This window comes from Lepisma saccharinum, chromosome 14 (genome assembly GCF_977018435.1).
Source record: "Lepisma saccharinum chromosome 14, izLepSacc3.1, whole genome shotgun sequence".
Lineage (NCBI taxonomy): Eukaryota > Metazoa > Arthropoda > Insecta > Zygentoma > Lepismatidae > Lepisma > Lepisma saccharinum.
In genome coordinates, this window is record NC_139242.1 from 9,768,665 (window position 1) to 9,840,753 (window position 72,089).

The following is a 72,089-nucleotide window of genomic DNA, read 5'->3' on the forward strand; positions in this document are numbered from 1 at the left end:
GTATTATTGTATAAAATTATTAAAAATATCACTATTATATCGCAAATGACAAAATTCTTTCTGAAAGAAAAAAATAGGTTTTCTAGTATTTCATCGCTGATGAGTCTACAGTAAGGAAAAGAGGTGAGAGGAAACGAAAGGTTACAAAGGAGAAGAGAGAGAGAAAGCGAAAGGAGAAGAGGAAAAGTAGAGGAGAGAAGAGAGAGAGGATAGACGAGGAGAGGAGATGTAGTGAGGAGAATGGAAAAAGATTCGAGGAGAGATGAGGAAAAAAGAACAAAGAAGAGAAAAGAGGAGGAAAACGAGACGAGAGGAGAGGAGGAGACGAGAAGAGGGAAGTGGAGAGTAGAGTAAAGGAGAGACAAGGAGAAGAACAAAAAAAGAGAGAATAGTGCAGTGGAGTCGGAAATCTAAGACAGGAAAGGAGATAAGAGGAGTGGAGAAGAGTGGGATGGAGATAAGATGCGAGAAAAGTAGGGAAGGCGATATGAGATAAAAGCATAACAGAAAGAGGGGAGAGAAGAAGGAGAAGGAACTGGAGAGAAGAGGTAGTTGCAGAAAATATCCTCTGAGCGTCAAGAATGGATGCATTGGTCAAATTATCGACATGAAACATTCAATAACATTTTGAAATGTATTGGAGAATATATTAGATCGGTGCGAAATGCCTTTTGGCTGAGTTCAGAGCAAGTTAAAATCTTCCATGTAAGATCTTTGATTTTACCTGCGATTACACCACTAAAAAAATGAACGTAATTTTTAATATTTTTCTCCACTTCTCGGTTCGTTGAAATGGAGATTTTGTAATTCAATATTTCCCCTCCCCCCATCGTTAATTCCAAACGGAATCATTCCGTTTCACACGGCGTGGACAATGAACACAATGGGATATGTCTAAAACTTACGAAAATTTTCTGCCGCCGGAAGGGTTTGAACCTACGACCATCAGATTGACAATCCTGAACGGTAGCCACTACCCTACAAGCTTTCGCTCCTTAAACCAGGTAGAAGAACCACTACACTACGCCTTTGCCTTCGAATGAAACAACAATTGTTTTTTAAATATTCTGTCCCTCCAATATTGTAAATGTCGTTTGGTATACGTGTAGTTGAACTTTTACTTTAATTTTGATTTTCTTTCTTGTAGTATAGCAGATATCTTCGAGAAATAATTTTCGAAGTGATTAAAAACGAGAATATTGGCAGTTGGGAAAATGCGAGTTATTTCTTCTAAATTATTATTGTGATTAGACATTACTAATGGAAAATATCTAGAGGCTTGAACATTACAGGACGATGTTCTTTTCCTGTGATACTGTAACAGACAAAATACTTGTTTACTGATGCAAGTCTTGTGTCCAGAACAGTCTTATGAAATGTATTTGCTGTTGCGTAAGGTAACACGAAATAATTACACCGTGTGCGAACTACCAAATCTGCGCAACGTTATACGTAAAAAGGCGGAAAATTTTATTCATAAAATCATCTCACATTTGACAGTATGAGTCAAGAGAGACTCGTGGGACACTGTGTTAAGGTGCTGGACTAAATCCTTCTAATTTTTCTTCCTCGAAGAACCACAATTTCTAAGGAAAAGCAACAGTTATGCTCTTTCTTATTCATTTTAAATGCTTACACTTTCCTTTAATTGGGTTAAAAATAAATAAGATTATTGCTTGCATTTCTGTCATTGACGTAGACCAGGTCCGTACGCAGGATTTATTTGAGGGAGGGGCCAGACCCAATTATATATATATGTATATATATATATATATATATATATATATATATATATATATATATATATATATATATATATATATATATATATATATATATATATAACGTGCGTTCATTTCGATCTGCAGCCGAGAGATCGGGAGAAGCGTGGCGGGCTGCGCTGACGGAGATGCCGACATTTGCGGCCTGTAATGCCCGCTTATTTTTATAGACATATGCAGACATTTATATAAATATTGCAAAACGATCACTAACCTGTGTTATAACACGCAAAAGTTCTTCTGTAATTCATCCAAGTTCTGCTCTTATATACACAAAAAAATACGCTTTAGAAACGATGTTAAGAGCCACAGATAATAAAACATTTTAATCATAGTTTTGACCAGTAACGTCCTGCTTAAGTTTATATCCTTGAAAGAGTTTTGTGCCGATGGGGATCGTTTGGAGGTTTTGAATGTGCAACACTGTATCAAGATTACGCTGTAGAAAAAAAACGTTAAAAGTCAATAGTGTTCGTGAGCTTCCTTGCAATCCGAAATCTCCGAGCTAGAGTTTTTTGTTCCTTCGCGACTAGATGAAGACAGAGTTGTAAATATAGTGGCGAGCAATGTAAACCAAGAGCGTGTTAATTTCGTACTGTGCGCAAGAGTGTTATTCTTGGTTACTTGCAGTTACTTGTTTGTGTTATTGTAGTGTGTATGTGTGACGTGTCAGTGAGACGATTGGAACGCCAGCCGCAAGATTCACGTTAGAACAAAGATTTTTTTTATGTATGACACGTACCTACGTGAAAACAAACTCGTGTCGAGACGTGTGTAGGTAATTTGTACAGAAATTCCCATGCGTTTCAACTCCACACAGAGATACGGTTAGACATCTTGTCCTTAAATTACGAGAAACTGTATCGTTAAATTTTAAAACACCTAAGCAAAAACGACGGATTCTAACCGAAGCAAAACTCGATGATATTGGTGCAGCGTTAGAACGTTCTCCAAACAAACCTCTACGCCGTGTTTCACAAGAGGTGGACGTGTCAAAATCATCGGCACATACAGTCACTAAGCTACTAAAATTAAAACCGTACTCTTATAACACAGGTTAGTGCTCGTTTTGCAATATTTATATAAATGTCTGCATATGTCCATAAAAATAAGCGGGCATTTCAGGCCGCAAATGTCGGCATCTCCGTCAGTGCCGCCCGCCACGCTTCTCCCGATCTCTCGGCTGCAGATCGAAATGGACGCACGGTATATATGTATAGACAGAGAGATAGAGAGAGAGAGAGACAGAGACAGACAGATGTAACAAAATAATTCAAATAGTGCGAGCGCCATTAAAGAGTCATGATAATTCTATGTTTAGAAAATAATATATTTATAAATTAAATGTTGCGTACTTAGAATTATTCATAAAATACAGATCATGTCTAATTGTGAGGTAACAAAAAAACAATAATAAAGAGACATTTTCGCATCACGATTGCAGTTCGAAAAAGTTGGGACAGGGATTGAAAGTAGCGCACTGTCCTGACTAAATCGGTGAATCGGGCGTCTGGTAGCCTTGCATCAATGATTATAAAACTATAAAAACCACCAAATATTGCAGCTTGAAGACTTTTGCGCAAGAAACAGATTCATTTATGCAAGAGCAAAATTGAAATTTTTACACATTTCATAAATCGACGATGTTATTTTCGTATTTATTTATTATTAGGTTCACATTTAAATATTTGAGAGTTCGAGGGGGGAGCATGGCCCACATGACCCCTCCCCTGGGTACTGACCTTACGTAGACAGTGGAAGAGAAGTTTTGGAGAACCTTTCTATTAAATTTAGTATTTACATTCACCTTATGCTCAGATAGGTTAAATCGTTTATTGACAATCGTGAACTTTTCGTTTAATAGATAATATTTGGTTTTAAACGACGGGAGAACATTGGTCGAATTTCCTTTCTTGCTCTTTTGAGAGAATATATACTTCTACAATAGCAATCGCGTTCGGAAACCGTGAAACAAATGACTTGGTTTTCAAAGGCAGACAAGCTTGGTAGTCTAGCTTGCTCGCAATCAAAGTGACTCACTCACGCTATTCAAGGCCGCTTCTTATCGCAAAACACTGTGCTTTCGATGCACAGTGTCTGCACCCAGCACGTTACAAGTGACCAGAGTCGAATTTTAAAGAGAATCTGAAGAATGGTAGATTTCAACCTCTTAGGTGACGAGTTCAAGCCCTAAATATGAGGATTTCAACCTTAGACGACCTCAATTTCAAAATTATAAACAAAATGCCTACTTACACTAAACTTCTCATCAAGGCCAAAATAGTTTGTAACTGTGAAACTACCCCTGAATACAAATTGACATTTTTTTTTCCATGTGAGTAAGAATTAAATGTGTGGCATACAAAGATAGATGATACCTTTTGAGAAACAATTAACTGTATTCTGTCCCAGCATCTCTGGAGCAAAGCCGCGCATAGCGGAAGAGAAGTGGAGAGAGGAGAGAGGAGAGAGGGGATCGAGTGGACAGAGCGAATCAGTGCACGCTGCTGGTAATGCTGGTAACTCACTCCACGCAATCCCGTTCCTCTCACGTGTTCATCGCTGCTCAGATACTTGTCTTCGTTCACCTGCTCCAGAGATAAGTGGGACAGAGTGTAGTTCACATACATGTAGCAAGTAAAGAAACTTATCCCAGAATGAAAATTCCACATAGTTTTAAAACGTTTGTTTAAGCAATGAATGACTGGAAACGGATCGCACATAATTCCCTTGCCAAAATCTAGTGGTCAAAATTTAATTTCAAGACATTTCATATCTATTCACCATATTCCAAGTTCGTAAGAACTATTTCGTAGATGTTCATGAAACCGTTATAAAATTACAAATAAAATATACGTATTCACAAGCTTAACTTAGATATACTAATACGAAGAAAGAAATTCAGAGTTAAATTTCAAATGCATGTTTATAAAGTAATTCTAGAAGTACAGAGCTATATCTGAGTATTTAACTTCTATTTGCAGATGACGTTTACAATATTGAGGCGACAGAATAATTAGGAACTGTAGCTCCAAGAGAAACAAAGGGCGTAGTGTATTGGTTAGAGTTCTTCAAAGCATTGCGGTCCCACGTTCGATCCTCCATACTAGATGTTCCTTAAAAATATCCCTTCCATTAAACAAGAGGATGGTAACATTATTTATAATAGCAGTATATAGTGGCTATATTGTTCTGCATATGGAATTTATAAAAAAAATAAACAAATAAAAGAATTGACACACGTTCAACGGGATATTTTTATATATAGCCTAAGATCGTGAATTATGATACTCTAACGATAATTGTGTACTGCTTCCAAGACATTGACAAATATTAATGAAATAACTATTTATGTGTGGCAATTCAAGAAATGCTAATTTTACCCCTTTTCCCACTCGGGTTCAATGCAAGGATACCTCCGCAAATATCGAATGAAAAGTTCTCACCATGTGCAATTCTCCATTAAATGTTTTCGCCGAGTCGTACTACTTTCGTTTTCTTTGTTACAAACAATACTTGTTTGCACTTTACATGCAGGAGAGTTACATCTACATTTCTCATTGGTCAGCTCCTTCTACTTGGTTTAAGGAGCGAAAGCTTGTAGGGTAGTGGCTACCGTTCAGGATTGTCAATCTGATGGTCGTAGGTTCAAACCCTTCCGGCGGCAGAAAATTTTCGTAAGTTTTAGACATATCCCATTGTGTTCATTGTCCACGCCGTGTGAAACGGAATGATTCCGTTTGGAATTAACGATGGGGGGAGGGGAAATATTGAATTACAAAATCTCCATTTCAACGAACCGAGAAGTGAAGAAAAATATTAAAAATTACGTTCATTTTTTTAGTGGTGTAATCGCAGGTAAAATCAAAGATCTTACATGGAAGATTTTAACTTGCTCTGAACTCAGCCAAAAGGCATTTCGCACCGATCTAATATATTCTCCAATACATTTCAAAATGTTATTGAATGTTTCATGTCGATAATTTGACCAATGCATCCATTCTTGACGCTCAGAGGATATTTTCTGCAACTACCTCTTCTCTCCAGTTCCTTCTCCTTCTTCTCTCCCCTCTTTCTGTTATGCTTTTATCTCATATCGCCTTCCCTACTTTTCTCGCATCTTATCTCCATCCCACTCTTCTCCACTCCTCTTATCTCCTTTCCTGTCTTAGATTTCCGACTCCACTGCACTATCCTCTCTTTTTTTGTTCTTCTCCTTGTCTCTCCTTTACTCTACTCTCCACTTCCCTCTTCTCGTCTCCTCCTCTCCTCTCGTCTCGTTTTCATCCTCTTTTCTCTTCTTTGTTCTTTTTTCCTCATCTCTCCTCGAATCTTTTTCCATTCTCCTCACTACATCTCCTCTCCTCGTCTATCCTCTCTCTCTTCTCTCCTCTACTTTTCCTCTTCTCCTTTCGCTTTCTCTCTCTCTTCTCCTTTGTAACCTTTCGTTTCCTCTCACCTCTTTTCCTTACTGTAGACTCATCAGCGATGAAATACTAGAAAACCTATTTTTTTCTTTCAGAAAGAATTTTGTCATTTGCGATATAATAGTGATATTTTTAATAATTTTATACAATAATACTTGTTTATATTTCTTTCGCGTATTTTATAAATATATATTGTGCATGTGGCAACCCTGAAATTGAGCCTAACTCTGCACGCAACCCACCAACGGCTTGTGTAAATTGGGTTGCCTAGTTTAAAATGTCGTTGTCCTAAAACTTTTGAGAGACACTGTACAGTACCATTCTCCATTCTCAATAAGTTTATTATTAAGATAAAAATGTCCTTCCTTTATGTATGATGGTGTTGTTTTTCCACTACTCAGGAAGAAATTTCAACATTTCTCCGAGAGCAGTCCCGTTGTTTATTTGTGTCTGAGAGCGTTTTCTATAATCGATGTTGTGTGGAGTTTCATTCCAATATTTCTCCGGTGTGAATTTCAAGGGTGAAATATAGGAAAGTGAAGATCAGATTTATCATCCTTTTTGTTGTTTCTTGCTTTAGATTGATTGCAGTTTTCTACGTGTTAAGGGAAACTAAATCAAGCCGTTTTTGTTATTCGTACTGCGAAGTGTGCCGTGTTTTTTTACTCTGTATTTCATACTAATGCAATACATTCCGAATAAGAGTGGAATGTCGCACTGACCAGAGAGAGAGAATTTTATTCGAAATTAACTTTGAAGAATGAGAGATATAACAAAAAACGTTCTGCTTATTTCTGGAGATTAAGGCAAAAATTCACTAAACGTTTTGGAAAAATGTGTACGATAATAGGAAATTGGATAATAGTAAAATAGAAAAGGCATATATAGTCACGATATTGATATTGTGAATAATGAAAGTCCCTAATTTTAAAATATCGAAATTTTATTACTTTTATTGAAGATTTTACTCGTATAATCGTCAGAAGATGTAAAATATAAACTCAGATAACCTGGAAGGCACAACAACCGGCAAACTCATTTCCGGAATTTAGAAAGTTCTCGAAACAACCATTCATAATGCTCAACTCTTCGTGGATGCATCCGATTAAAAGTCATGTGGAATGGCACGTGAGCTTCTCACCCTAGACGTCGTTATGATCTCGATACGATACTGACTGATTAGAGGCATTTTAATGCTCTTTGTCTGAAACCTTGAAAAGGATGATGAAATTAGTACAAAGATTTTTAATCTTTTCTCTGGTTAAAGATACGTAAGAAAAACTTATCCCTTGCATTTCTAGTGAAATTGTAGCCTGAAGTGATATATCACAAAACCTCCTTCCCATTAGAAAGTTTAAGTTGAATTCAACATGTCACCAATATTAATAGTTAAAAGAGTTGAAGTTATTAAAGATTTGGAGTTCGTTTTAGACATGAGGCTTGATTTTAAAGATCATGTATACGAAATTGCAAGAAAAGCTAGAAAGAAAAGCGGCCACTTAATTAACAAATGGTCTAATTCTAACAATCTATTATTGGTAATTCAGTTATTCGCTGTGTATGTAAGGCCTATTTTGGAATACAGTACGACAACCTGGAATTTTTCATGTAATAATATGAAAGACATACTGAAAAATGTACAGAAAAGATTTGTCTCATTTCTACAATTTAAATTCAGACCTTTTAGGTTGTATTATGAATATTATAATTTGTTAGACAAACGTAATATTTAGTGTGTCTCTTGGAAAGAAGAAATATTAACGATTACAATTATATTTCCAAATTAATTAATGAAAAACTTGATGTACCATTTTATTATCTAAAATTACATTAAAGACGCGTCATTATACATTCCGAAACAACTGCTTTGCAATTTCTGTCACTTCTTATTTTAGACATAATAGGTATTTTAATTTTCTTATATCCAAATACGGTCATAATCCACTGGAGCCTAGTAACCTTTTATTATGAAAATAACATGTGTAATTTTACTTCTAACGTGTTTTTTAACATATGTGATTACATTTTACTTTTTAAATTTGTATTTTTTCTATATTTTAATTAAATTGGTTTCCTCACTATATTTTATCATGTAGTACACATTTATTTTAATTGTTTTTAATTGTAATATTGTGTATATGTCATATATCATCACAAACTGCTATTAGGCATGTATGTACGCTGTTTTTCAGCAGTGAAATCAAATACTTAAATAAATAAATATGGCGGAGTACTCTTGAAACACTTCAATATGCTTCCCCATAGACCTAACCTGTTTCTATCATAACCATTTGTACCCAGCCTAACTGCTATACATTTTATAGGAGATGTTAAGGGACTTTTCAGTCACTCTGTAATTATATTTTAATAATGAAAAAACAGTAAGGTATAAAAATAGACCCACCTTCATTAAATGAGGTAGTCAGAACAAAACATGTACAATTATTTTTTTTTAATACAGAGAGTTATGTAAAAGTGGCGCATATTTGAGTTGCCAATCCTGCCAGAATGCTCGTGCGCATGTGTGGCATACCTACATATGTGGAGAGTTCGGAGTCAGGCAATTAGTATACCGTGGAGCGTTGGCCGATGTATACGCGGATTGCATCCAAACAGGCACTGGGCACTGCGGCTTAACAATGACGATCACCTTGCACTTGTTCCAGAGACATACAGCATTCTGAGGTGGGTTAGACAGTGGAGAGCTATGGGTAATGTTGTGTACCATTAGTAGCCGTGCAATACGCGCTATTCCACAGGATATGTCGAGACGTGCGTCATGAAAGCCTTCCCGCATCACATCCAAGCAGAAGGAGAACATTTAGAGGACGTTATTTTCAAGGTGCTCCGATGTCTGTATTGTCCACATTATACACTGTATTAAATGCCTGTGCGTATATTTTTATTTCATAACTATCGTAACGAACCGTAAAGTTCGTGGAATCTTACGAGTACCTAGAATGTTAACCAATTAATCAATGGGTGATGCAAATTACTCATCATTCATCCTCTGATGAGAGCACTCGTCATTGGCATGACGAGTTAACGCTTGGCAATGCGAAAGGTACAAAATCACACTAAGGAACTAAACTGCAGAAAATACAATGGTCACTCGTTGGGTTTTGTGAACCTTTGAACCTGAATCATGGCTGGGTGTTAGGAATCATGGCTGTCTATCTGAAGAATTAGGCTGAATAGAATATACGAAGTCCTCTGTTGGCTTCTCAGTTTGTCGACCAGAGCGTCGTCTCACTTCTGACCCACTGCTCTCCTGACCACTTCTCCCTTCTCAACTCCAATCCAAAAGTCAGTCCCCTCTCAGCTTGTCTCACCTCTATATCACTAGGCCATCGAGCTCTTCCTCTATGCCGAATCGTGTTTTTATTGCCACTATGCAAACCGCTGACTCTATAACCAGAAGGGGTCTCCGAACCAAAACAAGAGAATTTTACACGAATGTCCTTTGTAATAACTTTAGTGCAATAATGATAACTGAAAGTTGGTTAGCAGATTCCCACGAGAATAGTGAACTTTTCGATGAAAGATATGTTGTATATAGGGGGGGCCGAAGCAAAAAAGTGTCTGGTAAAACAATGGGTGGTGGTGTAATCATTGCAGTGAAATCAAACGTCAAGAGTGATTTAATAGATTCGCCGTGTTTACATCCGAATATAGACTGCATTTTGATTAAACTATGGTTAAATGGATTAGGAACTGTATATATTTGCGTTGTGTACATAGCACCTGGTAGTAACAAAGACACATACACTTTATTCTTTAGGTTCATAGAAAAGCACTGTCAACCTGGTGACGCTAAACTTCTGATAGGTGGGGACTTTAATCTGACAGATATAACTGGTAGCAATTACAATCTAACTAGTTCATCAGCAACAACGTATTTCGATTTAAACAACTTTATCAATGTATATCAACTAAAAAGCTTGAACGACATTAAAAATAGCAATGGGAAATTTTTGATAAATGGGCAGGGAATAACAGTAACACGAAACACACAGCCACTAGTTCCTGAAGACACACACCATCCCTCGCTGCTAGTAGATATTAATTATGTCAAAGAAACCCGCGACAAAACTTGTCATAAGCTACAGTACAACTTTGGTAAAGCCGACTTTCCATACATCTATCACAAGCTGCTTAACACGAACTGGGATGTATTGAAAACAAAGAATGACGTTGATCAAGCTACAGACGTGTTTTATGAAATTATATATAAAATATTCGATGAATGTATCCCCTTAAAGAAAAGCCGCAAAAGACAGTACCCGTGTTGGTTTACGAGCAGCATTATTAAAAATATAAATAGGAAACATTATCACCACAAGAAGTGGAAAAAACAGGTGGGAGACTTTCGATACCACTACAATAAATTTAGCGAATTTCGAACAATAGTGAGGAGAGAAATTATTGATGCATACAACAGTTATGTTGCCAATTCGGAAATAAATATTGCAAAAGATAGCACCCAGTTTTGGTCGTTTGTTACAAATAAACGCAGGAAAAGTAACAAAGATCCTGTACTGTTCAAAGATAAAGTGTTGTCAGACCGACTATCAGTAGTCGAAGCTTTTGCACAGCATTTTTAGTCGGTGTATAAAAAAGAGCCCCCTAGATATGACATGAAAGTATTGCCTAACCATAAACAATATGAAACTTTGGATAATCTTAATATTACAGAGATACAAATTGAAGACGTAGAAAAAGCAATTAAAAACTTAAAACCTAAGAAATCAGCCGGACCGGACAAGATACCGCCCTATGTAGTCAAAGGTTGCAGTAATATATTAAAATACCCGTTATATCTCATTTTCAATTTAATTCTTGCAAAACACAAATTTCCCGAAAAATGGAAAGCCACGGCAATTTGTCCACTTCCCAAAAGCAATAACACTAATGACGTACAAAACTACCGACCAATAAGTATATTATCAGCCCCAGCAAAAATATTCGAAAAAATCATGCACCGTTACATATTTACCCACGTAAAACCTGTAATATCATCGTTTCAGCATGGCTTTGTACCACGTAGATCGGTGTTGACCAATCTCTCCGATATTACCAATTTTATTAGTTCAACATTGGACGAAGGAGGTCAGGTTGACGTAATATATACCGACTTTTGCAAAGCGTTCGACTTGGTTAACCACGATATTCTATTAAGTAAATTAGCATGCTTCAATATTTCTGAACCACTGCGTCAACTGTTCGCTTCCTATTTGCAGAACATTAAGCAGTACGTGACGTATAAAGGCCACACATCCGACGAGATAAGAGTCACCTCAGGAGTACCTCAGGGGTCTAACCTTGGGCCACTTCTTTTCACATTACTTATTAACGATTTGCCGGATTCATTTGAAAACTCACACAAATTGCTGTTTGCAGATGACCTGAAATTTTACAGGAAAATAAGCAAACAAGATGACAGTGTGCAACTTCAAAATGATGTTACAAAGTTAGAAACGTGGACAAAAATCAATGATTTAACACTAAATATCAGTAAATGTCATTATGTAATATATACTCGAAAGAAAAACCCAGTTGAATTTCAGTATCAAATATACAAAAATACTCTAGCAAGAAATTTTACAGTCAAGGATTTAGGGGTTATTTTTGATTCAGATCTTACTTTTAATAAACATGTAGAACAAATAATTAGTGGAGCGTTCAAGAACCTTGGGTTTATTCTTAGAATGGGGAGGGATTTCAAGAGTATAGAGACACTAAAAGTTTTGTATTATTCATATGTAAGACCCAAACTCGAATATGCATCTGTTATATGGAATACAGACACAGCAAAGTACAGTGTAGCAATTGAAAGAGTCCAATCGAGATTTCTTAGATTTTTAAAATACAAATTTCAGAAAGTTTACCCCACATTTGAACACTACGACAACCTAATATATGAATGTCGGTTTACAAAGCTGTGTCACAGAAGAAGGTTGCATGAAATAGTATTCTTGTGGAAATTGTTAAATCACGAAATAGATGCTGAACATCTACTCTGCCAGATTAATTTTCGAATCCCGTCGTCGAAAACTAGACTAAAGAATGAAGTTTTTCTTATAAAGAAGGCTAGATCCGAAATTAAAAAGAAATCTCCATTGTGGAGAATGTGCACCAGTTACAATAACTTGCTAATCAAGAATAACACCATTGACATCTTTTCTATGAACCTAAGGGACTTCAGTAAAGCCAGTATTAACACAATGGCCTAAGCTTAAACACATAAGTTCGTATTTAAATTGTGTGATAAAGTGTATATATATAAAAATATTTTTAATATATATATATATATATATATATATATATATATATAATTTCTATCTCTATATTACAGAAATATATGTAATTGTAATGACTATGTATCCTTCATATGGGCTCTGTAATTAGGTATGTACCTGTTGAGTTCAATAAATAAATAAATAAATAAATAAATAAATAAATAAAATAAAAAAAAGAAATTACCTGTTTCCTGAATGCTCAGGAGGTTTGCATGGCACAACACTGTGCATTGATTACATGCCTCAGAGGCTGAGACAACTGAGAAAAACAAGTGAATGCCCTGGTCAACGTGAAGCATTCAGAGAGACTTTATAAAATAAACATATAATCTCAGGGATTGTTACGCTATATAAAGTGTCCTCCTCCGTGGCCGAACGGTATAAAGGTACGGTTTAGTTTGTGAGATGGTCGCATGCGATTCGCTGCTTCCGACCGACGCCTGGGTGGGGAAGTTTCGTTCATGCAGCAGACGCATGCGACGGTGACGACTGGAGCTATCTACAATGTATCTACAGCACATTTTAAAATAAAAATAAATGAAGGATGAGAATAGATGAGATGTATGAAAGGATAAATGAAGGATACCATTACAACTTAATTCCAAAAATCTGACAATGAAACGAAGTTCCACACATTTTTTCGTTTAAGTATAAATCAATTTTATTCTGTTTTGTGTGCTATTAAGGAAGATATTCGGAAATTACTTGCAGAAACAGTAAGAAAATTTATTGTTTACTATCAATATTTAGTACTACAGTAGTGGCTTCTAATAATTGGATGAATACAATCATCAAAGAATGACGAATATTTTATTGATATCACTCATCAATATGTATTGAATATTTAAATCGAATTTGTGGATTCTGATATGAACACAATATTTTCCACACTCAGTGTCTCATTTGTGGCTTGATGTTCCAGTTCCGTCATTATTTGCAGGATTTTAGTTTTGCCTGTGGCTGTAAATGACATGGCAATTTTTCACTGACATTCCCAGACTCTTGTAAACTAAATCAACCTCATCTTCTCGTCGATCAGCACTCATTCCAAGAGCCGGATTTTTATGTAGTCAAAGCTTGCGAAATATGTAGATAAATCACCGAAATATGTAAAAATGTGTAACTATGTTAAAATAATATTTTTCGTAACTGCGAAAATTCTGTCAGGGCCACTAATTAAACTGCTTCCCTGCACTTTCTATTCACCCGTTCTATTCTCCAGATGTGAGGCTATGTTTTCCCAAATATTATCCCTTAGCACTACATCTTTCCAGTCTTGTGAGAGGGATCGCATAATCCCTGTTGAGCTGCAACCTGTTCTATGAGTTTTGAATCCTCCTCTTTGCTGAAACTCATTCTTCCAAGCAATAAACACAAGTTGCGCAATCGAAGATCACGAGAACCTACTGGAACGCATTCGATCGCTGCAGGCTGACAGCTCCCGGAGGAGTCGTTGCAGTACCCTCATGCGTTCTCCAGCGTTCGACGCACAAACGAAACCACTTCTGGTGAATTCCATTTGACTTGTATGTGTGCAGCGACTGCACGCAGTCATCGCATGCGACCATCGCGCAAACGAAGCCGCACCTTTAGGCCCTGTGTTTTGGGCTCCGACTGCGGGATGGCATGGGTTCGAGTCGGCCTGGGTTCGTTTTCTGGGTTCTTGGCCTGTGTGTAGGACCGAGGAAATTATGGAGCTAGGAGTGAGTAGTGTAACCCGGTCTGGGAAATCTCTTGCAACGGCTCAGGGTTCGACGTGCTGACCACACGTCACCCCATTAATGGTTGAAGATCTCCACACCTCTAGGTAGGATTATCGGAGGGAAACTGGCAGTCGGGAAATAGGCCAAGGTCCTTACGGGCTGTAGAGCCACGGGTTATTATTATTATTATTATTAATAATCATATAGTTACTCGTACAAGAATTCACCGTCTTTCCGTTGTAATTTGAAGTTGGTAGATACAATATGCGCCACCCTGTACAGGGGCGTATCCATAAAGTAAATTTGGGAGGTCCAGTGTCCATCACCCAAGGCCAATGGTGCATCCCCTCTCTATAACATAGTACGAGGATCATTATCTTCTTCTTCTTTTTTTTTAAATTCTTGGAATAGTAATTTCAGAATTGAATGTCTGTTGACACTTTTCAGAAGCAGTTTGAGATATTTGGCTGAACTATTCATCTGATATCTCCTGAAGTCACTGAAGCAGTTCTGTGACGTCTCTTGGGTAAGAAAGAGCAGAGGCTAATTTGTGATGAGGGCTCTAAATAGTTTGGCAACTGTACAGTGAAACTGAAAACCTATTCACAGAGTACAATTAACAAATTCCCCTTTTCAACTGCGGCTAGAAGATCACTTGCTTGGGATGGTTCACTTAGAGAGCTCTATTTAACTGAAGTCAGATTTTCAGCTAGTATATCACCATCCAGTGTAAAACTAAATATAACTTTTAGCGGATGTTATTTTCAGAATCCACAAACCGTGCACAAAGAGAATTTTCTATGCCTGCCACATCAGTGTCTCATCGGAAAGTATGATGAATCTACCACAGTATTTAAAGAAAGAAAGAAAGAAAGGAATTCGGGGGGTCCGGACCCCTTGGACTCACCCCCTGTAGTATGGAATTTTCTACATCAAAACACTCAGTTTTATTCAACCGAAAGAAAACGTACATCTTCACCCTTATGCTTCTGCTACGCTCAAAATAAATTCACCTTGCCTGCATCAAACTTGTTTCCATCTTGAGTGGCTGCAGGAGCAAGAAAGAGGAAGAGTTATTCCAGTGTCGTCTTTCCCTGGAGTAGAGTGTCATCCAGCTTGCTTCAAGAAATCCTTCTCCCTCCTCTGTTCCAGAATCTCGTCTCACTTTTTCTAATTAGCTATGTTAGTCTTTCAACAGCGAAGAGCCTGGGGGCTTAATTAAGCGATATCATAATACACAAACAAGAAGGAGCTCCGTTTACTGTTACTATAATATGCATGGTTAATTGACTACAGTTTCAAGCGAACTGATTAAAAGGTTAAGTTATGTCTATGACGTTGATACGCACCTACATTTGTCCTCTAGGGCCTGTGACTGGTCACAGCTGTTTTTACAAAATCGGACTTCTCAGTTAGGCTAACAGGGAACAGATGACCAGCATGGGTGCCCACAGAGGGGGACTATGGCGCAGAGTGCGTCATCGAGATTTTTGGGGGGTTTCCCTCTCAAATAACATAAAATTCAAAATTTATATTTTCTCTAAAATATATCTAAAAATATTACACCTTAAATGCACCATATTTAATCCGTTAGATGAAAAAAAGAAAGTACTTAGGGACAGGGGTACTCACAGGCGGGTTTGTGGACGCCCGCTGCGTCCACCCAATTTGAGGGGAGGGGGGATTTTTATGATAGACATTTGACAAAAGTTACCATTGCTGCTTTATAAATAGCAATTTGTAGACTTCCAAGGGAAATGTAAAGGGTAATATGTATTATCAGGAGGGGAGGCGGAAGGAAATATCCAATTCTTACATAGTGACACGTGGATTCTGGGAGGGGTGAGAATTAAACGTTGGGGGGTGGGGCAATATCAAACTCTTCAATATCAGTGTTCAGTCTTAAATTATAGAGGGATGGAGGGTATGGTATGGGGGGATGGAGCTTTAAATTGAGGGGATATCCAATTCCTGTATATTACTGTTGCGAAAATTCTGGTGACTCAGAATTATTTGTTTTGGAGGAGGCAACGTCCACTCTTCAACATAAACAGTAAGTCTAAAATTGGCAAGGAAATTTTGGTGGGAGCATTGAGTATTAAATTTAAGGGTTGAGATATGAAGCTCTTGATAAGCTGTTAAATCTTAGATTGTCAATGGATTTCTGTAGTGTGGAGAGTTCGATTATTATATTTAGCGATATGGTATCCACACGTTTTTGGCGCGGAATGTGAGAAAAGAGAAGCTGGAAAAGAGTAAATATCGCGGGATCATAAGAAAGTATTGACATCCACTAATTTAATATTCTTGAAAGACTCAAAGAAATGGATGTAAAAATGTGTTGGTATTCTGTTTACTTAAAGAAGGTTCATCATTTGGATGATGTACGTCTATTAGCCGTATTATTGTAATATTGATTCCCTGTATGCTGTAATAATTGTACTAAGTGTACATCATACAGTAACACCTTGCACGTTACAAGATAAAACAGAAAACTAAAACTAAATAATATCAAATTCCTTCGCATTTCTAACATCTCGTCGCAGGACAATGGATATTTCCACTCTAACCTAAAATATGATTTTAACTGTATCACTGCATGCCATTCATTTTATATTAACCTTGTGCAAATTATTCCAACAGAATAGTCGAAGTGAGAAAATTCGGGAGATCGAAAAAGTTGAGTGTAAAATTCAGGAACCATATTTTTATTATTTAATCCAAGGAATAGGTGGTTCAAGTTTTCAAAATTCCAAATATTAGATTTCTTATGTGAGAGGTCTCACTATATGACGAAAATTTACTCCTAACAAGGTAAGGTAAGGTATGGGTATTTGTGATCGTCTCTCCTGAAAAGTCCTGAAATAGAAATGTGAATGAAATGATATGAGTGAATGAAGTGTGATGGGGAAGCTTCCGCTTAGGGGCTTTCCTTTAAAAAAACAACCAAAAAAACTATAGGATGTCTGACTACCATTCGAGAGACCCGGGTTCGAACTCAGATTATTTCCACCTGTTCAAGCAACTCCGGCGCCCACCCAGCGTCGTATAAAGTCGGTACCTGGAGGAAACTCTCTGGGGTAAAGGCGGCCAGGGACGTGGTGTTGATCACATCACCCCCACCTTTGGCCGTGATTAAGAAAGTGTGGGGCGCTAACCGCACACCCCCTATAGGCCATCATGGCGTGGTGCATAGCACAGGGGAGCACTTTACCTTTTTTAAAAAATATGTTAAGAGTTATCTTTATATCCATACAATGTAGTTTGAATTTGCAATTCATTTCTTATTCCCTGATTAATGGTAAACCTTGCTCATACTAGACGCAAAACAGATCATCGAGTCTTCACTTCGCACTACACTGTATTTGATGTAATAGTAACATGTTAGATAAAGAAAAGGAATAACTCAGAACGGGAAGTATCAAGTGAAGTGTTCATTAAAACTAAATAAAAGAAAATATATCCGAAAATTCTGTCATAACTGAATACTTTATGGGGATTTTGACATGGTGCTTCATTGGCTTTTGGGGGGATGCGTCATTGGCTTTTGGGGGGATTTGTGCCATTGGTCTTTGGGGGGATGGGCACCCCTGTGATCAGGCCCTGACTGGTCACTGGTGTCGGGTTTGGGAAATGAAAGATTATGGAATTTTTTCCCCAATAAAGTCTTACTTATTGTTCTTTCACACAGTTACAACTAAACGTATCCACTGGCAATCCTGGATCGAGTTGACTGATGCAGATCTGCTAACAAATCTGTAACGGGCAACCCTTCCAAGATTAATCACGGTTTGATGGTATCGCATGAACCTGGCTCGAAAGCAGGGGTTTATGAGAAACTAGCCCAAGGCCTAAGCCGATTCTCGCATATAGGGTACAGGTCAAGGTTATTAGAAGTATAGATGTTGGTTTTGGTTTAATCCGTTGTTTACTCGTGATGACGAAACGACGGTAAGAGGTAAATTTACCCATGAAACGAGTTCCACTATGCAGATAGGAAACCATGCCAAAAAACTGAATACACAAAATGGAGTACACAATGAGCATTTCGTGATGTAATATAAGATGCTTTCTTCTTTATAAGCAATAAACCCGGGCCTTCGAAATACTACAGGCCTGAATCTGAGATGCTAAAAAGGCTGGTGAGGTGAAAAGAGTGATCCTATGTGTTGGGGAAATACATATATTTGAATGAGCAAGTAATTCGAGAAACCGGTCGTGCAAATGTATTTATTTCATAGTAAAATTAATAATTATAATCGCAAATTAAAAATTATTATATCCTGATCAATTACAAGTAAATTTGTGCGTTGTATGTAATATTACTATTAATATTACTTTATTTAACACGAAAGAAAAATATTGGGATTTTTATGTTCATTATTTTTGTGCACACCTTGTCAGTAATTGTGTAGTTAGATGTGTATAGGCCACGTATTTATTTTCTAGCCATAAAGGATATTCAGTTCTTTCTTCAATAACATAGGACTATTATGTTCCAGCTGTATAGAATTATGGTACACGTTACGTCAAGTAAATATAGTAATGTCCAAGAATGAAGTTTTACGACTTCATTAAATTTGAATAGTCCATTTCACAAATATATTGTGGAAAATTTTGTATATTTTTACTCAATATTAACATAGAATATCTCTATCAAAAACAGCAAATATTTTTCAATATTGTGATGTTGTTAATGAAAAATGTGAACCTCAAAGTAGCATTTAAGGTGTATGGAAATTTAAGAAAATAAATCTGTAGACAAGGTATTAAAGTGAAAATTTACTGTTTAAAGAATAATGATTCATACCTTTGCACAACCAGTCATTGCATTTCGTGTAACTTATTTGCTTTATTTTCATTAATGCTCTGCATGGAAGAGTAACAAAGGGAGAAATTTTATCCTAACCTGTTCAAAATGTAACAAGTGGTTCGGATCCCACTTTAAATTTTAGATCCACTCCCGATCAGTTCATACATGCATAAAGTGAACTTGAAACAACAAAACATATAAAAATCCTCAATGAATTACAGTGTGATTATATTTTCGTTAAACATACATCTATTTTACGAGACATAATTTCGGCACACTTCTATGTCAGTTGGAAGTAATTTATCGTTGTTTGGAATTAATGAAACACTGGCTGATATTTTTAAAACTTATGCCTTTTACTGAAAAACATCTTGCATCAAGTATTGTTTATTGATTTTTACTATTACCTGGTTTGTCTACCGATCAGGAATATTAAAGGGATTTTAGTAAAAAAAATGCCTTAGCAATCACAATATTCTCCTGGTTGTACAGTATGTACGATAGGGGAACGGCCAGCAGATATGTTGGCTAGCTGGAAACAGTCGCGGACAAGCAGCAGCAGGATTGGAGGAGGCAGCGAGATGTGGAGTGGCAACTGCATCTCGGTAAATACTGCAAGGCTCAGATGAAAATCCTGCGATGTGGCGAGGAGAGCCGCCACTAACTAAGCTCAGCCCCTGCTGCCTTGCAGGGAGGGGAGGGATCCCCAAAGGCTAAGGGAAGGATACCCTGACAGAAAACCAAGGGTGGGGCAGACTCGTAAGGCATAGTGAAGCCAGCTGCCCTACGGGAGTAAACCCTAAACAAATCCTGGTCCTCCAAGAATGGGGGTTGGGCGTGGGGCCGACAACCCCATCCCACAAAAGGAACCACGTTACGAGACCTCAAAGAAATGTAGCCGGACAGATCTACCGACGACGGACTGGCGTGAACAATGGACAAGCGAATTATGGAAAGGGAAGGGATCTATATGTAGGGAGCTGGAATGTGCTATCTTTGTATAGGGCAGGTGCATTGAGGATGGTGCTGGATCAACTAAATAATTATAAGCCTGCGATAGTGGCATTGCAAGAAGTACGTTGGATCGGAAAAGGAGTTTTGGAAAAGAGAGAAGCAACTGTATTCTATAGCTGTGATGAAAGGCTGCATATGCTAGGAACTGGGTTTATAATACATAAACAACTAAAACATCTAGTGATAGGATTTAAAGCTATAAGTTCAAGATTATCGACATTAAGAGTTAAAGGAGAGTTCTTTAATTACAGTATAATCAATGCACATGCACCCACGGAAGTATCCACAGATGATGTAAAAGAAGATTTCTATGATGCGTTAGAGAAAGCATTTGATGATTGCCCAAAAAATGACATAAAAATAGTAATTGGAGACTTCAATGCCCAGATAGGCATTGAAGACGTGTATCAACCAACAATTGGTAAACAAAGTATGCATAAAGTAACAAATAACAATGGTATGAGGCTAATAATGTTTGCAGCATCTCGGAATCAAGTAATAACAACAACTCTGTTCCAGCACAAGGATATTCATAAAATGACATGGAGAGCCCCGGATGGAAAAACTTACAATCAAATTGACCACATGCTAATAGATTGTAGACATAGATCAGATATCATTGATGTTAGATCTTTTAGAGGGGCTAATATTGATTCCGACCATTATTTGATTATGGGAAGGATTAGAGCAAGAATATCTAATAGCCGAAAAATGAAGGCGACTAGCCTGATTAAATTTAATGTCACGCAGTTAAGAAATCCAACGGTGGTTGAGAGGTACAGAAGTAAACTACAAGAGGGATTCGTCGGGATGAAACCGGCAGAAGTGGAAAATGTAGATGAGAGGTGGGATAGATATAAGCTGAGGATCAGTAATGTAGCAAAGGAAATGCTTGAAACACAAAAACCAGTAAAGAAAGAAACGTGGTTCGATGAGGAATGTCAAAATGTAACCAAAGAAAAGAATGATGTATATAAGAGGATGCAGCAAAGAAGTGCAACAAGGAGAGCTAGGGATGAATATCAAGAGAAAAGAAGGATTGAGAAGAGAGTCCATAGGAAAAGAAAAAGGGAATGGATGAAGCAAGAGATGAAGCAGTTGGAAAGCCTGCATGAGCAGAAGAATGTAAGACAGATGTATAAGCTGGTAAATAATACAAAAGATGTTTTTAAACCAAGGACGACAGTCTGTAGAAATGAAACAGGCGATATAATTAGTGACACTAATGAAATTTTAGAAAGGTGGAGAAGGCATTTTAATGATGTATTGAATGGCAGTGCAGATGTAGCAGGTATGCTGGAAGAAGGATTAAATGAAGAAGAGGAAGGAGAAGAGGGCATAGAAAGTCCAAAGTTAGATGAAGTATGGGAGGCAGTCAAGATATTGAAAAATAGTAAAGCACCTGGTATAGATAACTTGCAAGCAGAGCTGCTTAAGCATGGAGGCGAGAGTGTCATTAGAGGCTTGAAGGAAATAATAAACATAATCTGGAAAAAGGGACAGATGCCAAGTGAATGGAGGACGGGTATCATAGTACCTATCCACAAGAAAGGGGACATGATGGAGTGTGCAAACTATCGTGGAATTACATTGTTGAACGTTGCATATAAAGTATTTGCAAGAATTATATATAAAAGACTACTACCATATGTAGAAAAGTGCATTGGACCATATCAATGTGGGTTCAGGCCAGGGAAATCTACAATTAACCAGATATTCACCTTAAGGCAAATACTGGAGAAAACGCTGGAGTTTGGGATAGGAACGCACCATCTATTTCTTGATTTTAAATCTGCATACGATAGTATAAACAGGACCCAACTATATCTGGCAATGAAAGATCTCGGAATTCCAATAGGATTAATAAGAATGGTGGGGATAACTATGGAGGGCTCTAATAGTAAGATAAGAGTAGGAGGACAACTCTCAGAACCTGTTGAAATAGAAAATGGACTAAGACAAGGCGATGTGCTGTCCTGTTTGTTGTTTAACATTGCGTTAGAGAAGGTTATACGGGAAGCTCTGGTGCAAATTAGGGGTACCATATATTATAAATCAATCCAGATACTTGCATATGCAGATGATGTGGACATAGTAGGAAGATCTCTACGTGCAGTGGAAGAAGCATTTCTGGCCATAGAAAGGGAAGGAAAAAAGATGGGATTGGTGGTGAATGAAGGGAAGACTAAGTACATGGCAGCAGGCAAAGCACACAGATATAATCAATCACCAACCATAACAATGGCTAATTATACCTTTGATAGAGTGGATGCCTTTATCTACCTGGGTTCTGTTGTGACATATGAAAATGATTCACAGGAGGAAGTAAAGGCACGACTTATAGCAGCGAATAGGGCCTATTATGGACTACAGAGACATTTTAAGAGCACCATATTGTCCAGAACAACTAAGTTAATACTTTACAAGACACTGATAAGACCTGTATTAACTTATGCTGCGGAAACTTGGACCAATTCAAGGAAAGATGAAGAGTTGGTAGAGACCTTTGAAAGAAAGATATTACGAAGAATATTGGGACCAGTATGTGAGGATGGAAAATGGAGAAAGCGATTTAATAAGGAGCTCTATGACTTATATCAAGAACCAACAGTTATTGGTGTAATAAAGGCGGCTAGATTAAGATGGGCAGGTCATGTGATGCGCATGAGTGATAGTGACCCTGCAAAGAGAGTGATGTTGGATAGCCCAGGTGGACAAAGGAAACGAGGAAGGCCTAAATTAAGATGGGTGGATGGAGTGGATGAGGATGTTCGGAGGCTCCAGTATAGAAATTGGAAAGTTGTGGCGAAAGGTAGAGATAGATGGAGACAAATCACAGAGGAGGCCAAGGTTCATCAGTGGACTGTAGCGCCATAAGAAGAAGAAGAAAGTACAGTATGTACATGAGGCCTCTTGTGTTTCTTTGCTTTTTGCTTTGGATTTATTCAAATAAGTTGCATTAATTAATATTCTCAACCAGTTTCATTTTCCGTGTGATCGTAAATCAATTTCCATAGGCTTGAATTAGTGGGTTAGGTCATTTTGGTTTGTATTCTTAGCATGGACGTGTGTATATATAGCTCACGTAAGGTGATGGGGGTTCAACTCTTGGTTCAATTAGGGTTCCTATATTTCATAAGTGAAAATCCGGAACACTACTGACCGGTAGCTTGTTAGTGAGCGATGGGGTTGGAGGTGGATTCGATAAAGTTGTATGTACGTACAACGTAATTGTCATTTACATCACACATTGTGTGGGAACTTTATTTGAAAACTGCGGACTGAACAGATAGGCACTGACTCTTTGTAGTAAGCCGGTTACTATACAATGGAAGAGAATCGTTACTGAAATTCAGCACTGCTAGCAGACAGCGGCGCCATCGTGAAGTCAAAGATGTTCGCAGTACTTTCTTGTAACTCGATAATTCTTGTATTATGGAGAGAGAGCATTTTAAAATTACGTCCACACATTTAAATATAAAAATATTCAGGAAAGTATAGTCTTAATCATTTCTTCTTTCCAAACCCGATTCCTGGACATTTGTGCATCACGAAGAAACTATTCGAAACACCGGGACAAATGATACCATTCCGAGATTGTCCCTGAAACTCCGGGACGTATACCACCCCTACGTATGATCTCGCTATCAAAATCCACTCTGCCACCATATGAAAGGCCACACATTTATTAAATTAAGTCTACCTACGAACTTCTAACTTTTCTACATAAAATGAGCAGAAAATGCTTTTGAAAAAGTTAATCCCAACTTCTCTTTACAAAAGAATTACAATGTTAGAATTAGTCTTTTCCTCCTTGCTACAAAATTGAAAATAACATCATCGATGTTACGTATTTTAACAATCGCATGTATGTACACTTAACAGTGCAGGGTCCATTAGTCGAGGATCTCCTGTTGAATTGCGAGGACATTATTTCAACCTCCTTAATGTTAAACACATCTTCTCGGGTGTTGAATATGAAACTGGCAGTGTAGCCAATATCAACAACAATTTGTGCATATTTAATTACAAGAGCTTGTCACAATTTTCTACTGCCTACAATGCAGACACTGGAAATGTCTTTTCAATTACTGTTTGCCACATTTTAAATTCAAATTTGAAGATGTAAAAAAATATCAAGCAGGCCATCCAACATTTTGACACACTGTTCAAATAAATGAGGAATAGGCATTTCATATTGGAATAAGTTGTTGCAAGTTTTCAATGTGTTGACTGTGTTCAGAGAAACTTGGGTTCATTTCTACTACAAAATGGTCCAAAAATGGACAACAGTAAAGTTTCTACTATTAGTCTATAGGATTTCACAAGTCACCCTACTGAGTATTGATACTTTTCTGTTCATCATTGTGGCAAACAACTTGAGAATGTTATAGTACTTCCTTACCTATCTTGCACTGCATTTTTTACAACCAAATTACTTTGAGAATATTTATTTGCATTATATTACTTCGCCTTTTGTGCCACTTTTGGCTAATTTCCGAAGAACGGGATGAGTGATGATATGATGAAATTGATGAATGGACACCCATAAACGCCCATGTCCGTTACAGGTTTCGAACCTGGGATCCACGATGTGCTAACCACAGGCGGCTGCTCCTTTGAGAAGACTCGAGGGTAAAATATTATAACTGATTTGAGTCTCAATATCGCAGAAATTCCACAGAAATTGGCAATAACCAGGGTTAAAGTATGTGCTGAACAAAGTACAAAAATTGTTTTTGGACACTTCTCTGAAATTATCTATTTATCTCACCCCCTTAATTCTACCACGCATTACATCAGCACCATCATATTCTTCACCAGTTATTATTTTTTTCGAAATCCACACTCACTCTACCCAGAGAGAGTAGAAGTACTAATAGCTGAAGCTAACCCAGACCCATTACAATCTCCAATAGGACAAGTTTCCCATTCAGATCTAGAGTTTGGAAAATGGTTTATCGACTTTCGGGATTATCAAACAGTTGGGAAATTTCAAATTATCCAAAAAGAAAAAAAAATAGAACCTGAAGAATACTTAAATCTTGAATGGTAACACACCATATTGGGAACTTCTAATAAAATTATACTATTCGTGCTATAAGTTCACAAGCAGCTGCTTCGGCAGAAATTACATGTGGCATTATAGAATTTGTGAAATTTTAGTAGTTTTCTGAGTATTTTCCAGAGATATTCCGAAACTATCAGGAAATTGCAGACATTTGATTTGCAGTCCCATCTGGTGTGTGGAATTAATTTCTTTCCCATCCGTATCCCGTTCTATACGCTTGTAATTTATGAGGACAAAATAAGTGTGAAGAAATTTTTACGAACAAGTCTCTGCGCATAGTGGATAGAACAGGTAATCTGGTAATTTTACAGAACCTAAGGCGGGTGGGGGGGAATTTGGACCCGTTGAACCCCCCTCTTAAATACTCACATGATTCTTAGCATCCAGGCGTTTGAAGAATGTTAGAGTAGACTAGTTAAGTTCGTAGCATACTTATACACTCTCACTCTTTGCCTGAACGTGTGTATGCATGCAAATTCTTTAATGAGAAAAATGTTTTTAAAAAACTCCAACCTATGACCACGGTAACTTTTGCAGCCAAATATTTAACATATTCATCGAAAATTAAAAATGTCTACACATTACAAAAGAGAATTGCGTTTTCAAAGTTTGCAAGCTTGTTTAATACGAATTCTAATCTTTCTCTTTCCAATCGTCCTGAACGTTGAATTTTCAAAAATTATCTTAAATACGGAACTCGAACACGTAAGTTATTATTACATAGCAATTAAATTTATATGATCGCAGAGAATTTTTCAGGGATTTAGAGTAAGATTCAATTGTTTGATACAGTTTTAACTAATTTGAAAAATAAAGGTAGATTATGCAGAACTGTAAAGTTTGGTTTTAACGTTTATCCATATTATTTGGGTATTTTCAAATGTTCTTGGAGGTGAAGTCAACATTCTGAATTAATAAGAAAAAGGACGAATAGGTGAGAAAACTAATTATTACGCTTTTACCATGCGCTGTGTTAAATGTTGATTATACTGGACCAGTCCTGTGACGTCACTGAAGCTGATGTGAGGCCGTAATATTTCGGAAACCCATTTACAGTTTTTGGCTTCAGATAAATTGAATACAACGACGGGTACATATTATACATAACATGAAATAATAACTAATTTCCCGATGTTAAAAACGAGCAATAAGATATTTTTGTTTCAATATTTTATAATATAAACAAAAAATGTAATACTGTACATTTAATTTTGTGAAGTTTAGTAAATCACTTTATAAGTTTCATGTTTGTCTCGGGCTAATCGCCTGTTACTTGTCCATAGTCTTGTAACTTACAGTTGCAGTCCAACTGTTTGATGACTCTAGTGACTTACACATTAGTTTTTCCACAGCCTACAGTACATATCCTAATCTAGACATTGTTCCGTCGCTTCACGTGTCTTCACATTGAAGTGATACATTCATTTTGCCGCTCCACGTCATCTCACACACAAAACTTGAAACTTTACCATGAATATGAATCCGGGCTGTTACGGGCAATCGTCCCTCAAAGGTTAATGTGGGATTCCAGCCTCACGGCAACCGAGTAAAAAAGCCCAAAAGTAGGAAATTTGGTCCCTTTTTGTATAGAACGGTTATTGACAAAATACTATGAAAACTTGGTCGATATTTACACGTATCCACGGATTTGTATAATTACATCATGACACTCACCTACACTGGTCCTCTAGGCATTTTGGATTGGTCAATACTAAGTTACCCAAATCGGACTTCTCGGTTAGTATTTTAGGTTAACAGATAACATACCCTGACTGGTCACTGATGTCGGATTTATACCTTTCTTTATTAGTTAGAAATGAAAGGTTATGAAAATTCTTCCAATAAAGTTTGATTTATTATCTTTCTAAACACAATTACAAATAAACGTATCCACTGGCAGTCTTGGATTAAAGTTAACTGATGCAGATCTGAGTACAAATCTCTAACGGGCAACCCTTCCAAGATTATTCAAGGTTTTAGTATCGGAAGAATCCAGGTTTATGAGAAATGACCCAAGCCTAAGCAGCGTCCGACGAGGGACCGGGTCGTTCTCCCTACGAGGTAGACTTGTGATACCAGCGATCTGGTAAGAATACCGAAATATACAAAAATCTGGTACCTTTTTATAATGAACGGTTGTTAGTAGTATCCGCAACAGTTTAACCCACCTAACAACAATTTTACAGTAAGTGTTTCCCCGCCTTCGCCCACAAAAATTGTAAACAAGTGCACACGTATTCACAAAAGTTGTAAACAAGTTTGACATGTTTGACATGTAGTGAATAGAAGTCGAGGGTGAATAAATTAAGTTATTTTGTTATTAACAAAAAGAACGAAGGGGAAAAGTAAATGAAAATAATTTTTTGTATCTTTATATAAAAGCAAACCAATTGATCAATGGCGGCCGTGTTTTTCACTATAGTGCAACCCTGAGAGCGCAGGTGTTTGGAAGATGAAAAAGGCATACTCGAAAAGACGGAGCTGTTTTCAAATGTACAAAAGAAATTTTAGTGAAAAGGTTCTTACAATGTGAGAAGGAAGACGCGGTATTGTTACTGAGTGAATAGGTTTGGATTTTGTAAAGCGAAATGCGAGTCGATACAAAAGAAAATCTAATGAAAAGATTTTGTAAAGCGAAATGGAACCCGAAAGAAATGAAATTTTAATGAAAAGGTTTTGTAAAGCGAAAGGGTACCCGATAGAAAAGAAGAAGTAATGAAAAGGTTTTTGTAACGCAAAAGGTTAAGTCGCGGTATTGTTACCGCGTAAAGAGCTCACCTATGTGAACGATAACAGAAAAAGAACATAGCAGATGTTTTTCGAATGTACAATAGAAAGATTTGAAAAAAAGGTTTTTGAAATGTGAAATGGAACCTGTGGTATTGGTACTGTTTCAATAGCTTGCGTTCTTGTAACGCGAGACGATGAAAGACTTGTTGCTTGAGATGGAAGGTAAAATTACCTTGAAAGTGTTTTGTGCTGGAACACAGAAAGGAAAGGCCCGATATATGGAGCACGAGAAGACTCAGGGTTAAGAAACAAAACGACGAATGAAGACGGTGCACAAGGGAAGGTAAATAATTTGAAAGTGTTTTGTGCGTATAGAATAGGAAGGAGCGGATATTCAGCGCACGGAAAGAATAGGAAGTAAGGAAAAAAGACGAAGGACGACGCACATGATTTTTTCGAACTTAAAAATGAACCGTAGCAAGAAACGGGCGAAACAATTTAAATTAGTTATGGGAATCAAGTCCGAAAGTCCGAACACGTTTTGAGTGCCCATCACGATTGACTCTAAGTAAAAATGGTGTCTATGCCGAACCCTGTAAGTATCTGCAAATGTTTAAATGCTTGAAACCTTTACATTCTGTAATACGGTGACTGACCAAATATATGAAAAGCCATACTATAGTGTAAACTCTAATATTTCCCCGAAATAATCTAAGTTGCTTCTTTCTTTTATTAATTTTTCTTTCAACACTATTGGCTAATCGAGACGATGAGGATGAATAATGTTATGCATCTATGTTTAGACCAGGATTCGGTCCTGCAATCTACCACTGTTATTTTCTTATTATTCAATGGAACACTACTTAGTTTATTGATTGTCAAAGGCTACGCCAAACCTTCTTGTGTTAAATAATTTGTGCTATACACTTTGAACTATACACTTGATGTTAACTTGCACATTATTTGCCATTACTCTTTGTGAATCAAAAAGCCAATACTATAAGTGAAACGTAAACTATTAAACGATACTTTTTGTAAAGAAAACCAATATTTTTTAAGTAGAAGTTTATTTTTTCTAAACTACACTACTACACAGAGAATACAGACTCAGCGTTATGTTAACATTTTTATATCAAATTATTATTACACGTAAATAATACATTCAGCGTTATCCTAATGCTTTTATATCAATTATTATTATGTTTTTGCACAAATAGTGCAAATCTTATGTTACTTTGACGCTTTAATGTCAAAAGACATTATTGTTGGTACACTTTCGACACGAAGAATGTTTTTCAACTTTTGACTTAATACTTTACAACTTTATGTAAATTTTTACTCCAATAACACAATTTATTATGTTCAGGATAGATTTTTCACTTTACTTCGAACACACGAAGTGTGTCTTGCAACTTTTAATTTATTAGTTTACAACTTGATGTAAATTTTTACTCAAATAACACAATTTATTCTGTTCAGGAAAGATTGTACGCAAGGAACAGCAAATTGATTTTATTTGCACTCTGAGCTAAACATTCTCGCTCTCACTCTGCACTTTCTTCCGATGTCGATAGCCGGCCACACGCTCACTGTCCTATCTTGAAAATTTCTTTCCCATAATATGCAATCAGTAATATTGCAATATAAGAATATCATTTGTTATTACATAATAAATTAGGCAAATTTTAAATTATAAGTGATATATATTAAGCAGCAAATAGTTATAAGTATTTTTTATGTTGAATGTAAAAAAGTAGTTGAAAAATGGCAAAAACAATGAAATTCATGTGAGCGCCATGAAGGAAAAAACGGCAAACATTTTGTGTACAATGCAAAATATTAATCATGTTAAAACGTTAATAGTGTCATTATCATTATACTGTAAATAAAGATGGTAGCTGATATTTTGCAAACTATCATTACAAAGTGACGAGATTCAGCTACGAAGACTATGAAAAAATGTTTTAAGTTACAATTATACAGTATGTTACCCTGCCCCCGTGTCAGGCCAATAGTGTTTCTATTATTGAAATATTTTATTAATATGTTAATCAATTAGTTAATTACTTGTATAAAAATTTGTATGTGTGATTAATGTAACTCTATTTATTATGCATTTTTAGGTTCATATATTCTCTATATACAGAACATGTAGCACTCTTGGTCTTTCTTCTTGTCTCGAAAGTTCAGGGAAAGGCGGGCGTTTTTAGCAGTTAAAAGATTAAAAAGTTTGAAAGAAAGGTCGTTGGCAACAGACGCCAACCAAACGTATATAAACTCCCAGATGACAGTGGCGGTGGTCGGCTGTTGGAACTGTGACTTGGAAGGGAGAGGCTGTTTCGCTTCGGTCAGCTCGGACCGAAGAACAGATTTCCAGCAACAGATGCTGTAAAACATTGGATTGCAGGGCACGCTAGTGCCTTGGTGTCCAATTTACAGGTAAAAAGGTAGTTTGTACTGGATGCTATTTTGAAGTAATTACGGTGCACCGGGCTGCCTAGTGCCTTGTCACCGTGTAGTGTTGAGAAATGTACACGCCGGGCGACCTCGCGCCTGTTAAGACGTTTCTTGGAGTAAGGCGAGTCTACCTTGTGACAAGCGTACTCCCGATGTAATTCATGAAATGTAAAGTATCCAGGTATGTACAAGCAATAGATTTCCAGCATCAAAATTAGGGTTTTGACCCAATAATTAGAGAAATGAACTTTCGGATACGACTTCTATATAATTAAATTTACGTTAATTAAACTTTTGAAAATATATTAAAGAAATCAGTTTTAAATTTGACAGTTGCTGGACAAGGTAATTTATCCCCTTAGTCAAAAAGTTTTGCAAAGGTTATCCGTTGTCTCTTGTTATTTTGTAGTTAATTATATAATTATGTTGACTTGTAGCAACCCACGTGCATTGTCGTGCAAAGAAAGATACCCCTATACAAATCAGAGCTGAGTACGAAGTGCACTGATCCTCGAGTGCGGAGGTAAAAAGTGTGGGGGCCAGACAAGTAACAAGTACATCCAGAATGTTTTATTTTCACTGGAAGATAAGTTACTGATATTAACACACTCAACAATCATTTTCATAATACAGTATCAGAAAGAGTATATTTACATTTTTTATTTGCTTCAATCAAACTGCTAAAATATTTGGCAGAGCCATTTACAAGAAAAAGCCTTTCTATAAATATATATACTGTATATATATGCATGGTGCCAAAAACATACACTCAATTTAAAAACGATTTAAATAAAAAATGCCATTTAAATAAAAAAAATCATCAGAAATGATTTTTTAAAATAAAAATCATGATTTGTTTCCACCCTGGTTTCTTCTACTGTATTTTAACGTACTGTACCACAGCAAAAAGCTTAAGATGAGAAGAGAGAGAAGACCAAAGAGAAAGACTAAAAAGGGTTTGGAGTAGATCCAGAGAATAATGACCCCTGAGCAAAGATTATCTAGGACTTCAGGAAAGTTAATTGCCGGAAGAAATGTTCGAATGTTGGTTGCCGGATTTGCCACGAAGGTAATGACGATGATGTAACCAACCTTGGTAATATCTCCTACAGGACCTATAATTGGGCACGTGCCAGCCATTCAGGGGAAGCTTTGGTGGCTTCTTGATGATGTTTTATCTGCTACCTCCATGGTTTATTACGTAAGCCAAATGCCTTTGTTGCTGGGTGAAATTCAACAGCCATGCCACTGGTGATGCTCAGCCAAGGAACAAACAAGTTGAACTCAACTAGTGAGAGTTCCCTTCTAGTTCTTTTGATGGGGAGACTATATTTAGCCAAGACAATAAGAGGTATCTAATGGCCGCTATCTTCAACAACGTTCCTCGTTTTTTCTTTCAACGCAAAATACGTATGAATCGTGATATCAGAACATTTTCTATACCTCATATGATATCAGAACATTCTCTAACTAACGAACTAATTCCCTAGCACTCTTAAAGCAGAAGATTTATGGCTGCAGCAACACAAGCCTTCCATTAATCCCTATCCTGAGCAAGATCAATCCAATATTTTCCATTATGTTTCCTTTAGGTCCATCTCAACGTTATCCCTCCATCTTCGTCTTGCCCTTCCTCCCATCTTCCTCTTACCATCAGGTTTCCCAACAAGTATCCTTCATTCCTCTCCCATTAGTGCCACATGGCCTGCCCACCTAAGTACTCTTGATATATTTATTGTAATAATATCTGGGCATGAATAGAAATTATGCAGTTCTATATTATGTAACCTTCTGCACTCATCTGTTTCCTCATCACTTTTAGGTCCAAACATTTTTCTAAGGATTTTAGTTTCAAATACTCTTCATTTATTCTCCTCTTTTAATATAACGTACCAAGTTTCACATCCATGTAATAAACACTACAGGCAAGATTACTGATTTCTCTATTTTAACTTTTAGTTACTTGAAATTATACGAGAAGGTGAAGAGAGAAGAAACAAGCACTTTCTGAATTAAATCTGCTTTTAATTTCCTCTTTAATATCATTTTCATTTTTTTACTCATACTCCTAAGTACTTGAATTTGGAAACAGATTCAAACGATCTCTTATCAAAAATTAAATTTTGATTATTACCTAACACTTAATTTCGGCCTGTAAGCATATTTAGTTTTCTCTTTGCTAACTTCCAAACCTATCTCTTTATCTACTTTTAAAAATATTTTAGCAGTATTCGTGATTGTATTTATATCATTCCCTGTAAGTTTACATCATGAGCATATGATAACAACTGAGTCAGACCATTTAATTTTAGTCCTTCTTTAGTTTTTTTTACCTTCTTAACAGCATATTCTAAGAAGGCATGGAGATAATGGATCTCCCTGTCCTAACCCATCAAGAATTGTAAATTTATCAGACATATCAATACCCACACGAATTTTACTTTCTGTTTCATTATTGCATACTTTTATCATATTAACAATTATCAGGAGATTTACTACAAGTCATATTCATGACGTAGGTAATTGCGAAGCATTGGTAATTTAGACGCGTATGGAGACAGGTAATTAATATGGCTCGCATTCAACGTTGTACAGAAATCTTCGAATCTCTGTTCAGACAGTATTTGTGGAACATAGGAAACAATATCTGTAATGTTAAAGCATTTTGTGAGTGCAACTTTTAAAATATTATGTCTATTTTAGGAGGGGAGTTTGGCAATGGCGTACACATTTTGACTTGTATAACTGTTGTAAAAATATAGAAATTCTTATAGTAGCTAAATATCTTGAGCGGTTGGTCTTGTACTGCATTGGATAAGAACCACTTTTCCCTATCATGCGAGGACCTGAAGTCCAGTTACCATTTGCTTAAACTACATTCTCGTATGATAAGAAACGATACCCTCAGATGTTTTATGGAATTAGTCGAGCTAAACGTTTTAAATAAGAACTTACTAAAATAGTGCGAGATCTTAAGGGGGTTCAATGAGCAAATCATCAATATTGTCATCACGATAATTGTATCAACATTTAGAGATTTTGAACTGAAATTCATCTCGACACTTTGGGCAGCTGATGTGCTTTCAATTTATGTGCAATCAATCGAAGCGTTTGAAGCTCATGGGCGAAAAGTTAATTTTTACTAATGTTCTGCACTCCAAATTCTACTGATATTTTAAACTCTATGACTAATCTACTTCTCAGAAAACGTATCTCACAGCAATTTTAATATGTTGCTTAAGTGTTAGTTTGGTAATGGACGTCCTTAAGGGGCGGGCAAGTGGGCCAAGGCCCCCTCTAGAAAATGAATGTCCACCTAAAAGTATATAATTCAGACAAAATTTAATTTCAGTCACAAAAATTTATGTTAATTAATATAAGGGTGTTAAAGGAACATGGTAATTTAAGACTGAAGCAGTGTTTTTTGAGGGGGCATCACTATTATAGGGGAAAATATGCTTCCTTCACCGTCCCCTCCCCCTCGAAAAAAATCCTGCCGACGTCCATGTTTATGTATAGCGTTGTTGGAGAGATCAAATGGCCAAAGTAATGCGGAAAATTTCCAAGTACATAAAACTATACGTTTTGATCTTAAAACAGCAGTGAAACACTTTAAATGACTACTCTGGAAATCTTGAAGGCAATTTCATGTGTCGGCCTGTAACAAAATTTTGGAAAATAAACTTAGAGCGGTTGGTGCCCGGAATAGATACTTTTATTCTGTAACACTAGGAAATGTTAATTGTGGGTGAAATGTGAATTTCAATTTGGGGTGAAGTAAGTTAATGATAATAACAATAATATATTATTATCGTATAGGATTTAGATATTGAATTTTGAGGATTCACATATTTTCTAACACATTTTATTTGAGAAAGACCTGTATGAAAAATATAACACACGTACATTTTCATATCCTGCGGCGGAACCTATCTTCCGGAAACTTGTATCCTAAATAAAACGATGATTATTTACCCCACGCTATTTGAAAAAGCTGTATGCCCCTTGAGAGGGAGAAGGTAATAGATTTTGAGCAATCCATTACGTTCCGAAATACCCACGAGAGCATTAATACTCCAGAAGAACTTTATGGCTTTTAAACAGTTTCAAATATCAAGAACAGGTTCTAAAGAAAAGTTTTACGCCAGTTATTGAAAAATATTTTGAATTCACATGGCACATTTCAAGTGAAAACAAATGGTCAGAAATATAACTAAAACACCTCTTCACCACACTTACACATTGCGTAATATATTAAAAATTACGGCCCCATAGGACAACTTTGTTATGGGCACACAAAGCGAAAAATGGAAAGAGGGAAATATTTGGGTTTCAATCTAAAGTGCTGACGCTGTTGAGGCTGTACCCTGGTAAGAACCTCAATGGTAGCAGAAAACATGATGTTGACAAATGTTTCACCCAGATTACCGTACGACATCGCAATAGCGTCCTGGGCTGGGCAAATTAAAAATAGATGAGGATAATATTCTTAAAGCAAAAACTTTCCAATGCATTCTTATGTAACTGTCGTGTCCGTCCATATCAGAAATTACGAGGACTATTAAAAGAAAATAATAGTAATACGAGGGGATAATCGGGAAAAATACAAAACCGGTGGTGTAAGATTTTGCTGTATTTATTTAGAGGGTATTTCTTGTTTCTAGATTTATTTTGCGTTCGAGATGCGCTATCGCTACAAGTCAAAGCCATAGTTATGCAATTCAACAATTGAGTAAAATAAAATTATAGTTACTTGAAAATTAGAGGTATTCCATATTGAATCTAAAGAGATTATGTTTTGTCTACCTTTAGTCTTCCATATGTACAATCATGGAAACTTGTGGTTTGTAACGATCCAATTGGCTTCCAATCGAATCGTTGTAATTCAATCCGTGACCGTACTATCACATTGCATACTACACGTTGCATATACTAGTCTTGAGTCACAGCAAACGCATAGTGGAAGGTGTTTTGTTCATTATTTAATTTTGCATGTACTCATCGTCTAAAGGCTTGAATAGTTTCAATTTTCTTTCTTCCTAATCTATCGTCAGATAGAGTATATTACGAGTACAATTGTTAGATTTTAAACATCATCATCACGAGATTATATTTCTGTTTTGTTGGATTTATTCGAACGTTAGTAAGTATAATATCTTAAAGCATCAGAGCCATCTGAGAGAGCATTTGCATTACAAAAGAGAATTTGCTCACCGTGTTGAAAACAAACACACACACACACACACAAACTATGTTGATTTTTTATTAGCACCAGAAGTCTCGAGATATTACATCCGGTGGGTATTTGAAGCTTCAGAAGTTGAAGCTGAGGGCACCAAGATCTAGTTCAGCACAGGCAGAATACACGTTGCTACGTTGAAGAATTTAAGAAAATTACGTAACGACTGCAAATGGCAAAGCGTTTGTTTCGTTATAGTGCTTTTCTTGCATGTGTGGTGACTTACGGTACTGTTCAATAGATCCGAACTGCCGCGATATGTGGTAGAATCTCATTGTCGCAACGTTTGGAGTATGTGTTCTTTCACCGTTTAGACTGAAATATCCCCCGGTCTATTGAGGTATGTAATTCATTCATCCGTACGTGCGTATGGAATTAGGACGACGCTTAGTCAGGGCCGTTGCTCACAGAGAAATCTCATCTGCTCCAAAATAGCTTACACAAGAATTTCCCATCTTCTATCACACACGTACATAGAGAGAGAGATAGAGAGAGAAAGTGTGAACGATAGTGAAACAAAGGAACATGTAGAAAGAGTAAGAGACAAACAAAGATGAAGTAAATTAAATCTGTACAGAAGCAGAGAAAGGGTTACATAGATAGATAGATAGAGTTGTTTGTTTTAAGTCCACTTTTTATACACAGTAAGGCTAATTGGAACTGGACCTACACTTTGAAGTGGGATCCGAACCACTTGTACCTTCACCGGGACCCCTTAATTACAAAACAACGACGCTACCACTGCGCCATGGAGGAGGCCCAGAAACAAAAAGGGAAACAGAGTACGAGAGAGAGAGACAGGCTAAAGCAGAGGGAGAAAGGAAATAAATAAAGGTAGAAAGGCAAAAAGAGAGGAAGTAGGAAGTAGAGAAGAAGTGATAGAAAAAAAGGGAAATTATGTAGAGAAGCAGAGGGAGAATAAGAAAATGACGATAAAATTAGAAAGAAAGGCAACGGACGAAAGGTGTAATGACCACCGAAATAGAACCCATATCAAAATATATCGTCAGCTCTGATGAGGCCGCTGCTCCAAACGTATAAATAATTGATATCGGCATGTATCTCAGGTAAGGTTTTATTCTCTCAACTGCTACTCTACACCAGACCCTGAAAACATAAGCGTTCTCCTACACACACCCACACACAAACTCAAACATAGATGTATGTTACATATATTGAAGTTGCCAAAACAGAATCTAAACAATAGCCAATTATGGACAGACACACAACTAGCACACAGTCCCGGAGATTTTAATGGTATGCAAATATTGTGCAATATTTCCAACATGTCTTGGTTGTAGGCAATTTGAAAAATTAACATAAAACAGAAATTCTAACTTGGAAGCAACAAAGGTCTTAAATATCGAACTTAAACGTTCCCTTGAAAGGAGATAACCTCCCTAATAATGTGGCGGGTGCAGAGAATGATAGAAGGACGTAAGGCACAAAAATTATTTAGCGTAATAGTTAAGATGAATTATCGTCAAAGTATACCGTTTTGGACTGTGTTTTTAGTATGTGTAATATTAGACTGTGCTTAAGTAAGTGTAGTGTTATGTATTTGCTTGTACGTGCGTAAATGCAAAAATATGTATGTGTGAGTGTGAGTGTGTGTGCCCATATCTATAGGTTAGATTACCTTTCTTATATGTAATTTTTCTTTGTATTTTATATTTCTCTGCAATTTTTATATATTTTTTTCTTCTTTTTTTCAATATTTTAATTATTTCATATTCAATTTTTTTTGTAAACATGGTCAAGTGGAAGAAAATGCTCCACAGCCTTAACTTCGCCATGTAAAAGAAAACGAAATAAATAAATAAATAAATTCCCTTATTCCTTTAATCCCATTGCTTGTTTCGATGCTGCAACATTTTCGTTGGTTTTCTTGATGTACGAAAGATGAAATATTCTAACACGTGACAGTTTACAGGTTTCCATTATTTTGTTTTAATTTTTAAGGAATTTCTAAGATTAAGTAGATTGGAACGTAAAGTAGCTATACATAATTTGACGAAATCCTCACCATTTACAAATATTTCATCGCATTTCGTTTCCCACGATATGCAATGGCAAACAATGACCAACGAGGTTGGAATTTCACCGACGACGTCAATCAATATAGACCCAGGTGGTTCCCGCCAGAGGAAGACATTTTCCCATTTAGCTGATTTATTTGACCAGCATTACCGGATGCCTCCAGTGTTATGGAGGCCAGATAGAATTACGAATGAAAGCCTGCATTTCGCGGGGCCAAATTTGGAATAACGTAACGAGGTGACATGAACATATGATAATAGACGGGTATGCCCTGAAAGGATCGTTGTTACAATGTAGAGGCGTTGTTTCTGGTTTCTGCTAGTGATGATGTCTAATGAATTATGTTTTATATTCACATCATATTTGAGCACTTTTGGATTTGAAGTTCGTACATGAATGTTAAAAAAATCACAACGACAAAACACAATATGAACTTATAATTCTGTTCACTGCGTTTCTAGTTACTTATCATGTGTTTTAAAACAAACAAGAAAAGTAATAATGAAATGTGATTTTATTGCAAGATATATATATTTTACATTGGAAAATGTGTTATTGTTGAGAACCACATGGTGGAATCTGATCACTTACTACATTTTATGCTTCAATCATGAGCCAGAGTAGGAATTTACAGGGGCGTATCCTGTATTTTCAAAAACTTAAAATGTGAATTAATGAATGGGGATATATGTAAGCCTATGTAGTTAATAATTTGAAGTATAAGCACATTACTGTTTCTAAGTATTGTATAGCATATAAAATCATGAATATTACATTGGAGTTTTGATAGTATGATTTCACGGTGCACAGCAGAACAATCTGTAGTTATATCAGAAAAAACTATGAACAATTGAGGACGAAAAGTGGTAAACGTTGTAAGTGCCAAAAGCGAAAGTGTTGGGAAATCAAATCGTTCCGCACATCAGCCCGTAAGAACGTGCACACTAGTGACCTCTTTACACGCCCTTTGAACTACTTAGAGGGCTACCAGCCACATTTCACGTTTACCACATTATCAAGCATGGCACATTTCACAGTTTAACGTGGAAAACGGTGTTTGAATTCTTGTGGTACTTACAGCGTTTGCCAATTTTAGTCTTCAATTTATAGAGGCACCAGAATACTGTGTGAAAATCGAAACGTAGCCATACATTTAACGGGCTTCTATAAGAGAGCCAACATCAATAATCTCAAGTTTATGCTGTGGATTCAGAAACTAATCCACGTAACTGTGAAGAAAGCGCTCGATTCTTGTTACATAAGAGTCAATGACATCACTATGAAGCCTTGTTTCCATTTTTCATAAAACACTCAAAATGCTCAGAATTTTTGTTAACTAAACACACCACAAACGTGAGGTTTCAAATTTATAGCGAGGTATTCTTTAGACTTTGAACCAATTTCAAATTACTTTTGGTTTGAATTTGGTTCAGTCTGAAGAAGACCTTGCTATGTGGTTGAAACCTCACGTTTATGGTGTGTTTAGTTGACAAAAATTCTGAGCATTTTGAGTGTTTTATGAAACATAAGAGTAGTTTCGTCCGTTGTTAATCTGCATTGTACCAGTCTACAAAAGTGTGCAGGGCCTACTCGATAATGTAGCGCCGTCGCTTTGTAATTGAAAAGCCCCTCTTCGACTGATTTTCCAGTCAAAATTAGTTTTTAGTTGGAATGTGTATTCATACTTACATACGAAAATATTCATGCTAAATTTTAAGCAGAAAGCATTATGGCAACAGTATAAAATAGTATTTAGGAATCTAGGGTAGTATTACTATTGAAATGTAACACTCCTTGAATACAAACTTTCTACGTATAATTAAATAGATAATGAGTTGATTGAAATAAATTGTGATTTTGCCTCTTTCAAAAAACGAACATTCATAACAATATAATTACACTGTTTTCCTTTCGCAGAACACTTCGGCACTCTTCTGCTGTTGGAGATGTGATTTGAAAGAGAGTTTAGCCTGAACAAAGCAGGAAAGTTTTACTTCACTGATTTCGAATTGCATATGTATTACTGTCGAATTAAAAATTATTGATACTCGAGTTTGCACTCCAATTAAAAATTAACCAATAGACCTACATAAAAACGAGTTCCATCAAAATTTACCTTATTTAATTCTGCGTTAATGTATGCTAACAATTTTGTTTTTCGAGTATGCCTTATATTTCTTATCGCCATGAGAACAAAAAGAGTTTTGCAAACGATCGTTATCTTTGATATTTGGTAAATAAGAAACGAGTGTCTGATCGTTATAAAATTTTAGTAAGGTGCAGGCAGACTGGTTATAAACACAATTATTAATTTTCAGGTTTTCAAAATTTGTCAAAAAAACGTTCTCGTCAATTTTTTCATTCAACTTCTTCCTAGTATTGGGTAGTCCTAGAAATGCTTGATTCAAATATTTTCCAATGTAAATAGTTTTATACAGGACTGTGTTATTTTTATTTTCATATACGTATTTCCCTCTACTTTGCATGCTAGTAATGCACATGAGTTTTATTCAACGTTTAATTATGGATTAGCTTCAGCTATTTATGTTGCGGTCATATGCTACAGATAACTGTCATTGTACATGGTCACCTGTATGCTGTGTTATGTACCTTTTATTATGCATAGTTGCAGCGCCGATCAAGCTCAAAGGTGAATCAAACTCGCTGACTATTTCATGCGTTAAATGAAACCCCACTCGGCCACCGCATGAATATGGATATGCGAGGTTATATTCTGCTGCTTTGCAATTTAGAAGAGATCAAGTCTTCTCCCCTGTCAGGAAGAAGAGAACCGCCACGCCATCAGAAATAGCGATGTTATTCCTAGGTGCCATGGATACTTCTTTAACTCCTCTACACTTTACCGATCCATGAGGAACTGGATTTCCACTCTTTTCTCCAGCAGTTGTAAAAGTGAAAACACTTGAAAATATCCATTACGAGAAAGTAAAAACCTGCAGCTGGTGCTATTTCTATCGATTTAAGTTTAGCAATAGTTTTAAATAACATTTAAAACATTCCCATCGATTACTTACTATTGGGATTTTTTTCTCTGATTACAATACTAGTATTAAAAACAATTCAATTTTTGCACTGACAGGAGATGTTTTACACAATTTTATTTACACTTATAACAATTAAAAATTAATCGACAAGGAGCATACCAAATGTTATTCTCCGCATGAAACGTTACCATCACAAATTATAGAGAGAGATAAAGTGAGGGAGAAGTACCGGGTGATCCGTTTGAGGTGTCAGAAAAGTAAACCGTTATCTACAAGAGGTTAATGTAGAGATCTCCGAGCAGCTTGTTGTAATATAAGCAGAAAGGATACAAGTTTCGAGTGAGTGGAGGTTTATAGTCTTCAGCTGTAGAATGCATGTAATACTCGAAAATTTCGCATTCCATGCGACATGCTGCGTGAGCTGTTGTGACTAAACCACCACTTTTGTTACCATGCACATTAATGCCGCCATATATTTACTGTAATAATGAATTCAATATTCAGTCCATTCGAGTGCACTGGATAGAACACACATCACCTCTGGTTATAAGTTACCATTGAACGTTTATTTCTCAGTTTTCAACTATATAAATTCTCTCGAAATATAAAATGGAGGAACCATTTTTTCCTGCCATTAGGAGGTATAGTCTCTCCTTCTCTCCTCTCTATATCGTTATATCTAGGGCTAGGATTTTGATTACTTAGCATATTTCTTTTGGTAAAGGTGATGCGTTCGATAAATATATAGAAATTCACATTATGAAAAACTAATTAAATTAAGGTGCTTTTAAGAACATATTTAGTCATATTTGGATATTGATTGAGCATATTGTGACAGATTTTCGGTCATATTCAGCATATTTTTACTTTTCCAAGGAATATACAGCCATTTTCGAAGTGGACTCGTTCTTACTCCTATGTTCACTCAAGACAGTGTTTACTTTAAATGTGCTCCTCTTGTGTTAGCCGAAGTAGAAATGAGCTTTTCTCAGTATGACAATGCTTTCCTGGCTGACAATAGGTAATCATGTTTATTTCAAAATTTACAGAAAGTATTCATTGCAACCCAGAGCTTGTAACGTGAAGTAAAAATAGTATGTGGAAATGGCTCAGCATATGTTACATATTAATGTTTGGAAGAGTTCAGCTGTAAGGACATATATTTCAATTTGTACTGCATATTTTGTATCATTTTAGATCATAAGAAGAAATTTTATTTTGCTAATTTTGGTCATCTTTAGGTCATACAAATCATAGTCCTAGTTATTTCCTTCTCCGTTTCCTACACGCAGCAACCCACGAATTAAAAATCCAAGTTGAGTGGCCTAGTATAAAATGCCGTTGTCCTGAAATTCTCTCATTTCGTCCATGTGTTGTGACAGCCAAAGATAACAGACAAAAGAGTAAATTCCTTCATCAAGAAAAGCTGCTCAATCTTCAAATAAACAATCTTACTCTTTACTGTCAAGTTTCACATTTGAGGTTTCTGTTCGAAATCAGAAATGGTGAATAATTCATCAACGAAGTGTTTCCAATTCTCGACGTCCTGTTCCCAGGTACCATCTGCAACAGACAATTTGCTCAAATACCTTGTATGGGTTTAACATTTACTTCAACATTTACTTCAGATCCAAATTAACATAAGAACACGTTCAGTGAGAGCGCTCACATCAGGGAGAGAGAACTTCCTTTATTTTTTGATGAATGTGGTAATTTAAAAAATCTAAATTAACTTTCTTTTGAATGATCAACTAATCAATTCATACACTATCAATACTATGCTCACAAAATAAAGATCAAAACCAAAACTTCAATTTCTTAACTGAAAACAGAGGATTGAAGATTCTCTCTCTCTCACGGCTGCCGATAGACCAGGGCAATTTTCTTCCTGCACGTGGACCTCAACTCGTCCACCAATCAGCGCCCTTTTGTGATGTCACTAGCGACGTCCACTCACTGTAGCCAAATTTATTCTATACGAGTAAAGCCGCTCATCCCAACAAATCAAAAAAATACAGATGTGATGAAGGGGTTATAAGTGAAAATTCGTAGCTGCGAGGATGCTTGTGTGGATCAGCATGTAGACAATGCGCGGATGGAAGCCAAAGCTGGGGGGATGCTTCATGAATGTTGTCTTAACCATGAGGATATAATCCTCCACTTCGAGCATTGCAAGGATAGATGTTTGCTCCTTACTGCGTCTCAACTTGCAGTGTACCTACGTGTAAGTTAGACACAAAATTAACTTTAGAAATGTTTATCATAGGCAGCTGCTCAGTCTCTAAGTAGGTAGATTTTAGAAACATTATTGGAAACATTTTGCTGTTAACGCTAGCCTTCTCCAGCCGGTAGCACTGGAACTTCAGAAAAATCTATGGGCTTGCTGTGTATATAAAAAAAGTTCCCTACACAACATTAAAATACACTAGTACGTACATTCTGGTGTATACTAGTTCACTGTACTTTCCGTTCACTTGACGACGACTCGGATCCTCATCCTGGTCTCGACGAAGGGAGAGTGCCAGAGGAAGTAAGGGACTTAATTTTGAGGCATTAGCCTTCATAGGCTCAATGTAGGCCTAACGTCTCGAGATCGATTTGATGCAAGTCGAAATGAAGAGAGGAGTCCGAGGGAACACTCAAGCACAAGCCAAGTATCAGACAGTGTCCGAAGGTATCACCCCACGACGGAAAGGTGAGAAACCTGAAGTAGCCAAGCCGGATCTCGTGGCGAATGGTTAGCGCATCGTTCTACGACGCTAAATGTACCGGGTTCGAATCCCGGCCTGAGCATGGAAGTTTGTGAGTGTCCATCCATCAATTTCATCACATCATCACTCATCCCCATCTTCGCAAATTAGCCAAAAGTGGCACAAAAAGCTAAGTAAAATAAACCAAATCAATCAATCAATCAACCTTAAGGAGCTCAAGGGCATTCTCAAGCTGAAACAGAGTATCGGTCTAGTGTCCGACAGTACCAACCTAAGACGGAGACCGACACGGGCAGGTACGATAAATGTACTCAGTCTCCTGGATATCCATGGAGCGAGGCCCTACATCTCTGCAGAGAAGTAGGCAGAGCGAAGCAATACACGCTGCTGCTAAGGCTGGTAACTGCGGTCGCTTTCCCACTCCACGTAATCCCGTTTCGTCTCACGTGTTCATTGATGGAGCCGTCTCCCTTCACTACTTGCCCAGAGATATCCGGGACAGGGTATAGCTTTTCTACGTGCTGCTCTTTCAGGCCTTAACTGTCAGAACTGTTTCCCTGTCTTGCCGCGCTAGAACCGAGACAGAAGCAGAATGCTTGTGCTTGCATTTAGATAGGGGTGTCACCACAGATAAACATACTCGTATTACGCGTTTATCTGTGGTATAACTGACGGCACGCTTCTCAACCACCCTTCTTGGTCAAGCCCAGCGCTTCGTCTTCTGACGTCACGCTAAATTAATTCTTGTTATGTTAGGCATGTTAGGTTTAGGTCTCTTAGCATTAATACACTGAAATTCTTTTGACGTCACAAGTCGGGCTTGATCAAGAAAGTGGTCAGAAGTGTGCTACAGTGAGACCCTTAAAAAGACACCGAGTGGCGCTGACGTGCGACACTCCACGGAACTACTGGACGACTTTCATCACACTATGACCAATAAATGTATACCATCATAGTACCAAATACAATATACAATATTACATGCTTTCAACAATAATAATTATAAACGTCTCGGGCCTTAATGATAATAGCTATGACCATGTGACATTTAACACGGTGAGTTACATTTGAAAGCCAAACAGGACATAAACTAAATAACGAAGAAGAAAAATAAGAAATTAATGATAAGGCTTGTCGTCAACAATTGATCTTATACAATGAAGTAAACAGTTCCTGTAACGAATTGTCAGTGCGTTAGAAGTGACATGGTTTTCCCTCTGAATAGGAGATATTGCTGATGTCAGCTAAACGGGCGGACTTCCATATCAGTACCATTCAGAATAAAAACAATAAGGACTTGTTTGGACTTCAGTTTATAATATATATATATTATCTCATACCTTCATGTAATTTCGATCTTTATGTAATTTATAATGCTGATATTTTACGAACATCACATATTTGTTACGAAGACTAAAAATTATAACTTAAAGAACAAAAATTGAGCATCTCTTGTACCGTTACTGTTTGTTAAAATCTAGAATTGCATAAATTATTACAACTCCTTTGTTTGTTACTTCTGAGCCTTTCAGTACTGTTCTAACCCAATAATTGACCTATATCTTTTGTCTGGTCTTACGGCGGGCGGCAAGGGAAGTGGGGAGCGGAATAGCGACCAATCCAGCGCGATATGAAACGCAACAGTCTGTAGAACGAGGTTCACGTAGTATTGTAGTTCCTCCCCTCGACGACGTAACTCTCGGCGCCACAGCTGTTGCCTGGTAGTTCTGCGGCATATTTCCCACTCCAAACTTCCCTTGCTTGCTTGTGGAGCGCCTGCCGTAAGACTAGACAAAAGCTATAGTAGAACTTTCTCAGGTGTAGTTATGTTACGGAAAAGTTCGTTTATTCAATGATGATTGTTCCCCTCACATACAAATACACTTTGTTTTAGATGCAGTTGAATTAAGCTTTACATTATATTCTGCTAGATAATATGTAGTTTTTTTTTTTTTAATGTACGTTCTTGTGGACTTTGGAAGTTGCAACATCTTGGAACTTGTGCTAAAATTTAGTCCCACTTTGAGCTAAATTAAAACATGTCGGTGGCCGCAGCGGCAGAAAACATGCTCCAGTGACGCGCTAAACGATATTTCGCAGTTGGCCTCGTTTGTGTTATCTCGCAGCATATTAACGCACTGGATGTTTTTTTTTCATTCCGAAGAGGAGTTCCTCGGGTGGCGGGCGGGATAGCACGAATATTATTTCCAGGAAGATTACATTCCTAAAAAAATGTTGACCGGCCTCGCAGATTTAACAGGCTTAAAGACCAGGCGCGGAACTTTATTTTAATTATTTTACAGGTCAGAAAATGCAGCAACAAGCATCTCGTTTTTTAAGCTTTTAGAAGTTGTGCAAAATAGATATGGATACCAACTTTTAACTTGCATACAAGAAAATTTATAATCTTCGCTGTGAAATATTTTTTTAAAAAACTATTTTACAAAAATTACTGTGAATTCATATGGCAAGATACTTTTGAGTACGATGATCCATTCTTGAAAATCTTATCAATATTTAATTAGTAGAAATAAATCATCCATATATTTACATCACAAGGTATATTTTAAAATTAGACACATAATTATATTTGCTAATAATGTAAAGAGTCTTGTAAAAGATGAAATTTTGCTAATGATGAAAAGTGACAGAACTCTCTCCTCAAAAGTACACAAAAAGTGCAAATAAAAAAATAAATATCAAATTAGAAGGTAAATTTTTAAAGGGTATCGGCATTAATGTAAAACATGATTTTGCATGGACTAATTACGAATATACGTTTTAAATATTCACGTTTAAATATACCTCAATTGTTACTCATAATATATTTAATGATTGATATAAAAATTACCTGGCTTATAAATTAAAGTGCGTACATGTACCTGTACGTGTACACACACACTTGTAAATGCCGACATCAATAATGAAGTGGTTAGCACAGAATTCCAGGAGTAGCGGGTTTGAATCTCGGCCTGGACATGGTGTTCTTTGTGTATCCCTTAAATCAATTTCATCACTCATCTCCATCTTCGCCATGAGCCAATGTGGTAGAAAAGCGAAGTAAGATAAACCAAATCAATGGAAGTGTATGGATATTTGTGTTCTTGCTTGTGAAGGAGTTTAGAGCTGGCCCGTCATGGCTCTATGGGCGGTAGAGGTGGGTTTTGGTTGTGTGGACCCTGCATGGTTCTACCAGATAGATCCGATGAATTCGTTGCCCAAAAGCAGGTACGGTCTTTTATTCATGTTGGGAGTTAGGCGTGAAATTGAGGAGTCTGCTGTACATAAAAAATGCCAATAATCAGCAACATACCATGGTAAAATCTTCCAGAGACAAAACAATCCCCGTTCGGATCGTCGGGAGCGGACGACGTTGGCAGGTCCTTAGTTTAAAATTTCATAGTAGAATAATAGATATAGCGACGTTAATTATCATCCCAGAATATTATCAGCCTCTACATACTGGTCCATTTCAGTCTGCAAATTATGATACAGATAAATATAACTAGATGTAGCAGTTTTTCATAGAGTTGGGTTGCAAAGGAAATGTAATAAAAAAAACTAAAAAATATACATTTCCTTTATTGTGGTATTGAACATCATAAATAGTATATTAATGAGTTGGAGGATGTTCATGTTTAGTGTTTAGAACTAATTTAGATATTTTTCATAATTATTCATAAATTAATATTCCCATAAAACAATTGAATTAGTTCTAAATATTATAAATTACTTCTAAATATATGCAAATTAGTTCTAAATACTAAATAATCAACATCCAGTAATTCCTAATTCATTCGCACACTACTATCATAATTTAGGAACATTCTTTTTCATAATTAACAACATTATTTCAGTAGTAGAAAGAGTAGATTGTGCTAATGTTATGGTATCATAAGCATTTCTGCATTAAAGTTGGTGAAATATTTTTTAAATAAATATTCATGACCAAGCCGAAAAGAAACTCATTAGAGATCAATTTTATAATTAATTGGAACGGGTATTTGATAAATTCTCCATTTACGGCATAAAAGTCCTCTTCATAATGGTAACAAATCACAGCTTTTTAAACTTTCCATTATCATAGAATTTAGTTGTAAAAAGTATCACCTTGCAACACAAAGATATCCATAAATATTTATTTATTGCGTTTTGTTTCTCAAGGCGAAGTTAAGGCTTTGCATGCAGCCTTTTCTTCCACTTAACGATGTTTACATCGAAATTTTTGTAAATTAAAATTACTAAACAACATTTATGCCATTACATATAGGGGAAATATGAAAAAAATTAGAACATACTTTTTTAAAAAATTACAAATAAACATATAAAAAAATTAAAGTCTAACCTATACGCACAGATACACAAAAAACACACAAATATGCACGTTAAAGTATTTCTGACAAGAATTTGAAATTTCAAACATTATGTAAATTCGGGAGTTTTAGTATTTTTTCTATACTTAAGTGCCTCATCGAGATGATAGGACACACAATAATTTGATCACAATGCAACTGATAAAATGAGATAAAATAGAATACGAGATACCAAAGCAAATTAAACAGTGCTTTGATATTGAATGTCGTAACCTACATAAGGAATAACGAAGTTCTTGCTAAGGTTATACATGTGTATGGTTACACACCACATACAGATGCTTTACACAAATGCAGGTAATATAAAAGATGATATAATATGGGATCAAGGATTAATAAAAATATACGTCACTCAGGGTTCAGTTTCGAGAAGGTATAGAGGGCGAAAATCGAGAGTAGTGAACAGACACTATTTTTTCTGTAAATATTTCGAACAGTCAGGTGAACAATGGTTCCTCGTTCTTACCAAAGATTATCAAGAGCATGTCGAGTATACCTAAAATAGAATTTTTCCAAAATGAACAAAATAATTTTCTTTTCGCAGAGCAGAGATTGTGTTAAAATACTTTGATGTAACTTATACGTTTATATTACGTATTGTGTCTATATCTTCTTTATCATTTTTAATTTAATTTTATTTTTATGTTGTCTTTTTACTATTTTTTGTATCATGTAACATTTATTATAATTATTTGATCGATAGTAGCATTCTGTCGCTAAATCGTACATTTGTGTATGCTGTATTAATGCTGTAACCACATGTAAGAATTGTAAATTTAAATGTTATCTATGACACGGGTTAGGTGGAAGAACAGCCTCAGGCTGAACCTCGCCCACGCGAATAAAGAATTTGAATTTGAATTTGAATTTAAAAAAGTTAAAAAGCGTTAATGCATAATTATAGTGCTTAAGTTTTGAATGTACACTGCTCCTAAATAGCAAACGTAGAGTTAAAAAGAATTTAAAAAAGTCTATCCACTTAGATATATTTCTAAAAGAACTGTAATTAAAATAACGGATAGAAAAAAAGTATTTAGATGTTGATATTATTTGGAACTTGGAATTAATTTAAATGAACGTGCGATACTATTGAAAGTTCCTTAGTTAAATCAAGCACATTTTATTTCATCAAGTAGATTTAGGAATTTGGTATCAATTCATTCGTATTGAGTTGTGAAAGAAAAGTAACAATTTGAAGTGTCTTGATACAGATGTTAACATGATGGTATTCCTTATAGTAAACGTTCTGAGTTGGCTAGGAAGGATAAATAAGCGTATGGTGCACAGTTTAGTTTTGTTCTAACCACATCAAGGTGAAGGTGTTTCTATTCACTTACCTACCGCAAAACTAGTAAGCGTTGCTTGAAGATAAAGATATTCTGGAAAATGTTTCAATGGCTTCTCAAAATATCGTTATCAAATGAATATATTAGTTCGCATTATTTAGAAATCTTCAAGGCAGAATATTTATTATATCCACTCACGTAACAGGCCGTTGAAATCTAATGTAAAATTTAATTTAATCTCGCAGCTTACCACAGATAGGTTCTCTTTCATAGCCAGCCGCCTTCCCTCGGGCGACGGGATGTTTCCTGCGGTGGCCCAACTTACAAATAGCTCCTATGGACCACTCTCGCATTAGGGCCCTGGGGCAGGCCTCCGGGGACGAAGCCAGCCATTTCATCCACGCAGCCTAATGGCAAAAGACCTCCGTTTATTTTCGAATAAACTCCCTAAAGCCACATACTAATTGTTACGTACCCAATAGGACCAAGTAATGTGAATAGTTTGCCAAAGACGAATAGAGATGGCAGTACCAGGCGTGCAAGGTTAAGAATTGGCATAATATATGTGAATAACTTTATAAATGAGAACAAAGCAAATTGGAAAGATGAAAAACAATAGAATATATTATAAGAAGACAAAAAATAAATATGAAAGAAGTAAATTAATATATATATCTTATAAATCAAATCAATGATCACATGTAAGTTAATATGAAAATTAAGGAAGTCAAAGCACTGATACAAGTTTGTGTCTTTGAACAGATATTGCATCTGTTTGGTTGATTTACCATTCCCGTAGCGGAAATTTTGTTTACATCAGTGGCGAGCGCGTTCTGATCGACGCCCCACAGCACTTTTTGGTTGCGCAGTTTAACTGTAGCACCTACTTGGATGCGCATGTCAATCGGCTGCACCAAGTATACACTCTGTTGCACCTAGTTAGTGGTGGCGCGTTCCGATTGCAGCCCCAAGGGAGGATATTAGTATTATTCCCAAAGCTTAAAGGAATTAGTTAAATAGTCAAAACCTAAATTGAAATCCATAGGGAAGTTAACAAAAAAGACGAGAAGGAAGTCCCAATCCAGACTGCCCATTAAGAAGGAAGTCCAGATCCAGATCTGTCCATTGAGAAGGAAGTCCAGATCCAGACCGTCCATTGAGAAGGAAGTCCCGATCCAGACCGTCCATTAAGAAGGAAGTCCAGATCCAGATCTGTCCATTGAGTAGGAAGTCCAGATAGAAGAATATACAGATAGAGAAAATAAAATAATAAAAAGCATAGAAGAAAGTATCTTATCATGTAAATATTCTTACTCCATGTATCCTGTGTTTAAATAATATATTCGTTTAAACGTCTCCATTGGAAGGCATCCTGTCTGGTTTCGTTGTCTACAAAGAACCCTACCCTGTAGATAAGCTAGCTGAGTTTTAAGATTAAGGTTTATGAACCTTTGCACCAAATGAAGGTAGCATTAAATAAATGGCGACCAACTTTTGGGGCTAGAGAATTAGGAACCAGACAGCGAAGAGAGAAAGAATAATTGAAAATGGAGGAAAAGGATAAAGATGGAAATGAGAATGGAGAAGCTACAATGAAGGAAAAACAAGAGAAAATAGAAGAAATGACCGTGATGGAAATGTGCCAGAAGTTATTGATGATGATAGAAAATTACAATAAAACATGCGAGGAGTTGAATATAATTAGGCACAGAAGGATCTTGAGAGAAGAAAATGAACGAAGAAATGAAAGTCCGGAAAGTAAAATTGGGGAAAGCGATTCTCACACAGAAATAGCTGTTTCAAGAACAGAAGAAAATGACAGCAAGACAGAAGTAGATGTTTGCAGAATAGACGAAAACGAAAACAAGATAGAAGAATCGAAGGTCCTTATAGAATATAGAAGTTGGAAGATGAAAGAGGAAAGTTTCAATGACGAGCATAACAGCAAGATAGAAGAAGTAGCTATAAGGTTTAGAGAAGAAAACACTCAGGAACTTAAAGAGGTCCAAGAAGAGGAAGATGAGAAAATAGAAGAGGATGAAAGAGGAATAGAAAGATATGAAAAATTTAGTTGTCAATGTAATGATGAAGAGATCAATGTCGAAATGAAGATGAAAGAAGAAAGTTCAAGTGACGAGTCTCTGACGGAGGAAAAAAAGAAGCATACACATAACCGAAGATGTAAACAAAGAAGGAAAATGAGATTTAGATATATTCACGTAAAGACATGGAAGAAGAAGAAGAGAAAAGAATTAAAAATAGAAAAGAACCTGAAGAAAGTTAATAATATGCTAAGAAGGGTCGACATAGATCAAACGGATTTCGATTCTACTTCGCCAAAGAGAAGGAAGAAGAAGACGAGACGGAAAAGACAAGGAGAGCATGCATTTGATGAAGATCTAGAACAGAAGAAGTTTTGGCAGAAACTAGATTGGAAGAAGAGAGAAATGAAAGTAATTTCTTTATCAGAAGAAAGTTGGAAGAGGAGGAAGAAGGATCTTGAGAAGAATCGAAAAGATAATAGAAGAAAGATAAGAAAAAGAGGAAGAGAAAAAGAAAACAAGATAGTGACAAGCAGCGAGTATTTGAAAGAATTGGAAGAAACAAATAAAACTGACTAGTGCAAAGGAAGGAGATGTTATGATTTAAAGACTGGCAAGCGTACGTTTCTAAAATCATTCAAGTTCTATGAAAAGTTCTAGTTCACCAGAAGAAAAATTCGTGGAATTATTAGTTTGGGAAAATATTAATGATCTATTTGGAAGAAGAAAATTTTAGTTCTTTAATGTTAGTTCATGTAAAAGGATATATAATACCCATCGTTGGAGGAAAATCTATTCTGCAAGTGATATCTTAAGAAAGAATGATAACTGCTAATTTATGTCACCACTCCATTAAACAATGAGACCTATAGTGAAAGATCAAACCAGTAAAAGTAAAGATGCCAAAGAAAGTAATATGGAAAATGGAAATCAACTTTTCAAGTGTACGAACAGAAGAACGAAGAAGATAGAACAGTTAGGCACAGAAGGAAGTTAATCATGAAGAAAACTCTCAGGAAAAGGAGAAGAAAATATGAAAGAAGATCGAATAGTATCAGTAAAACATATTCTTTGTAAGCTTAGACGATTAAAAGTCATCGTGTATTTAGAAAAGTGCAAATGAAACGGGTTGTAATCCCAGAAGTTAAAGAAGAATCGGTTGTATTCCGAGAATGTGTTGTAATCACAGAAAATAAATATATCTAGATACATGCTCATATGAAATTAAGGCTGATGTGAAGAATTGTTGTAGCTGATAGAAACACTTAGATGGTCAACTTAGAGAAGAGAGAGAGTTCTTTGAAACGGAAAAATCTGAGCTAACTGATAATCTGTAGAGACATTGCTGAAAGAAGAAAAGGGTGAAAAGAAAATTACTATTTTTGCAGGACATTGTCAAGTAAAGACTATCTTGGAGAGAACAGACGAGCAGACTTGCAGGAGATGAACTATTGAAGAATTATATTTTGTATCTAGAAATAACTTAAGATGTCACGAATATTTCCGGAACGGTGAAAAGATATCTAGGAACGAAAATAGAAAGAAGAGATAAATCGAGAGATGAGGAAAAATGCTGCATGCCAGGAGATATAATTTCACAGGGAAAGTGAAAAGCAATGTAAGCAGTAGAAATGAAGGCCCATACGAAGTGATAAGTACTTTTAGAAATACAGTTCTTCTAAAACACATAAAAACAGACGTAGAAAGGAGAGAGAATTTAGATAACATTAGAAGATATAATTGTACAGAAGAGAAGAAAGAAAGCGTCAAGAAGAAATAATAGACTTGTACATATATAATTTGAAAAAAAAATTGTATCTGCATATATATATATATTACGAGAATTTTTTTTTATGGCAATGGGGGGAATATTGTGTTACGTACCCAATAGGACCAAGTAATGTGAATAGTTTGCCAAAGACGAATAGAGATGGCAGTACCAGGCGTGCAAGGTTAAGAATTGGCATAATATATGTGAATAACTTTATAAATGAGAACAAAGCAAATTGGAAAGATGAAAAACAATAGAATATATTATAAGAAGACAAAAAATAAATATGAAAGAAGTAAATTAATATATATATCTTATAAATCAAATCAATGATCACATGTAAGTTAATATGAAAATTAAGGAAGTCAAAGCACTGATACAAGTTTGTGTCTTTGAACAGATATTGCATCTGTTTGGTTGATTTACCATTCCCGTAGCGGAAATTTTGTTTACATCAGTGGCGAGCGCGTTCTGATCGACGCCCCACAGCACTTTTTGGTTGCGCAGTTTAACTGTAGCACCTACTTGGATGCGCATGTCAATCGGCTGCACCAAGTATACACTCTGTTGCACCTAGTTAGTGGTGGCGCGTTCCGATTGCAGCCCCAAGGGAGGATATTAGTATTATTCCCAAAGCTTAAAGGAATTAGTTAAATAGTCAAAACCTAAATTGAAATCCATAGGGAAGTTAACAAAAAAGACGAGAAGGAAGTCCCAATCCAGACTGCCCATTAAGAAGGAAGTCCAGATCCAGATCTGTCCATTGAGAAGGAAGTCCAGATTTTACATTCCAACGTTACGTAAAAATTGCTGAATTCTTTTGAAAAACTAAATACACAATAAACTATGGCAAAAATAACTATTTCAATTCCTTCATTGCGACACTTTATCAGGAGACAGTGGGGAATGGATGATGGTTGCATTACCTTCTTCCCGTAGTCAAATGTAACAGCAAATTAGACATTTAATATGCTTTGTACTTTGGCCTCGAAGTCTCACGTTAATTTTCCTCGGTTTCTTCCCAATATAATCATAGCCCTTGTTTCGTTCATATTTATTTTCATCCCGAATGTTTGATATGATCCACATTTTTATGTGACGTCACCAGTAGAAGATATGTCACTAATGTATTTATTTTTGTAAAAGAAAGCGTAATTTCTTTGTTATTTTATGTAATATTGCACCCTGTTTGTAATATATATATTTTGTTTAATGTTTATTGTATTTTATGCTCTGTTATGAGTAGTTTAATGTATCTTCATGTTTGCAAGAGTGCACTATACGAATTTGTATTTCTAAAGATGTATAGATGTCAGTTTTGTTGATAGTATCCTTTTGTAGATAGTGAATGATTCATCTGTACTTTAATCTGTGTTCTCGAAAATAGTATAAAAGCGGGGATATCGCGTAAGAATCATCACACTTTTTTCGTCACGGATCGACGAAGCTTTTAAAATTAAAAAGAACTCCTCGGTGTTGTGCATACATCTTGGTATGGTAGTTCGGGGCGCAAGCTAGGCCTATGTGATCATAGGTACGCCGATGGCCATGCATTGATGATATGCACAATACTGCAACCATTCTACGTCAAATAATAAAGTTAGCCTAAGGATTAATTTGGAAATAAAAGGCTAAAGAGCAAATATTGGCTCAGTTATCATTGCAAATCTCTTGGTATGGTAGTTCGGGGCGCAAGCTAGGTCTATGTGATCATAGGCTTGCCGATAGCCACGCATTGAGTTTATGCATTTTAATCGAGACAATTCATCGACAAAGCGAAATCCTCGCCTTCGTCTCAAGTATATTTGCATTATAATAGCAATAAATGAAGAATAAAACCTTTCAGTTTATACATACTGCAGTAATGTGGTTTTATTTCTCTGTGCTGTGAATATTGTCTTTGCCTAACACTATCCCTGTACCTGAGAGGAGTCTGTGTACTTCACCGAGTCTCATCGTTCACCGCTGAGTATTATTAAGTTAATATTAATAGTAAAATAATACGACGCGTGAAGTAATTGTGCTTAGAACGTGTCAAGTGGCAGCTCAACGTGTTGGCTCGATTTTGTAGTGAACAAGGGCAAGACAATTGTTTAAAGTTGAGATTCATTGTGCAAGAGCACTAAACTTTTATATTTGTAGAAAAGCACAGAACTACTTCGTTTGAAATGGAAAGAAAACATTTGCGTAGCGCAAATAAAAAATCTTGCTTCAAGTTCAGAGCTTAATGTTCCCGATTGTTGTCGGAACATTGATAAACATAAAACCACATTTGCGTGCAAGAAATGTACAAAGTTTCTACATTATGAATGTTGTGTCTTAGATGTTCGATCTGAAAGCCACGAAGCTACCGATTTCGTTTGTAAAGAATGTGAATCATTGTCTACAACTATTACATCTGATCCATTAAATATGTTTGAAGCTTTAAAAGCCATGATTGAAGGGATTAGCAAGCAGCAAGTTGAAAGTATGGAAACATTACAGGCTGATGTTAGCAAACAGTCTGAAGCACTGAAATCTGATATCTGCAAACAGTCTGAAACATTGCAGGCTGATATGTGTAAACAGTCTGAACCATTGAATGCTGACATTAAACAGCAAGCTGATTCCGTTAACGACTTGAAGGCTGATATCTGTTGACAATGTGCTCTATTAAAGGATGATATCGGTAAGCAGCACGATGAATCTATGAAAGCTTTAAGAGCTGAAATAGGCGACATGGCCTGTGAAATACAACAACTAAAGTCTGAATACTAGGGCCCGATTCTCTGAAGAAATTCGGCAGGCTAGAGAAATGGACTTTGATGAGTTCCGGCGTAGTTTGGCAGCCGATGTTAATAAAGCCACGGAAAGTGTTCGCATCGATGTAGAGAATATTAATTCGAGATTCACTGAGGAGTGCAATAAGATTATTGACAAACAGCTGACGATGGAACAGATATTGGCCGAGGCCGAGACTGACAAAATATAGTTCCGGGCTGAGGTCCAAGAAAATATTAGTCAGATTTCCGTCGTTGTGCCTCAAAGAAGCAAGGATGTTGAGGAAATAAAGACTCAAGTAGAACAACTTACGAATCAGTTAGAGACTATGCACGTTTCCCGGCAAACGGAAACAGAAACTGGATCTCGAACAGCTGGTCACCCGTCTGCAGTTGCTCAGAGTGCAGTGTTGCCAACCATTAACATTGAACAAAATGAAGCGATGGACAGAACAGGTGGAGAGAGAACTAGAAAAGACAAACAAGTATGTCGCCCACGAGTTACTGCTGATTCAAGAGCTAATGAAGTGGCCTCTGCAGTTCCACCTACCTTTAGTCTTTCGGGCGATGATAGAGGTTACAGAGAGCGTGAATCTCCCAGGGCACGGCATCGTCGTTATGAAGAAGGGGCAAAGAGGAAACGTCTAGCAAGGAAGAAAGATCGCAGTTCCTCCTCTTCCAGCGCCAGCTCGGACTCTCAGTATCAAGCGAATATCAAGAAGCGAACACGAAGGCATGGAAATGTGAGAAGCGGGTCAGATGAGTCACCACCCCGAACTCAGCGATCAACGACGACAGGAACCCCAAGGATGGCAGACCTTAATTCCTTGTCCAAGTTCAAGGGAGACCTGGAAGCCCAGAATGCTGAACAGTATTTTGAAAGAACTCAATATCAACTTTGATTTAATGCAAGTTCCATACGAATACCGATTGGAAATAATTCCTCGGTTATTCAAAGGCCAGGCTGAGCATTGGTTTCGAGCAAATCAGTTGGAGTTCAGGTCCTATTCCGATTTCTGCAACCGTTTTAGCAAGCAATATGCTTCTGAAGAGGCCAAAGAGAGGCAGCTGACGGCAGTGAGATCTCGTCGATATTCAAAGCAGTTTGGTATGAGTATGGAAGAATACGCATGGTCCATTTACTCAGCCTACCGCAATCTGTCTGCCCGTTATGTAGAACCAGAGATAGTGAACTTAATTATCTCTCAGCTTCCATATAGAGTCCGCAGCCTGAGTTTGGCTAATTCTCCTCGAACTGTACGACAGCTTGCTGATTTTTTGAAAAGATTCGAGGTGCTTGAAGAGCAGGACAGTTGGAAGCCTGTGTGGAATAGGGAAGGTGCAGGCCAAGGAAATGCTCCCAGACAAAATAGAATTGGAAACCAACAACCCAGAGTCAGACAAGTTATGCAGAACCAGAGTAATGGATATTCCAATTACAACAGACGACGTAATCCTCCTAGAAAGGATGGCAGGAACAACTACGCACGCGGCCGCGTCGTTCCAGATCTGATCCAGAAGACCATTCCCGTGACTCTTCACGTAACGCCTCTGAACCCAGTAACTTCAGAGCGACGGCGCCTCCGTTTGAACCTTCTGCTTCGCGTTCGACGAACGAGCAACGTCAAAGCGTCGACATAACAAGAGACTTTTGTTGGGCACCATCGACTAGTGCTAATCCGAGTGGTATGCAGTCGGATTTAGTCAATCGCCCAACGTGAATTCTTCGTTCCCGATCACGGTTGGGCTAAAATCTTGGACTTCTCTGGGAACCGATGACAGCGTTATAAATAGTGAAGATAATCATATTTTTGTTGTGCTGACTCTCAATGAAGGAGAACAAAGTTTAGACAGAGCACTACAACAGGCAGTTAGAAAGGAAAATTTACCCAGGGCTCCGTTAATTAAAGCAACTGTAACAGGCGTCGATTTTATTTGTGTTCTGGACACTGGCAGCGAATGTAAGCTCATGAGCTACGCCATTTGGAAGAAGATTAAAGAGAAGCTGCCGTCCTTGCAGTTACAAACATGTCCAGATGTTAGGCTGACTGATTTCACTGGGGGAAACAAAACTAGAGTTGTAGGATGTAGACAAGTACAGATGGGGGACAAAAATAATACGAACACCTGTGAAAAAGTATGCCACATTTCTCACGGGCAGTAGAGCAGCACCACCTGCACTGAAGTCTGCCGCCTGGTGGCCGTGAAGGGGAAGGTATTAGTCTGTTAACAGCAGTCATTGGTGGTGCATTCGTCTATCTTATGCTCTCAAGAGGCGCTGCAATGTCAGACCTGACATAGTTCCAAAGAGGCATGATTGTTTGAGCACGTTCAGCTGGAGCCACGGTGACAGAAACCGCAAACCTTGTAGGGTGTGGAAGGAGCACAGTATCAGCCGTTATGACAGCATACACACCACAAGGTAAGATGGTGTCTTCAAAGCACAAAAGTGGACGAAAGAGAAAGCTTGCTGCTCGGGATAGAAGGGTGTTGCAGTGCATAGCGGCCAAAAACACAAGCAATCGTTATCCGAGATAACATCTGAAATTAACAGAAAACTCCAGGACCCCATTTCAACCAAAACTGTCCATGTTGCAAACATTCATGGCAGAGTGGCAATTCATAAGCTGTTTGCGACATCACGTAATGCTGTCAAGCTACACCAATGGTGCAGAGCTCACAGAAGTTGGTCCCCACAGCAGTGGCAACAAGTCATCTGGTCTGATGAATCAACATTCACGTTATTTCAGACCACCGGGCATGTTTTTGTGTGGAGAACGCCCCGAGATGCATTTCATCCTGACTGCTTCTTGCCGACTGTGATGCATGGAGGTGGGTCCATTATGGTATGGGATGCTATATCTTGGCACGGTGTGGGACCACTTGTTTTTCTGCATGGGAAGCTCAATGCCAATCACTATCGGACCATTCTGGGAGATCATCTCCATCCTTTTGTCCAGACTTTATTTCCTGGGAGTGAATGCTTTTTCAAGATGACAGCGCTCCTATCCACACTACTTTGTCTGCCCGAACATGGTTCGAAGAACATGACGATGAAGTAGGGCATCTTGAATGGCCCCCACAGTCTCCTGACTTGAACATTATAGAACATTTGTGGGGATATTTGGAGTCCAAACTGCGTGCTCGAAGTCCACTTCCAACCACACTTTCGGAATTGGAGACTGCTCTGGAGGAAGAATGACTCCATATTCCCTTAAACATCGTACATGACCTCTATGCATCATCCCACGTCGCATACAAAGTGTACTTCAGTCACAGGGTGATCCAACCCCATTGTAATAAAGATTTTCTCTAATTTCACAGGTGTTTGTATTATTTTGTCCCTCATCTGTATATCTGGAGATTGCTGGAAGAAATTTATTGGAGGACATGTTTGTCTTGAAGGGTCTCGAAGCTGACTTTATTTTGGGCTACCCATTCCTCAGGAATATGAAGCAGGAATTGACCTACAGTGCGAGAAGTTATCCGTCACCGTAGACGGAGTTCCGGTAGAGCAGGACCTCGTGAATAATGGATCTTCGAAACGGACGTATGTAAGAAATGTCCGTGAAGATTCCATGTCGATCAGTGGACGGCTAGTCCTGACGACATTCTGCAGAAGGTCAATGCGAATGAGATTTTATGCGAAAGGGGTAGAAGCCAATTGAAAGAAGTCTTATTGAAGCATAGAGATGTATTTTCCGAGAGACCAGGTACTATTAAAAACTTCCAGCGTGAGATTGAACTCACCACCACAGAACCTGTGTATCGATTTCCATATCCCATACCTACAGCAAAAAGGAAACTCCTCGAGGAAGAATTAGAAAAGTGGAGACAATGGGGTGTTATAATGCCTTGTAATTCCCCTTACTTGAACCCTTTAATTGTAGTCGACAAGCCTGACGGTACAGTACGCCCATGCATTGACTTCAGAAATTTGAATAAAATTGTACGTGTTCCACGAAATTCAGTTGAGCCCATTTCGGATGCCTTACAAAAATTTAAAGGTGCTCGTTATTTTACAAATCTGGATCTGGCTTCTGGATATTTACAGATCCCTGTAAAAACTGACTGCCAACCATGTACTGCCTTCTCCTATAAAGGACGTCAGTGGATGTTTGCTCGAATGCCTTTTGGTATCTCTAGTGCTGTGTCAATTTTCATAGCTGCCATGCATGCTGTATTTGGTCCTGAAACCGAAGAACATCTAACTCAATATATGGATGACTTGCTGATTTTCGACAAAGAACTCTCCAAGCATCTCAAACATCTGGACGAAGTGTTGCAGCGACTCCAAGAAGTGGGGATGACTGTAAAGCTTCGAAAGTGTGAATTAGTCAAAAAGGAAATCACCTACTTGGGTCACATTGTTTCTGGAGATGCGATCAAAATCCAACCAGACAAAAATTCAGCCGTTAAGTTATTTCCTAAACCTAAAACTAGAAAGGATGTTCGGAAATTTCTTGGCCTCGCCAACTGGAGGCTGAAGTTCATTGAAAATTTTGCAGCTTAATCTGAACCGATCACCAAGCTGTTAGGTAAAAATCAACGTTGGATTTGGGGAGACGAGGAAGAACAAAGTTTCCAGCTACTGAAGAATGAACTTGTAAGAGATGCTGAATTAGCACAGCCTGATTTTGAACAGGAATTCTGTATCCAATGCGATGCTTCTGGGAAAGGATTGAGTAGTATTCTTTTCCAAATGGATGGTGAAGAGAGAAAGGTGCAAGCCGAAAACTGAAGGAGAACGAACGCCATTACTCCATCCATGAGTTAGAATGTTTGGCCATATTCTTTGGAGTTGAGAGGTATGCTGTTTATTTGAAAGGTAGGCCCTTCACTATCTACAGTGATCATAAAGGGTTGGTATGGTTACAAGACGCCCGTAACTGGAACAGTCGTTTGACTCGCTGGTCTTTAAAACTCCAACAGTACCAGTATAAAATAGTATACGTCTCTGGTCGCCAAAACGATCTGGCAGATATTTTATCTCGGTATCCTGCTGATGATATACCCCAGATTCATCCTAAAAATAGCCAGCAGACATTCAGAATAAACTACCTGTGGGCCGAAAGAGGAGAAATAGATGACGTCGACAAGTGGAGAGAGGCACAATCTGAAGATGAATTCTGCAAAAATTTACTCCAATCTCTAAATTCTCAGGAACCTAACCTCAAATTGCATCGTTCCTATCGCATTCAAGAAGGAATTTTATTTAAGAGAGGATCAGACAATCAGTCCCTTTGGAAATTGTGTGTTACGGTGGTAATGAAGCAACCTCTCTTAAAAGTAATTCATGATGAAGCTGGACATTTTGGAATATCCAAGACATTGAAGCGACTTGCAGTACGATACTTCTGGAAAGGTATGAAGGATGACGTGATACAGTACATCCGAGATTGTGAAATTTGTGCCCAGAGTAAACCAGACAAATTGGGGATACTCAAATAGACCCTTCATATCAGTCCCAAGCAACCTCATGAGATGCGTTCTCTGGACTTGATTGGGAAGCTTCCTCGGTCTAATGGATACCAGTACATCTTGAGCCTTATTGATGTGGGTACACGTTTTGTCTTCGCATATGCTTTACGGACTGCCAGCACCACAGAAATCATAAACACGCTTCAGAGAGGATATTTTGCTCACTATCCAAACGTTACGTTTACCCTGAGCGACAGAGGAGCTCAGTTTACCTCTAAGCAGTGGCACGAATTTACCAAAAAGCTTGGTATCCATCACGTTTGCATAACAGCTTACAATCCAAAGGGGAACATGGTAGAACGAGCAAATCAAGAGATAGTCAGATTACTTCGTTTATTTTGTTATCGAGAACTTCAGACTTGGTCTCGATACATATCAAAAGTTGTTTGGTTAATTAATTATTCCATTTCTGAGACTACTGGATATTCACCTGCTGAACTATTCTTCAACCATCCCATACCCAGAGAGATCCTAACCCATTTCAATTGGCCCGAACTGGAAGAAGCCCAACCGGATTGGAGTCCAAATTATTCTTAGCCCAAGTCAGGGAGAAGAAGAAGCTGTCGAAGAATTTAAAACAGAAGGAAAACGCCAAGACAGTGACAGTTGGAGACTTCGTGATGGTTAAAAACCATTCCTTAAGCTCCTCACTAGATAGGACCATTCACAAGTTATTTATGTTGTGGATAGGACCTTATCTAGTGGACAAAGTGGAAAATAATGTTGTGACATTGCTAATTCCAAGGACTAAAGAATTATATGGTAAGGTTAACTTGGATAACCTAAAACTGGTGCGTTTTTCGGAGGATGAAAAGAAAGAATTTGTACTTTAAAACTAAGTTTCCTCCAGGTAGATAACTTCCTTCCTGAAACTTAGTTTCCGAAAGGAAGGGGCAGATGATATGATCCACATTTTTATGTGACGTCGTAATTTCTTTGTTATTATATGTAATATTGCACCCTGTTTGTAATATATATATTTTGTTTAATGTTTATTGTATTTTATGCTCTGTTATGAGTAGTTTAATGTATCTTCATGTTTGCAAGAGTGCGCTATACGAATTTGTATTTCTAAAGATGTATAGATGTCAGTTTTGTTTATAGTATCCTTTTGTAGATAGTGAATGATTCATCTGTACTTTAATCTGTGTTCTCGAAAATAGTATAAAAGCGGGGATATCGCGTAAGAATCATCACACTTTTTTCGTCACGGATCGACGAAGCTTTTAAAATTAAAAAGAACTCCTCGGTGTTGTGCATACATCTTGGTATGGTAGTTCGGGGCGCAAGCTAGGCCTATGTGATCATAGGTACGCCGATGGCCATGCATTGATGATATGCACAATACTGCAACCATTCTACGTCAAATAATAAAGTTAGCCTAAGGATTAATTTGGAAATAAAAGGCTAAAGAGCAAATATTGGCTCAGTTATCATTGCAAATCTCTTGGTATGGTAGTTCGGGGCGCAAGCTAGGTCTATGTGATCATAGGCTTGCCGATAGCCACGCATTGAGTTTATGCGTTTTAATCGAGTCAATTCATCGACAAAGCGAAATCCTCGCCTTCGTCTCAAGTATATTTGCATTATAATTGCAATAAATAAAGAATAAAACCTTTCTGTTTATACATACTGCAGTAATGTGGTTTTATTTCTCTGTGCTGTGAATATTGTCTTTGCCTAACACTATCCCTGTACCTGAGAGGAGTCTGTGTACTTCACCGAGTCTCATCGTTCACCGCTGAGTATTATTAAGTTAATATTAATAGTAAAATAATACGCGTGAAGTAATTGTGCGTAGAACGTATCATGTTTACAGTGGGCACTTAAGTTTTCACTGTACTCTCGTCTTCTGCTAACAAAGTCATGTTATACATTTAGTTCTCCCTCCTCCTATTATAATAATTATTAACCCTTCCTATTCTGGAAACAGTTCTTTACAATTTTATTGTAAGTAGATGGTTAATAATGTAGGTGATAGGCAGCATGCTTGTCGTACTTCCTTTCCCTCCCAATTTCACTTCCTTGTGTCATTTCTTCTCCTACTCTCAGTTTAATTCATCCTTTCATGAAACACATTGCTTATGAATCAACACTCTTCCACACTTGCACCGATCTTATTCACTTTCTATAAATTTCATCCATTGCACTCCACCAAATGCTTTCTTTAGGTCCAAAATATACAGCGTTATTATAAAAGAATGGTACGAAAGTAAGGTTAATTTATTTTTAAGTGATAAGAGATACAAAAGCAATTCTGGTGGGAAAGAAGAAAGGAAGGTTTATCTTTTGTATATAGTACTTCCTTCTTTGAGCACATAATTTCAAAAATACATTTTCTGTTTGTTTAAAAACAAATGAATTAAGTGTATTTTGTCGGCGAAATCCTGAAATTTCCAAGCGGAGGGAAAATTAACTCCTATCAAAATATTCGACGAAATGGGATTCGGCGAAACGAGAATTCCCCTTTCGCAGAAAATTTTATTCGTGTGAGAAATCTGAAATAATGCGCCTCTGGGCCATTTGGCGAAATGGAAAGACACGGATTTGTATGAGGAAACAGACAGAAGGATTTGAAGAATGTATGATTCTGAACTATAATGTAGAGATCTTTCATATGCATAAAGGTAATTGTGGTATAGTGACGAAGACAATTAACGTAGATTCTTGTGACCTAACGGGCAGAAACATGAATGAAAAACTGATAGAGACTCAAACTTGAGGCCTCCGTATTAAACCTTTCTCTACGTTTCAGTTATGGAGAGTTAATTTTATTAAATGACATGAATAAACAACCAATTAATTTTCATATTATGCAGTAGTAGACCACCGTTTTGGGCTGAGCGGAACAAGGCATTTACTACCCCCAAAATACTTCTGAAAAGCGAAGTAACTCCTCTTTACAATTTCATATGAACTCTTACCCAACTTCCATTAAAGTAAACATTGTTCAATTTATAGTAAAACAAAAAAAAGTTTTTGTTGAGGCAGAACCATCATAAGATCGCTTATGGTCAGACAAGTTCGTACGATTCAAGAATAATACCAAACAGTTCTAGGGATTCATAGAACGGATATAGCTTTTGTAGGTCTACAGTTGTTGCTTTTTTCCGAAACCGTAGATTGACATAAAATATTTTTTTACTAACACCTAGTCATACTTCCATCGACACACACTAAAATGTTTTACTACAATGCCTGAATATGTAACTCTTACACCTTCCCCCTCTCCCCAAAAGTTGAAATCTGTGTGACTCTAGTCGAGTATACATTGAAATGATTGCATCACTTTCTTTTATTAGTATTGTTGCACGTTTGATATTATTGTTGTTTAATGCGAACTGAATGCAGTTTTCAGTGTAACTTGCTATACAGCCTACTACGTTATTACATGAACTAGCTAGCGAAAACTATGTTTTGAAAATCTTGACTTTCAAGCAGTTAAGGCATGGAAAATTCCCGTTTCGATGCGCCAACATAAAGAACACCGAAACTACTGAAAAGTACTTGTTTCTTAATCGGAAAACAAAATAACTAAGGGACGTGAAATACAATTAACTTTACTCGTTGGTGAAGAGCCAAAAACTTCTTCTACCAAGCTGTCAGTTAATGTTGTAGATTCTATAGGGTGACATGACAGTGGCATTAAGGAAATCACAATTTCAGCAAGTTCAAGAATTCCGCTTAATTAGTTTCTCCGTCACATTTTCAGATCAACTTTACTTACTATTTGCTTTTTATGTGACTATTTTTGTCAAGGAAGAGAGGAACTAGGGAACCAATCCTGTGTATAAATTTGAATTAGTACTGCTGCTCTAGGCTAGAGTACGAAACATTATTCTATCTTTCTATCTATACATACATATATACCTATGTATGTAAGCCTCCACGATGGCGCAGTGGTTACGTCGTCGCATTGTAATCAAGGAGTCCCGGGTTCGATACCCGGCACATAGTGGTACGGATCCCACTTTAAACTGTAGGTCCAGTCCCGATTAGCCTTAATGTGCATAAAGTGGACTTAAAACACCAAATCAATAAATCAATATATATGTGTTTGTGTGTGTGTGTGTGTCTGTGTACATATGTACGTATTTATTTCTGAAGGAGGATTTCATTAATTTACTTACGCTGATTACACATGTTTTTTTTGTAAGCCTTTTGTCCATATTCACAGTCAGTAAATAAATATCAGTATTATATTAAATTCAAAGTCCTGCCTATAGTAAAATCAAGAAATAACTTTTCGTAATATCCATATCACCGGTATCTAGTCAAGTTCTATTTTCCCGGTAGAACCTTTATTTTATATATTTATTAAACAAGGTTATCTTAGAAAGTACCAGAAAACAACAGAAATAGAAAGGTTACAATTTAAGATAACAACAAGAATACATTACAACATTTAGAGATATTTAGAATCCAACGTTATTATTTTCTTAATTTTAGTTTCTGTAGTATAGGCCTTACTATGTAATGACTGTTACTAACTTCTAGGATATATGTCTAAATAAAAGTATCAATAATGATGAATTTTAATGGTAATTGGAGACGGATTTGAACTAATTTATATATATTTAACGTTTTCTGTTTAGAAATGATATTAATAGTAATCAATGATAAATAATTATACCAATTCTTAATCTTCAGCTGTTTTGATTAACATTTAGAGGATATCGATAATGTTCGATTCCTGAATCAAAATCGATCCAACCGCAGAAAGTATATCTATCCTGCACATACGGGTTTCATACTCTTTTCAGTTGTGAATACCGTATTTCATGAAAGTATAATTCAACCGAAAGAGGATGAAACTGGTCATACGTTCATCCGGGAAAGAACTAGTGTGAAAGGAAACATCACATCTGTACAATTCGCAACGTGCTCCAGTTGCACACCAGTCGTGACTAAGTTAGTCCGCTACTCATTGTGTCGGGAACATGTGACTAACTCTCTAGGGCTTGCTGGGTTTAAAGCATAACAGGGTTTTCAAAGTTAGACGCAGTTTTATAATCGCATTTACAAGCAACGTACAGATTTATACACGTTTCTTTAGTTTTGTCATTTGATGCCTGAAGAGGCGAAAAGAACAATTCTGATATCATTTCAAATCACAACCCACAAAAACACAAATTCATACAGAATTAGCTTTGGCAAGACAATCGAAATACACGGAAGTTTCTGTACGTGAATAGTATTTCGTGTATCGCAAGAAAGAAGCAAAATTATAGCAAACCAATAAACTATTCTTGGATTCTTCTTCTTTATCTTGTTGACTCACAGCGCGATTTTTGTTATTTCTAGGCAAAGTTGCTGCTTTCAGGTACAATTAAACACGTTTCAAACTGTTCATTAATATCTTTCACTTTCTTCGAAACACTATTGACTTATTGAGCGCTGTTGTCCATTCTGTTCTTATGGTATATCGACTTTGCGTTTTCTTTTAATTTTAATTTATTCTTATATCCCATTTACCGTTAGCACGTTCTTGTTGATTCCCCATCTTCTCTTGTTTTCCGATCTAGCCCGTTGTTAGGTAATAATATTCAGGCAGGTCCATTCACTTTCTCTGGCGAGTTGGAAATTTGACGTCAACATTGGCACATTATGACGCATTTCAGTCTAGTTGTCTGTAATACAATTAATATAAGTTGAAACAACAAATGTATTTTTTTTAACAAAATCTCAATATTTCAACAAAAATTAAAACTTTAACACTCAGGTTCGTTACAAACTACTCCATTTAGGGGCACTGGAACCCTGGAGCATGTCTGTGCCCTTGGGAGTAGGGGGGGGGGGAGAACTGCGAATGGAGCCGATTCGCGCTTGAGTCTCAGGGTCTCGACAAGCGGAAGCAAAGAATATGTCAAGAGGTACGCAATGTGTCTGCGGAAATGCAGTCGGTCAAAGGAGTGAAACGTCGTTTTCAGCCGAGCGAGAAGAAGTCCCCTAACCGCATCAACACTGCTGCAGTGGGACAAGGAATTTCGGGAGACAGGCAGCGGCAAGTTACAAAAAAAAAAGAAAAAAACTCTAACAGGATGATATCGATCGGATTCCCTTACAGGAACCGGCAACGGAAACATTTTTGAGTTTTCCTTCCCGTAAGTTTCGTGGCGGTAAATGCCGTAATATCGGAGATATTTTCTTCTTCGCCTGTATTTTATAAGGAATGCAATTATAAACACTAAGTAACTTTAATGAATTACAAAAATCAAGTTTGTGAAATTTAGAGAAGTTATAAAAATTATGATGATATATTCTCTTGCAAAATATTTGCGAAATAGGTATAATATTTAGTATAGAGACATCTGCAGGGACAGGTCAATAGACTATACCCCTCTGACAAGTATAACACAAGTATAATATGCGTGTATGTAAGAGACACAAAGTTTAAGAACAACGTTCACCAAACGTTTCAGCACAGCGACATGATATACTGAAATTACAAGGCGTTGGTGGGTTACGTGTAGAGTTAGGCTCAATTTCAGAGTTGCCACATGCACAATAGATATACGTAAAATACGCGAAAGGAATACAACTAAGTATTATATGTTAAAAATATAAAAAGATTCATTATTTTATTGCAAATGAGAAAATAAATTATGAAATCAATGGAATTCTTCTACTTAAAACATCGATTTTCTACTATTTCATCGCTGGTAAGTCTACACCGAAGAAAAGAAGAGAGATGAGGGAAAACAGGAAGAGTAAAATCAGTGTAGAAAGAAAGAGAGGGGAGAAGAGGATAGTAAAGGAAAGGAGGTGCTTGTGGCCCAGTCAATAAAAGTTTCATGTCTGGAATAATTCCGTAAAAGCTGATTTTTGGTCAGTTGTTAGAACACTACTAGTAGTGCAAAATCTCAAAAGTTCCCGACCCTCTTCACGGTGCTGCCCCTCAGCGCACCCCAAAAACTTCAATTTCGCAGAATTTCAGTAATTGACTTATATCTCGGTAACCAATGATTGTACATAGGAAATCTTTTAGGCTCAATCCTAATTCGATGGGCTGCGAAAAAGGTTCTGTTTATTTGTTTGATAATATTGGTGGTTTTGCCGTAATTTAAAAATACTATTCATAAAGTGTAATATAAAATACTATTGTTTAATTCGAGAATTATTAAGACTTCTAACTCGCAGCTATTCACATAAAGTATTATAGTGAGTTTTTCTACAAAACTACTACTTATATTTTTCAAAAATATATTTATTGATATATTATTAAAGTTTACACCAATTGGAGCATTTCTGAAAAATCCGGAAGTTGACATGTGCCACCGTTCCCGAGATATATATAAAATCAAAAATATCTAATATGGCTTACTCTTTTGAAGATTGCGGCCATCATCACGCAGGTGGCGATTGGCTACTCGACTGAACATGTCTTAAATGGTATAACAATTAATTCTACCATGTCTCTTGCTTTTATCGAAAAGTTAATGATTCCGGACTTAACAGCCGGACTGTGATAAAGACACACTTTTTTGGTGCTGTCCTCCATTTGGAGAAACATTTTATGGCGCATCGTCATTGAAATATATTAAAACTTACATCGTTTTAAAGCTTATACATTAGGCTACAACTTTAATTCGAAACAATTTCTTGTCATTTAATTTGTTCTAAAATTACAAGGCAAAAACTTTAGAAAGTACTAGAAAAAATTCACTTTTCGATGATTATTTTTTAAATTACAGCAAAACCACGAACATTATCAACAAATTAAACATAATCTTTTTCGTAGCCCATCTAATTAGGATTAAGCCTAAAAAAAATTCTGTCCACGATTATTGGTTACGGAGGTCAATTACTGCGAGTCTGCGAATTTGATTTTTGTGGGGGAAGCAAAACCATGAGGGTCGGGGCCTTTTGTGATTTTGTACTACTAGTAGTGTTCTAACAACTGACCATAATCCAGCTTTTACGGAATTATTCCCAACATTGGCCATTTTTGTCCTTCTATTGTTAGAGATGATGAAAAAGGTGACAAGAGGAGACGAGAAAAGAAAAAAGAGGAAGAGAGGGGAGAGCAGAGTAAAAGAGAGGTAAGGAGACGAATAAATAGAGAAGAGTGTGGTGCAGTGGGGAATCGAAGACAGGAGAGGAGAGGAGATAGATGACTGAAGAAGAGCGGGGTAGAGGCGAGACATGACAACAGGAGGCGACATGAGATTGAAACAGAGGAGAAGGAATGGGAAGTGAAAACGAGAGGAGAGGAGAGGTAATTACGGAAAATACCATCTGAGCGTCAATAATTTATACATTGATCAAATTATCAACATGAAACAATGAATGACATTTTCGAATCGAGATCTAATACATTCTCGGGACGAAATGCCTTTTGGCCCCCGAGTTCAGAGCAAGATAAGATCTTCTGGTGTAGTTTTGCGATTTTATCTGCGATTACACCACTAAAAACGTGAATGTAATTTTCATATTAATAAGAACTATTCGAAATTTACCTCTTCTCAGTTCGTAGAAATGGAGATGATATTCTTTAATATTTCATCGTCAATGACAAACAGAATCATTCCACTTCACGCTTCGTGGAAAATGAACACAATGGGACATGTAAAAAACTTACGAAGAGTTTCTACCAACGGAGGGCTCTGAACCTGCGATCAGTAAAAGTTTTCGTTTCTTCAAATTAATGCTAAAGAGAGATAGAAGGAGGTTACCAATGTGAAGTGTAGATGTAACTCATCTCCTACATGTATTGTGTAAAGAATACTTGATTATAACAAAGAAAACGTAATATATTAATTTACTTTTCATTATAGTTGCTGCTGGAGTGGAGACTTTTGTACAGCAATTTAATAGATTATCAAATCACTCTGCTCGGAAATCTTTTACAAAATAGTTCAGCATACTTGTTGCCTTAAGTAGACTCATGTATCTGATGGCGGCAATTTCCCAGTAAAAATGGTGAAACGGACAGTTCCACTTATTATACATATAAATAGCACAGTGCATGCATATTCTGGGTAAAACTTCGTTCTACGCGTTTTTTGGGAAATCATATGAATTAAGCAGTTCAGTAACATTTTTTGCTAAACTGTTTCTTCAATTATTTCTTACGACTCTATCTTTCAGAAACTAATTTTATATATCTACTTTAGGTTTATGGGCCATGTCTCACATCCGTACCACAGCACAGGAAAAAATATTGTAAATTCTTTGATATTAGATGAGTAGATACAGTTTTGGAATAGAAAATGAATTGAAGACTAAAATAGGTAAAGGCTGTTAGTGCCAGAATAATTCAAACACCGTTTTCCACGTTAAACTGTGAAATGTGCCATGCTTGATAATGTGGTAAACGTGAAAAGTGGCTGGTAGCCCTACAAGTAGTTCAAAGGGCGTGTATAAAGGCACTAGTATGAACCTTCATACGGACTGATGTGCTGAACGATGCGATTTCCCAACACTTTCGCTTTTGACACTTACAACGTTTACCATTTTTAGTCCTCAATTCACCTGAATGAATTCTGCTTGTAATTTTGATGTTTTGTAAAACTATAATTTGTTCAGTAATTAATGACTTTGAAAATCGATTGAAATGAATTATTATCGCCAATGGCATGCGAAACCACACGAAGTACTTCGTCTCGAATATCATACGTTATCGCAATACCGACGTCAACTTGGAAAATTAAGAATTGATGACGATAATGACAGGCAGGCAATGTCAAATTGTAAACACGTGACACGTGCAACTGAGAAAGGATGGCGAGTTTCGTTCGTAACTGTACAAATGTCTGTAGTGTCACGTGGTATGCCTTTGCATGCCATCCTCGATCTTTAACTGCGGTTAAGAATACACCGATTGATGTAAGTGACCGTTAGCGTTGTCAGATTATAATTTTATAGTTACCTGGGAGTCTGTCACAAGGGTTGTTAAAGGTCCAGGATCCCATAAACTATAATGGGTTCTATTGGGTTCCGCTGCAGAACCGGAAACTTTATTCTCGCACAACTTAAAATCGGTACAAGTTTAGTTTTGTTTTATTTAAAAAAAGGTCCCTGGACTATATTGAAATTTATTCGTAAAGAAGGGTTCCTGGACAGTATTTAAATTGATCAGGAAATAAAGTTCCTGAACCGTATTTAAATTCAGCCGGAAAAAAAGGTTCCTGGATCGAATTGTAATATTTTACAGATAAAATTTTTTTTACGGTACAGAACCCATTCACGGTTGCTGCTTTTCTCTCCTGGACCGGATTGAATTTATATAAAACAAGCCTGGCAGACGCATGATCACTTTCTTACCTTTTTAGTAGTCAGTTCATAATTTATCCAGTACATCAGGGCTTAGCGCTGACTGAGAGTATTCCGGTATTACTCTACCCAGAACCACAATTTTACCCAAGAAGTAGAGAAATAAATAAACAATGACAAATTCACAATTTCTGTTTTTTTGTTATTTATTCAAGACATATTATGTCTTACGTGAAATTTGCTAAATTGGAGAGAGAAGGCAGGTGTGTTGTAGAGACCGCACGTACATGAGCTACCTGTATAGTAAAGGTTCCTCGAGTTTGTGCAATAATATTAAAGCAAAGAGTGTAAACCAAGGTGGATTGATTTAAATCAGGTTGATTTAAATCGCAATTTATATCAAGATTTAAATCATGTTATTTTTTAAAAAAGAATCACAGACTTTAATCACTTTCAATAAATAATTTATGGAATAATGTACATACAGAATAACTTTTCATGAAAGTACATTAATCTTGTAATAATTCATTGGTGTTTATTAGGCTCTAAGAAAGGAAAAGAATGGAAACAAAATATATGTACTGATTGGGTGAAGCTCATACGAAAGGAAATGTAATATGTCAACTGTAAAGACACATACATTTATCTTTATTTAAATTCAATAATTTTTAATTTTTATATGCAAAAATAGCAAACATTTTGTGTAGAAAAATATACAAAATACTAATCATATTAAATCGTAAATTCATCGTCATTAAACTGTAAATAAACATGGCAACTGAAATTTTGCAAATTATCATTAAATAAATTGCCCAAACTCAGCTACAAAGGCTATAAAAATACGTTAAATTGCAATTATAGAGTACATCCTG

The 72,089-nt window shown here is 36.8% G+C and overlaps 1 protein-coding gene across 1 annotated transcript; it reads left to right on the forward strand.

Moving 5' to 3' along the window:
• Positions 1-20,043: 20,043 nt before the first annotated feature.
• LOC145998675 (uncharacterized) lies at positions 20,044-39,526 on the forward strand. The gene is made up of 2 exons (XM_083135141.1): positions 20,044-21,430; positions 39,492-39,526. Exons 1-2 carry the CDS (start codon positions 20,044-20,046, stop codon positions 39,524-39,526), a joined length of 1,422 nt encoding a protein of 473 aa, XP_082991267.1.
• Positions 39,527-72,089: the final 32,563 nt, after the last annotated feature.

Bases quoted from the DNA above. Each gene is read 5' to 3' on its own strand.
- LOC145998675 (XM_083135141.1), top strand. From the start codon at position 20,044: ATGGTGCTGGATCAACTAAATAATTATAAGCCTGCGATAGTGGCATTG. The intron at 21,431-39,491 runs GTAAAGCACCTG...TTCCTTTCGCAG, and splicing joins AGTCAAGATATTGAAAAATA to AACACTTCGGCACTCTTCTG.